The following is a 72,089-nucleotide window of genomic DNA, read 5'->3' as shown; positions in this document are numbered from 1 at the left end:
GCCGAGGTGAGTGATGCATTGCTGCGGTTTGTTTGAATCAATCGCTTCTGACGCTTAGAAAGGGTTTAATGTCGGTACATGCTCCATCCCGTTCGATAGAATGAAAAGTCAGTTAAAATCAAAAGCAGAAATTGCAGGAGAATCTCAGCAGGTCTAGCAGAAGACGCAGAAAGAGAGTCAGAGATGTTTCAGATCGCTTCCCCTCCCCCCCCCCCCCCACCCACCACCACCACCACCAAAGGTACTGCACCTGCTGGGTTTTTCCAGTAGTTTCTTTTTTTTTGTTTCAGATTCCCAGCATCCGCGGTTCTCTACATTAACCAATAAAGAAAGACGCAAACCTTTATTGATCCTGTCTAGACTAGATCTCTGTTTGAAGAACGTTTTCCTGACCCTATTAAAAACCCTCAGTTGTGCGGCAAAGAGATTGGGTGCAGTGATGACGGACATCGCTCCGTCCTGGGTACTGTCGAAACACTGTTGACGACACAACTTGCACGACCCCCTAAATCAAGCTGTTATTGAATGATTCAAGTTTCAGTCTGACACTCCTGGAATCACAACTGTCCTCAACCAGGTTTAGTTTGCCAAAATACATTCTGGGACATTCATTATGGAAACATGGGAGCAGACTGAAACCGCCTGCTGCAAACACTTCCATGTCAACGGGAAGCAGCTCTCCTCCAACCGGAACCATCTCGCTTTGAGCTTGTCAGTGTATTGTCTATTCCCGAATTGCCTCATTATCAGGGAGCCGAGAGGATGTTTGAATTCCTGATGTGCAAGAACGAGAGTCCTTTCAATGTCTCAGATCAGTACGTATCCCGAGAACATCAGAGTCAATTTCCTGACCTCTGAAAGAAGGGGACGTTGACAAGACTGTCACTGCTCAGTCCGACTGTTCATCCTTCCTTCTCCTCTGATTCCGCTTCCTAATGATTTTCTGAAGATTCGCAAAGCAGGAGAGTGGATTTATATTTTACCACCATAACATTTTGCCACCTGCAAACTTAGAATATTTCCAAAAAATGCCTTCACAATCCTCTGCCTTGCACCGAGACCAGCGATGCGAATGTCCAGTTTTGTGGAGAGTGTCAATGCCCTCTCTGGAGCAAAGGAGGTTAACCAGAGATACCCTGGGGCTGTGTATAATGATGGGGAAGGGAGTGGTGTGGATGGCCAGGCTGATCAGGAGGAAATGACGCCACTCACCTGAATCAGTTACCTGAGGACTGGGATTGAGTGTATTTCATGAAAAGCAGCACCTGTGCAGAAGCGCGACGGGTCGAGGAGCATCTGTGGAAAATGAAACAGACCTAACACTTTGAATGTGGTACATTACTGATTCAGAATCCGAGCTTCCGAAATTCAAACAAATGTCCAGACGGATTTGTTCGGGGGCGACTTCTAAAGTTTGAACTCGAAATCGTCCTGCAGGATGGCATTCAAAACGAGCTCGTTTGAAGAAACGTAATCGACAGGCTTTGGACGCATGCAGGGAAACTTCTGGATTTATCTTTCATTGCCTTAAGCACTCTGCTACGACTACATGCTTTGAGCTGCTGCTGAATATTTCTAATGGAATGGTGGGTTCCAACAGGAAACATCAATATTTGGCTTGATCTGTCTGCACCATTCCACCAATAATTGCTGTTCCCCTGTGTTTGTCCAGAACGGAGAATGCTGATTGACGAATAAAGTGAAATACCCATATTGATGAGAGATAGAGTGGATGAGAATGACCTATTTCCATGTGTAGAGCGATTCATAAACGTGTCTATGAATCGACAAGGAAAGACATACTTGCATTTGTATAGTGCCCTTCACTGCCACCTGGATCATAGCCAATGAAGGACGTTTGAAGCAAATTCGTCATTGTCAAATCTAATGTGTCAATCAGGTTTATTTGTTTAACCACAGGTCAAAAAAAGTAATTGCTTCAAATGCTCACAACTGATACTTGTCGCACCAATGAGTTCATCTATAACTTCAGTGGTGTGTTATGTTCTGATTTACAGCCGGGATAAAGAAGGGCTAGAGGGCCGAATCTCGGTGGAAGGGGTTACCCTATTAAGGCACAGATAACCTGACGGGCTTGTTGCGAGGAGTTTTCTGAGTGCAATAAGCGCGTGGACATTTTTTCTGTGAACAGAGGGCTGTCAAGGCTGAGATGAAAAGACATTTAGTCACTTGGGTAATCAAGGGTCACGGGGATAAGGCAGAAGATTCGAGTTCAGGATTAACCAAATCAGCCAGGATCAAATTGCAAGTTGTAGCTGATCTGATGGAGCAAATAGCTGTCATCTGCTCCAATGTATTTTCTGGCATTTGGAAAATGCCAGAGACTAATGTAAAGGAAGAAAAGCAGAAAGATGAGAAAATAAGCAGCATTTGTTGAAAGGAAAATCACACTTGGCAATTTGCTCGCGTTCTTAGCTGACATGACAAGCAGAGTTGATCAAGGGAGCTGGTAGATTAAATGTGTTTGAATTTCTAGCAAGCATTCAATAAGGAGCCATATAAAAGGTAATTGCACAAGAGCGAAGATCACGGTGTTTGGGGACACATGAGCATGAACGGTTCATTGTTTATTTAACAGGAGACACCGAGTTGGGACTATCGGCCATTTTTCAAGTTTGAAAGATATAATTAGTGAAATGCAGAAAGAGCAATCATTTGACTTCCAGCATTTGTAGCCATCTTCATGACATGGAGGAATGGCAGAGTGAAATGCGTCCAGTTTTGTTGACAACACACAGTAGGTGAGAAAGAATGTTGTGATGAGGACGGGAGAAGCCTCAAAGGCGACAGTGTGTTGCTGGGAACCACAGCAGGTCGGGCAGCATCCGAGGAGCCAGAGAATCGACCCTTCGGGCATAATCCCTTCATCAGGAATCTTTCTAAGAAGACAAAAATTAACTAAACGTTTGTCCTCTGTGAGTAGTATGTCGAGGGGAATGATGAACACCCGGCAGTGATGGAAGCTCGAAACTGGAGTGGGGCTGCAGCTGGAGGTGGGGGCAGAGAGAGTTCATTGATTGGGCACGATTATAGTGTCAGCAGTGACGCCACCAACTGACATGTTCTCAAAGTAGACGCAAGTTGGGCTTTTTGCTGCATCAACAGGGATTGAAATGACGTCACGATCGACGTGACCGGTATTTCGGTTTGATTTTCGATGGGTGGTTCAATGGTGGAGAAATTGACGTCTGAGAGGGACGCTTCTGTGTCGAGGTGAGTAGTGTCCATCGGGGTGTAATTGGATGCCGTGGCGGCAACTTCGGGGGCGGAAGTGACGTGCACGGTAGGTAACACGCCTGTGCGGGTAGCGATGAAACTGGTAGTGGCGGTGCATCCTGAAGCTCTCGTGGCGGTTCTCGTCTTCCCGGGACGCGAAGGTGGTTTGTTGGATGGCGATTGCAGCGGTGCCCTCATCGGCTGTGGTGTGGTCCATGCGTGGTGGGACGGAAGTGACGTCATGGACCGCACGAGCGGTTGTGGAAGGAGCGGTCATGTGTCAGTGCGTGTTAGATTTTGCAGTGCCACAGGGAACTCGGAGGAGGGACGGAAAGGCGGTTTACTGATTGTGGTAGGGTCAAAAGTCTTGGTGAATTAATGGGTTTGAATCTAATATAAAACTCGGAGGGATGTCGGAGAGCGGTGGTTTATATTAACAAAATCATCAGTTACGAAAACATTTTCATGTGAAAAATGATTTAATCCTTTCTGCATTTGTTCAACACGTGTTACGAGGAATGAAACAGGAAGGATGCCCCTTGCCATGACATGCATCCGAACAGGCGTTGCTGCCGCCAGAACGCATAGTACTCACGACTACAGGATCACGTCGCCCCATGGAGAAGTGGGGAACCAAAAAATGTGCGTCTGAATATGAGTTTTGCTTTCTATTTCCTCCATTTCTGCTTTGCGTCGGTAATGCCAAGTTGTTGGAAAGCATCCTGAGGGGCCGAATGTGCATGTATTTGGAAAGTCAAAGACTGATTAGGGATAATGAACATGGCTTTGTGTTTGGGTAAACAAGTCTCATAAACTTGATTGAGATTTTGAAAAAGTAACAACGAGGATTGGTGACAGCACAGAGGTGGAAGTGATCTATCTGGACTTTTATAAGGCTTTCGACAAGGTTCCCAGCGGGAGACTGGTCGCAAGATCAGATCTCATTGAATTCAACGACAACTAACAATTTGAAAAGACAATTGGCTCGAAGGTAGAAAAAAATATAGTGTTAGATGGTTGTTTTTTTCAGGCTGGAGGCAAGTGACCAGTGGAGTGCCACAAGGAACCACGCTGGATCCACTGCTTTTCGCCATTTTTAAAATGATTTGTATGTGAGCAGAAGAGAGATAGTTAGTAAGTTGGCAGATGACACCAAAATTGGAGGTGTAGTGGACAGTGAAAAAAGTTACCTGAGATGACAAAGGGATCTTGATTCAGGTAGGGCTATGTGCTGTGGAGTGGCAGATGTAGTTTATCTCAGATAAATGCGAGTGCCGCATTTTGGTAAAGCAAACCTTAGCAGGACTTATACACTTCAGGTCAGTTTCTCGGGATTGTTGCTGAACAAAGAGTCCTTGGAGTGCAGGCTCATCTCTCCTTGAAAGTAGAGTCGAAGGTAGATAGGATAGTGAAGAATGCGTTTGGTACACTTTCCTTTATGCTTCAGAGTATTGAGTGCAGGGGTTGGGAGGTCATGTTGCGGCTGTGCAGGACATTTTCTCGGTCTCTTCGGAATATTGCGTGCAATTCAGGTATCCTTCCTATCGGAAGGATGTTGTGAAACTTGAAAGTATTCAGAAAGGATTTACAGGAATGTTGCCAGGTTGAGAGGATTTGAGCTACAGAGACAGGTTCAATAAGCTGGGGCTGTTTCCATGGAGCGTCGGAAGCTGAGCCGTGACGTTGTTAAGGTTTTTGAAGTCATGACTGGTATGGATATGATAAATAGACAAACTCCTTTCCCTGGGGTAGGGGAGTCCAGAACTAGAAGACATAGGTTCAGGGTTAGAGGCTTTGAACTACTGGGAGATGTTGAATAGGCTGGAGCTGTTTCCCTGGAGTGTTGGAGGCTGACTGGTGAGCTTATTGAGGTTAATAATATCATGAGGGACATGGATATGATAAATTATCAACGTATTTTCCCTGGGGTGGCGGTGTCCAGAACTGGAGGGCATAGGTTTAGGGTGAGAGGGGAAAGATATAAGAGAGACCTAAGTGACAACGTTTTCACGCAGAACGTGTCTGGACTGAGGCGCCAGAGGAAGTGGTGGAACCGAGGACAATTGCAATATTTAAAAGACATCTAGTTGGGCCGATGAATAGGGTACATGTAAAGGAAGGTTTTGCAGGGATATGGGCCGGGTGCTGGACGGTGGGACTAGCTGGGGTTGGGACATCTGGTCGGCATGGTTGAGTTGGATCGAACGGTCTTTTCCGTGCTATGCATCTCTGTGACTCTCTGTTTTCGGATTCACTCGAAACCCTCGTGTTAACACGGTTTGTGATGTTCCTTCCAGCAGCAAAACGTCCTCACTGAGAACGGAGGAATGTGCCATGGTGGATGTCCAATGTGGGCAAAATTAAGGAAGACCTTCACTTCTGCGATGTTTTCCAACATTAACTTTCCAGTGACCAGCTGAATAGACTAAACTTTTCCGCCACTGAGATGAAAGGCAAGCCCCACTATAAATAATCAAATTCGAACTTCTTAAATTCGAATTCTCTCTCTTAATCTCTCTGCCTTTCCTCTCACTCTCTTTCTCCCCCTCTTTGATCAGTTAAGAAGCTTCTCTCTCTTTATTTTTTCTCTCTCACTTTCTCTTTTTCTCACCCACTCTCGTTCTTCTCCATTACTTTACTAACGTTATGAAGATGCACAACATAGGAACAGATTCGGTCCATCTCGCCCATTTTGACGACACAGCCGAAATTAACCAAGTCCTTTTAACAAGTATTTGGCCCTTACCCCTCTCAACATTTCCTATCCACACTGACCTTTGAAGTATTGGGAGCGTTCAAGCCGCTGTCACTCGCTCTAGCAGCTTGTTCCATACAGCTACAACCTACTACGTGTGAAAACATCTTTTTCTATGGCCCTTCTTGAACCGCCAGCACTGTAAGTTTCTGATTTGCACCATTCCAGGAAAAACACCTGAGGCCTTTCACATACCGGTCAGGCTTGTGGGCGTCTTTCATAGACTGTGGTATGCAGTTACTTGTGTTCTCTACTCTTTGTTTCATAGTATAGGATGTGCCATTCTCTGACGTTCTTTCCCTCACAGGAGGAAATTCTTGCCGGAAGGTTGTCTTGTGCACCAACGTGTATCCATCTGCTAACTCTGCTGCTTTTCTCACTTCCTGAAAGCACTTTTTATCCACATGAATTCTTATCATTTCTGGAAGTGATTTTTTAAACTCCTCAAGCAGAATAATCTCTTAGAACCTCATTGGGCACAGCTATTTTTAAATCTCGCACCACTTTATCAAAGTAATTATATTTAATTCTTTCAAACTGAACTCAAGTCTGACCTGGTTCCTTCTTTCTGTTTCTGAGCCGTTGTCTATACGCTTCTGGTATAAATTCAGAAGTACTTAAAATAGCCGGTTTGACCTACTCATAATCTCTTGCCCCCTCATCTGACAGCGCGGCAAAAACATCACGAGTGTTTCCGACCAGTTTAGTCTGGACTAGCATTGCTCACAACTCCTCGGACCACTCCATCTGCATTTGAAACAAATTAAAGAAGACTTCAACATCTTTGGATGCTGCCTGAACTGCTGTGCTCTTCCAGCACCACTAATCCAGAATATTTCTTGTCAAACTGTGGCAAGGTTTTGACATGTTTGTTCAAGTTACGGCATTCTATTTTAATCTCCATACTGTTAAAGTGATTTTGCTACTAATTGGCAACTTCTCGCACTCAAATTATCTCACTTTATTTCTCTGCCTTTGCTCTCACTCTCTTTCTCCCCCTCTTTGCTCAGCAAAGACCCTTCTCTCTCTTTATTTTTCCTCTCTCTTCTCTCTCGCTTTCTCTCACTTTCTCCTTTTCTCACCCTCTCTCGTTCTTCTCCCTTACTTTACTTATTTTCTAAGTCCATTTTCGTCAAATCTAATTGTCGTTTTTCTATCTGTACTGCACTTGCCTGCTTCTGTGACGCACCAAAAGGTTTGAGAAATTCCCTTACAATTCCCGTTTTACTTTTGTCCTTGCTTGCACCCAATTCTAACCCCTTTGCTAATTTTAAGTGTGTATGGTCGTTTCCTTTCTTTCTAAACTTTCTTGGCAAATTTGGGAATCATCTTCACACCCCAGAACCTTTTCAGCAACGTTTGGAGCGATTTCACTCAGTTTTAATTTGAACAACTGCAAGTAAACGAAATAACACAAATCGTCTCTCCTGCATGTTATTTAACGATTAAGGACGCTAACCAGCAAGTGTTTAAATCCGCGATTTTCCGATCCGCGAATCTATTCAAATCTGTCCAAATCTCAGACTGGATATGCTTAAACCTGTTCAAATCACAGATGTGAACGTCCAAACAGTTACGCCACGGGCGTAAAGCCTTCTGCTAATTTGAACGAGACCCAGAGAAAAGCTCGCCTCGCCTCATAAACTGTTGAAATGTGAGTGACAAAGAAACTCAAAAAAATGTTGTCTGTAAAGAAAAAGTTTTAACAATTTATTCCTTAACTCCAAGAAGCACAAGCACATTAAACAACAACTTTTGACATGGTAATTAACCTTTGGCTGATCAATTTATCTTCCTCCCACTCTACAACAATACACTGACCTGATAAACCCCACCTGTTAATTTACAGAAATAAAGATCAAATTTCCAACCAAGCCAGTTGTCGCTGTTCCCTTGCTATCTTCGTCTGTACATTCCTGGGTCTTTCCTTCGGTCTTCTGCTGCACAACTTTGATGTGAAAAGGTTCCACTTAGAGACTGATTCTGCAGGCCGTCTGTGGTTGTTGGTGCTCTTTGCCATTTTGGCTAACTGTTCATAGTACCCGATTTTATCTACCCCAATACATCGGACCGTCTCATTAGTTTGATGTCATCCAAAACAGTAATATTCAAATTCAGTTGGGTTTTGGTGTTTTGGTGCATAATTTAAACGGATTGCCCTAATTTGTCTTTGTTCTGTAACATTGCAACGCAGCTTCACCGATTTGTTTTCACACCCAAATTATACATTTTAAGTTTTCAGCACACGCTGTGTCTCCCTAGGTCCGTGCCAGGTTCCCCTCCATCTTAAAAAAAAAGTACACCAACATTACGTTGAGGTACTGCCTCAGAACGAATACCGTGATAAAGTGGCAGACTATTGCGAAGGACTCACTGGCTAAAAAGGCACTCCCGTAATTTTGCACGTTTGATAATGAGCCTTTCCCACTGACTCGCTGATAGAGTTGCGAACACATCAGTAATGATATTCTAATTGTTGACTACCCTTTCAATTCTGACTCGCTTAGAATCTGGCACCACCTCAGAAATGATGGTCAGTTGAGTGGTACTGGTGGGGACGCCAGGAGAGGAAGAAACAAACGGCTTAGATGCCTTCATCATGGTGTATACAGGGAATAGATGTCTATGGTGAAGACAAGATGTCTATGGCTGCCGGGTAAACGAAGGTTTTGGAGGAGGTGGACTGCATGATTGGATTCCCGAAAGTATGTGCAGTGTTTCTGGACCAGTGGAGTATAGGGCAATATCAAGGCTTGTGGAGCTGAGTCTGGTGGGCTGGTGCAGGCTGCGAAAATGATTCAGTATGGGCGTTACGTTCGGGAATAGTCGGTAGAAGCTCGAACCTGACAGTTTGGGGTTCCTGAACTATGAGTTTGGAAGCTGTGGGAGGAAGATCCACTGAGGTGTTGAGGTTATGAACAGTCTGTGAGATGATGAAATGGTGATGGGAGTTAGGTCATTGTCAAGGCTGCAAGAGGAGGAGGTGTCATCGAGGTGTCACCTGGCTTCAGTGGTGTGCCAAAAAACCATGGCACATCTCTTGTCTACTTGTTTGACGGTGAGGTTGGAGTTGGAGTGAAGGAAGTGGAGGGCTTCTCATTGCAAGGGAAATACGTTGGAGTATGTGACGAGGTGTACAGATTAATGCAAGCAATGGCCATTCGGCAGTTTGAAATAAAGGGAACGAGGATGGATAACAGCCCAGCAGTTTGTTTATGTGGATTGGATATGTTGGCGGTGGGAAAACGGGTCCTCGGAAGTTGGCCAGTTGTCTTGATGGTAAAAGTAAGACCGGAACCTGGCCCGCAATGCCTCAACTACACCATGGACGTCCAGTCCATATGCGCCTCTATCCACAATGTTGAAGGCCTACAAACCCTTCGTTTCTTCCTGTCCCAGCGTCCCACCATTATCCCCCCACTGACTCGATCATTTGTTTGGCTGAACTGATCCTCACCCTCAATGATTTGACCTTTGAAAACACCCATTTGCTCCAGACTAAATGGGTAGCCATGGGCATCCGCATGGGCCCCAGCTGTGCCTGTATCTTTGTCCGTTATGTGTGACAGCCCATCTTCCAGTTATACTGGCATCATTCCCCACCTGTACCTCGGCTACATTGATGACAGTTTCGGCGCCACCTCGCGCTCCCACAAGGAGATGAACAGCTCAACAATTTCATCAACACATTCCTCCCCGACCTCAAGTTCGTCTGCACCATTACAGACACCTGCCTCCACTTTCTGGACCTCTCCAACACCATCAGCGGTGATCAACTCCACACGGACTTCTTCTACAAAGCAGAGACGTTCACTGCTTCCTTGACTACAGCTTCTCATATCTGCCTAATGTAAAAACGCTATCCCTTATTCCTACTTCCTCCACCTCCAACGCATCTGCTCCCAGGAGGACCAATTCCATCATAGAACCAACAGATGGCCTCTTTCTTCAAAGACGGCAAATTCCGCCCCCCCCCCCCCCCCCCACCACGTGTTCGGTGATGTCCTCTGTCGCATGCCATCCACTTCCCGTTCCTCTGCCAAAGAACCCCGCTCCTCCATCCACAACAAGGACAGAACCCTCCCTTCAACCCCCCCCCCCCCCCCCCCCAGGTCTTATATAGTATGCTTGATTCATTGGAGGGGTATTGAGTATAAAAGCTGGCAAGTCATGTTAAAATTGGACAAGACATTGGTTCGGCTGCATTTTCAATGCTGTGTACAGCTCTGATCCCCACATTACCAAACGGATGTGGACGCTTTGGAGACGGTGCAGAGAAGGTTTCCGAAGATGTTACCTTGAAAGAAAGGTGCTAGCTATGAAGAGAGGTTGAGTAGGTTAGGTTTACTTCCACGAGAAAAATGGAGATTGTGGGGAACCTGATTGAGGTTTACAAAATCATGAAGGGTATAGACAGGGTGGATAGAGACAAGCATTTTCTAGGGTGATGGATCCAATAACGAGATGTCATGCTTTCAAGGTGAGAGATGGAAAGTTTAAGGGTGATAAACGCGGCAAGTACTTCACACAGAGGTTGGTGGGCGTTTGAAACGCATTGCCAGCAGAGGGGGTAGAATCAGGCATGGTAGATTCGTTTAAGGTGAGGAGCAGAGGGTTGCAAAAGCTAAGGAATTGACCAACAGGTTTAGACAGTACATTTGGATCCGCTCAGGCTTGGAGGGCCGAAGTGCCTGTTCCTGGGCTGTAAATTTTCTTCGTTCTTGCTTCTTTGTCTCACCTTCCACCCAAACAACATACTCATACATTGCATCATCCTCCACCAATTCTGCCACCAACAAACAGTCCCCACCATTATCCGCTTTCTGGAAAGACCATTCTCTCTATGACTCCCATGTAAGATCCACACCACCCTCCAACCCACCCTCCATTTTTGGATCTTTCTCCTGCCACTGCAGGATTTGCAGAACCTGCACCTACACGACACCCTAACCTCCTACCAAGACACCAAAGAGCCTTCCAAATTGATCAGAATTTTACCTGCACTTCCACACATGTCGTTTACTGTATCTGTTGCACCGCACTACACTGGGATGACAGGATGCCTACTTGCAGAGAGCTTCAGGGAACATCTCCGGTACATCCACAACAACCAACCCCACCACTCCGTGGAAAAACACTTCAACTCCCCCACCTACTCCACAAAAAACATGCAGTTTCTGGGTCTACTCCATCGCCACACTCTAACAATCCAAAGCTTTGTGAAAGAATCACTGAATTTTCTGTGAAAATATTAGCAGGAGACGCAGAAATTTCTTCAAGCAAATAAACTTTATTCTTGCAAAATCAAAGATGTGAGAGCGGAAAAATCTATTCCCTGTCTGCAGTTCATTTATTCTATGGTTACTGCACTTATCTGATAGCATTAGCATTCCCAACCATGTTGGCTTGCTTTGTCTTCCTAACCACATCATTTTCTGGCCACATAGGTTCACTACGTAACACTGAACCTTGCAGAGTACAACATCATTGCCTTCAGTATTAGCTCATCTATGAAAGGTTTAAGTAGCCTATCACAATGCTCTACCATAATCTGCTACTGGAACTATGTAATATGATCCTGTGCATAAAAAAAACAACACGAATCTATATACGTAACTACTAAATTGACTTCCGTACATTCCACCCTTTGAGATTAAAAGGTCTAAGACGGAGAAAGTATCCAAGGAGGCTGGACCCACAAAGGTCAAATCAGTCGGGATAGCCCCAAAAGCGGGCAACAACAATTTCCATGGTCCAGACTTCAAAGGTTTCTCCCTTCGCTCCTGGAGGCACCGGCCAAAAACATGTCCAACCATAACTGGATAAAAGACCCAAAGTCCTGAACAATGTAAACGTACATGTAACACCTCCAAGTTAGACATCTTCATCCCAACAGGGCTTCAGCTCTGCAGCAGACATCAGATCATAGTTGTCGAGTGGCGAACCCACAGTGGAAGAGGGGCCGAGCCAGAATCCACTGGAACAAGAGGGAACTGTTGCGCAGCAAGACACGCTAAAAAGACTTAACAATGGTACAGCAGAGCAAAAGAGAAACACAACAAGTAGCATGATAGCTGCAACAACACCAATCTTGGCGAACCAGGACCACATCCCCCCAAAATGCTATCCAACCAGACAAAAAAAGATGGCTGGACGCCGCATTGTCATTAAGCTCCTTCCATAAATTACTCAGCTGATCAATCGCTGGAGTAAAATATCCTTGCGGGATTGTCTCATTGTTCTGAAAATGTTCTCAAAACATCATACAGACACCACCTTTCTCAACCAACAGCCCATCCAAGGCCTGCTGATAACGCCATGCCATCTTACTGGTTGCATCCAAATGCTCACCTAACACCAAGAGGGCAGCATTAATGAAATTATCAAATATCCGTGGATCATAATCGATGCAATTAAATAATTCAACAATTTTTGCCAATACCAACAGCAGGGATAAGTGTTTCCCAGCCAGCAGCAATCTCATTCCAGGCATTGAACTCATCGCGAATGCCCCTTGGCGAAACTATACAACAACGTGCATTGCCAGAACAGGGACATATCCCGTTTAGAGCATTGGCACGACCAAACCTGATCCACTAGCTCAGCCAAATTGATGGACCCCAAGTCAGCACAGGAGCAGAAAGGATCTGGACTGGGAAGGGGGCTTCAGTGAACCCAACCCCCCCAACCCCCCCAACAACCAACCTCAGCCACACAATCAGGAGAAAGGACACTTTCCACAAACTAACATCAATATCCCCCAAGGGTTCACTCACTGACTGCCCAAGATCACGAAAAGGAGTATCGGACCCAGAACGCACCATTAACCATCGCAGCCTCTTCTCTGCCCTCACATATCCCAACCACGGAGTCCTTCTGCACCTGTGGGGGCACCCTGGTACAGTGAGAAAGATTATATCACGTGCATCGAACCTTCAATCGAATGGCAGTTGATGACGCCCTGGTTACCATAAAGGGGCCCTCTATTCCCGGCTCTGGAAATCCCATACATAAACCTGATCTCCGGGTTTAATAGGCCCCTCCTTGTTACCAGAGACTGGCTCCCTCAGTATTTCCGATGTGTGGATAGTCTCGTGTATCATAGTTAGCTTTTGCATGTGCTGCTTAAGTTTGCGTTCTAATTGTTCCAAGATACGGACCCCACCACTCGGACACTGGCATGGGTCCACCATGAAGCATTAATGCGGTGTCAAGATAGTTATGTAGTTAGTCTGCTCTTTAGTGCCAATGGCAGTGCATCGACAGTTATGCCAGGTACCTGCACAAATGTTATTCAAATTAGCTTGTAAAGCACCATTAACCTATTCCACCACACCTTGCGAATGGGGCAGATGCACACATGCAAACCTATGCCTGATCCTCAAAGTCTGCAGCACCAACTGAACCATCGTTTGTTGAAAGCAGAATCAAACCTGAACTGATCTCTGACAGTATGCCAAACTCCGGAATAACTTCAGTTTTTAAGCACTTTACCACTGTGGCTTAGCTTTAGGCGGTAATGCTAAAGCATATTTCCTCCCTTTTTCCCACGTCTCCCAAATATGACCCTCCATGTCTCTGATCTAATGTCTCTGACATTCTTGGCTTCCTGCAATAGCGATCGACAGAGGGGCTGAAACAGAGGGCGAGAAACAGCGGGCGAGAAACAGAGGGGCTGAAACAGAGGGCGAGAAATAGAGGGACTGAAACAGAGGGGCTGAAACAGAGTGCAAGAAACAGAGGGGCTGAAACAGAGGGGTTGAAACAGAGGCCGAGAAACAGAGGGGCTGAAACAGAGGTCGAGAAATAGAGGGGCTGAAACAGAGGGGTTGAAACAGAGAGCGAGAAACAGAGGGGCTGAAACAGAGGGCGAGAAGGTGACGGTGAGAAACAGAGGGACTGCTCATTGTGATTCCTCATCAGGTTCCAATTTAAACTTTGCCTGTATTTCCACCCATCTACTTGCCTGTGCTTCTGGCTCCCCTGCTCCCCGCCTCATATCACACAACCACTCTGTGCTCAACATTTTTGGAATGATTTTGATGTGCCTCATAGTATCTTTGTTCTCTTAACATGAATAACGCCTGAATATCTCCTTGCAATCTCTCCTTCTCCAGTTGTAAAACTTCTAATTCTGTTTGCCTCCTCCCCTGTCCTGCCTCTCGTTTTATTTTTGACACACTGTATTATGGGTCTGCTTCCTCCCAATTCAATTCTACCTCTACTCACCTACTTATTACAAGCCAATGTGTGACATTTTCTTCACGTGAATGAATGAGAGAGAGGTTATTTCTCATATTGAAGTTGGGCTTTCATAAGTGATTTCCCTTGTTAAGCGTTAATATCCAAATGCTCTGGGTTCTACTCTAAACACGTGGAGACTTTCTCTGCCAAAGTCTTTGTTTCCAGTACTTCTTTTCCATTTTTCAGAATTTTTATGATATAGTTTCTTGCTACTGGAACTTTCTTACTCAGTATTTCAACTGGAGTCCCCTGATTCATCCTGACATATATCTCAGTCCAATTCATCTATTATTTCTGCTCTCACAGTTCACTCCCTTATGCTTTTCAAGTCTGGTAGCATGGCACCAATTATTGTGAGTATTTCCTAACTCTACAACTTGTCATCGTCCCTTATCAATCTATCAGTCCCTAACTGCCTTTGTTTCAACAAATGAATAGGGTCAATCTATCTGCCTACACTATTCTAAGACTGCATCTGCAGAATGCACAAAACACTGATGGTTCCTTGAAAGCCCTGAGCAGACCATTTGCTCATATGCAAAATTATGACAGTCTAAGTATCATGTAGTAATTTTGTATTCAATGAAAATATCAACAGCCCAGTAGCACTTCAGAAAACTAGCTATTCTCTACTGTTTTATTTTTCATCATGAACTGCCAATCTGCCGGCATTCAGTTTCATTCAAAATTACTAACACTAACAAGAAAACAATCCTTACATGTTCTGCCCGTCAGTCCACTATTTTTACTTTGCTTTTTGTTTTGTTCTTCTTTTTTTCTATACCAATAAGGCATTACCCATGTAACTTACTCACACTACACAACCCTGTTGGAGCAGACCTTCATGCAACCAGCGATTCCCTCGCACGACTGGTGAAGCAGTAAGCACAGGGACTTACTAACATCACGTGGAATTTAGTATCAATCCCTTTGTTCTACACCTACTCACCCTACTGTGCAATTTTCCTGAAAAATATCTGCATCTCCTCAAACTTTAATTTACCCTATACATTGTGGTTCTTTGGATCGAAGACACCCACCAGCAGCTTTCTTTGCACTTCAGCGTTCCCAAGGACATCCCTCACTCCTAATTAACAGCAAAATGTTTATCTTTGTTATGGGTGGCCAATCCTTTTAGTATATCTGTTTCAGGAGAGTTCCCGGTTAAACTGGATAGTGCCATGCACCCGCCGTCTCTTCCCGATCTCTTCTGGGGTGCCAAATTTTTGTCGATAAATCACTCAATATTCTATACAAAAATTACCATGATATTCAGAAAGTTCTTCACGAAATTAAACATTAATCTTGCAAAATCAAAGCTGTGACAGCCAGGAAATGTCTTTCCTGCCTGGCCTGACTTTTGTTTCTCTGCAGTTTAGCAGTCTTCGGTTGCCTCGCTTATTTGATATGATTAGCATACCCGATCATACTGGCTTCTATTGTTTTCCTGATCAATGCATTTTCTGCCACAATTATTCACGACGTTACGTTTAACATATCACATTGCAACACCATCATCTTCAGCATTAGTGTGTCCATCAGTGATTTAACAAGCCTATCACAGTGCACTGCCGTTATCTGTTACTGGATCCTATGCATGCATTACAACACTAAGTCAACTACCAAATTAATTTCCATAACTCCAGGAGCAAAAATACTTCATCTTCCACCTTGGGGCCCTCCAAACATAAGGCAGCAATGTGGGATTTCACGAGACTTCACATTTCCTGTCTACCACCTTATCCCACTTCCAACCATCCAACTCGGCAAGGCCATCATCACCTATCCTATCTGTCCATCTTCCTTCCCACCTATCTGCTCCACCGTCCCCTCTGACATTTCAGCGTTTGCCCCCATCTCTATCTACGTATCACTCTCTCAGCTACCTTTCCCACAGCCCAAATACTTCCCATTATCTCTCTAGGTCCTCGGCTCACAAGCCTCATTTCCGATTAAGGGCGCTTGCCCAAAACTTCGATTATCTTTCTCCTCGGAAGCTGCCTGATCTGCTGTGGTTTTCCAGCACCATTGTATCATCTCTGATCTCCAGCATCTGCAGTCCGTACTTTCTCCTCCTTTATGGGTGGAAGATATGAGCAATATCCCAAAAAGTGTAGAGGGTGGCCATCACCAAGGTGATGATGCTCGAAAAACTGTCTATAAGGTGACCATCACCAGATGAAGGAGCGGCTCTCCGAAAGCCAGTGTGCATCCAATTAAACCTGTTTTACTTTAACCTAGTGATGTGTTATTTTTGACCTAGAAAAACTGAATTGCCTTATGGTTTATAAGTCACATGGACCAGATTGCCTACACCCTAACTTTCTCAGGCTGATAGCTGAAGAAATAATGAAGTTATTTGTCGTAATCTTTCAGGAATCACTATAATCTGGGAGGGTCCTAGATGACTGGAAAATCGCTAAGTGGCGCCATTACTTTAAAAGGTGTTAAGGCATCTTATGGAAATTGCAGAACGATTAGACTAACCTCTCTCTTGGGTAAGATTCTGGAATCCATTGTGAAGGGTGGTGGTGATGGGAGATTTTAACTTTCCCAACATTGACTGCGATACACTTAGTGTCAAAGGTCTGAAAGTGTCAGAATTTGTAATGAGGGTCCAGGAAAGTTTTCCAGAGCAGTATGTCAATCGTCCTACAACATAAGTGGCCATATCGGATCTGGTGTTGGGGAATAAGCGAGGCCAGGTGGTAGAAGTTGCAGTGGGGGGATTTCTTTTGGAATAGTGACCACAATTCTGTAAGTTTTAGAATACTCAAAAGCAAAGAATAGTGCATTCCTAACGGACGATTACTAAACTGTTTTAATTTTAATTATACCAATATTAGACAAGAGCTGGAAAATGTGGATTGGACACAGCGATTTGAAGGAAAGTCCACATTTGATACGTGGGAGGCTTTCAAAGATACGTCGAAGATAGTGCAGGATAGGCATGCCACTTTGAAAACAAGGGATCAGAAAAGCAAGATTCGTGAAACGTAAATGACACGAGAAATCGTGCAACCAGCGAAGAGGAAAAGGGAAGCGTAGATAAGGTCCAGACAGCTAAGAACTCAACGGGCCTTGGAGGAATATCCACAGAATAGGACCAATCTTAAACGACTAATGAAGCGTGCTAAAGGGGGTCATGAAATAACTCTAGTGAACAGGATTAAGGAGATCCTAAGGCATTTTAAAATTATATACGAAGCACGAGTGTAATTATAGAAAGGAGTTGTCGACTAAAGGATAAGGAAGGATGGTTATGTGTCGAATCTGAGGAAATGGATGAGATTCTCAATGATTACTTTGTATCAGTGTTCGCTGAGGAACGGGAGTTGATGAATGCTGAGATTAGAGAGAGAAGTTTGTTTACTCTGGACCATGTTGACATGAGGAGTGAAGATCTATCGCGTAGGCTGAAGGATATTTAGGCGGACAAATCCGCAGGTCCAGATGGGATCAGTCCCAGGTTGCTGAGGGAGGCAAGCGAGGGAATAGCTAGGGCCCTGGCAGTTATCGTTGTAGCATCCTTAAACACAGCTGAGGTGCCAGAGGACTGGAAGGTTTCCCATGCTGCCCCCTGTAGAATGCCTGCAGGAGGGATATTTCACGTAACTACAGACCAGTGAGGGCGACATCAGTGGTGGGAAAGTTGTTAGAGAAGGTGCTGAGGGATAAAATGAATTTATATTTAGAAATGAATGGGCTTATCAGTGATAGACAACATGTTTGTTGTTGTGGGCTAGATGGTGTCTTACCATCTTGAAAGAGTTCTTTGAAGAAGTGACCAAGTTGATAGAAGGAAGGGGTGTGGGTGTCATGTACATGGACTTTAGTAAAGCATTTAATATGGTTCTCCACGGAAACATAACGGAGAAAATGAAGTCAACTGGAGTGCAGGGTGTACCAGCTAGGTGGGCAAAGAACTGATGGAGTAACAGGAGTTGAGGGGAATATCTCGAAATGGAGAAAGGTGACCAGTGGTGTTCCACAGGAATCAGTGCTGGGGCCACTGTTGCTTGTAATTCACAGAAATGATCTGGAAGAGGGCACCGTTGGTCTGATGAGTAGCATTCCAGATGACACGAAGATTGGTGGAGTAGCAGAAAGCACGGGGGACTGTCAAATAACACAGGAGAACATAGATAGACTGTGGATTTGGGCAGAGAAGAGGCAGATGGAGTTCAATCCAGGCAAATGTCAGGCGATGCATTTCGGGAAGTCTAAGTCTAGAGTGAAATATACTGTAAACGGAAGCCTTGGAAAAAGTTGATGAGCAGGAAGACCTGCGAGTTCAGGTCCATTGTACCTGAAGGAGGCTGCACAGGTGGATAGAGTGGACAAGAAGGCATATGGTATGCGTGCCTTCATCGAACGGGATATTGAGTTTAAGAGCTGGCATGTCATGTTAAAATTGTTCATGATTTTGCTTTGGCCGCATTTGGAATATTGCGAACAGAGTTCTCATTGTCACATTACCAAAAGGATGTGGACGCTTTGGACAGGGTGCAGAGAAGGTTTAAGAGAATGTTGCCAAGTTGAAAGGTGCTAGCTTTGAAGAGAGTTTGATTAGGTTAGGACTGCTTTCATTAGAAAAAAGACGAGTTTGAGAGGGGACCTGTTTGAGATCTGCAAAAAACATGAACTATATAGTCGACAGAGTAAATAAAGATAAGCTTCTTCCCTGGGTGAGAGATTCAATAACAAGAGGTCACGCGTTTAAGGTGAAAGGTGAAAAGGTTAAAGGGGATATATGCAGCAATTACATTACACAGAGAGTGGTAGATGCCTGGAACGTGCTGCCAGCACAGATATTAGAGGCCAGCATGGAAGACTCATTTGAGATACGTCTGGATAGATGATTGAGTAGGGGAGGAGCAGAGGGATACACACGCTTATGAACTGGGCGATTGATTGAGACAGTGGATCGGCTCAATCTTGGAGGACCGAAGGGCCTGTTGTGGGCTGTAAATTTTCTTTGCTCTTTGTGATGAGATTTCTGGATACTTGTTAATGTGTGGTGAAAAACAGGGTAAAGCGGTTGTTTGGTTTCATCACGGAGAGATCATGCGTGACAAGGCTGCTAGAATTCTTTGAGGACGAAACAAACAGGTTAGACCAAGGACAGCCATTGGACGTTATCGACTTGGACTTCAAGAAGGCCTTTTACAAGGTATCACACATGACTCTACTGTTTCAGATGAGGAACAAATGAATTGGAGGAAAGGTGTCAGCATGGATCGAAGCCTGTTTCCCTGGCGGAAAACAGAGATTGTGGATAAAAAAAAGGTCCTTCTCAGGATGGTAGCCGTTAATTAGTGGTATTCTGTAAGGCTCAGTGTCGATACCATATAATTACCCTTTATATATTAACGATTCAGATGGAGAAACGGAATGTATTCTCATTCAGTGTGTAAACGATACAAAGACAGGTAGAGAGACATGCAGTTTTCAGCAGATGGGTCGGCTGCAGATGGATTTAGGTAGGGTTAGAGGGTAGGCAAAGAAGTTGCAGATGGAATACAATGTGCGAAATTGGGAGGTCATGCACATTTAACAGGAAAAGTAGTACCGTGCACCATGTTCTAAATGGGGAGAAAAATCAGAATTCTGAAGAACAAAGAGACTTTCGAGTCCGAGTGCAAGATTCTCTCAAGGTAAACTCGCAGGTTGTGTCAGTAATTATGAAGGCAAGTTCAGCGAGGGCATTTATTGTGAGAGGATTTGAATATAAAATCGGGAATGCATTCTGAAGCTCTGTAATGCTGTGGTCAGACAACATTTGAAGTATTGTGAGCAGATGTGGGCCTCATATATCAGGAAGGATGTGCTATTCTTGGTGCGTGTTCAGAGGAAGTTCACATGAATTATCCCAGCAATGAAAAAAATTAACACATCAAGAATGTTTGAGGTTTCTGAATTGATAGTCAAGAGAGTTTAGACGGATTAGATAAAATTACTTACAGTGTGGAAACAGGCCCTTCGGCCCAACAAGTCCACACCGACCTGCTGAAGCGCAACCCACCCAGACCCATTCCCCTACATTTACCCCTTCACCTAATACTACGGGCAATTTAACATGGTCCAATTCGCCTGACCTGCACATCTTCTTTTGGAATGTGGGAGGAAACCCACGCAAACACGGGGAGAATGTGCAAATTCCACACAGTTAGTCGCCTGAGGCGGGAATTGAACGCGGGTCTCTGGCGCTGTGAGGCAGCAGTGCTTACCACTGTGCCACCGTGGGAGAAACTAATTGAATCATACTGACTACTAAATGTCCTGGACAGAGTGGATGTTCAGAAGTTGTTTCCATAGGTAGAGACACAATAACCAGAGGGCATAAACTTAGGGTAATGAAAATGTATTTTATAAATGAAATCAGGAGGAACTTCTTCAGCCAGAGGGTGCCCATTCTGTGGAATTCATTGCCACCTGCAGTGGATGCGAGATCATTGAGCATACTTAGTACTGCGATAGATAACGTCTTGATTATTAAGGGGATCCTGGTTTATGGGTTGAAAACGGGAAAAGTGCATTGAGAAACATGTCAGCCATGATGCAATGGCAGAGCAGACTCGGTGGGCTAAATGGTCTCACTTCGACCTCTCTGTGTTATGGCCTTATGGTATACGATCCATTCAGATTCACGTTGAGTGGTACATTATGCCCTGGAGGGTTCATTCTGACCCGTTCAGACATCAGAAATGCTGCTCCAGCTCACCAATGGTCAGATCACTGATGATCAGAAGAATTTCGTGGCAGAATATCTCTTGAGACAATATCAGTATCATAAGTTTGTCTATCATTGGGAAAAAGCTCTTTGACGCTGATACTCAGAGTCCTTTTTTCTGTTTATTTTCACCATGTGTGTATATGAGTGAGTGTGTCTTTGCATGCACATGTGTCTGTCTGTGTGTGTCTGGCATTTATTGAAAGATAAATGTTGATGCAAATATTTTCAATCTGTTAGAAAATGAAGGTTAACCATCCCGAAATCTAAAAACGAATTAGCCAAAGAGGAATACTTCACACTAAAATTTATAAAAGGAGATTTAAAAGTGGCTTAACCTGATTTCCAGCAACTTCCAGTGTTTAAATAAATTAACACCCTGGCACTCACTTTAAAAATAACAAGCAACAATTTATTTATCTAACTATCAGTGAACAAATCAACTAAACCATGAACAAAACTAATAAATCCCTTTGAACTACGAACTGTTCCCGAATAAAGCGAAAACTTAGTGGTAATCTGTTCCAATAAAAATAGTCCCACTCACAACAAAGTAAAGAAGAATTTTGCCTCTCGAAATTGCACTATGGTTTGGTCTCCTAGAATGTTTTCTGCCATGTTGTGGGATTTTTCTGTCAGTAACGTCTTTTCCTCTGATTCTTCTGTCAGGAGTTTAGATGGTGCTTCGTTTCTGATTCACAACACTCTTGACAGCTGATGACGCTTGGCTCTGGCAAATGGCAGTTAGCTCTGGTGTTCTGTCCTACTGCCCCTTTCGTTTGTATTCATGATGACATGTCAGTTTCTTAAAAGAGGATTGGTCCATGTTATTAAAACCATTGCATTTAAGTTTAATAAATTTTTCATATCCAAGTGCCTGCTTGAGACTGATTGGATGAATACAAAACAAGCTGTCTTGACATTTAAAAGAAAAAACTGCTGTTTTAATTCGTGAGCTTTCTGTGAACTTTAAAGTATACATAGACATCCATCTTAATTCTATGCGCAGAGAAATCTCCATCTTTTAAACGAACCCCACAATGCATTTCCTCCTTTAAAAGTTTACGCACACAGCGATTTCATAACAGGCTGCTTGTCTATGTTGCATCTGAGTCTCTGTGTCTGCGTTCTTCTGTGCTTCTCAGTATTTTAGAAAGATAAATGTTGATGTGCATATTTTCAATGGCCAAACGGTTTGTCATTTTTCTTTCTATCATGAAGTGACTGCATTTGCTTTAATTATGAATTTACAAACATTGTATTCATCTAAAATATCTCCCCGATGCATCCCTAGCACAAAACCTATTGCGGCCTGAGACGTATATTATTGCCTATATCACCAACGTAGTTATCTTTAAAGTTTGGCATGACGAATGCAAGAGTGTGTATAGAAATGAAAATAGTCATCCTCCAACCTCGATCTGAACATTAATAAAAAGAAATTCATAGTGTCTTTTGACTGGACATCCTCTTCCCTAGTTTTGTAAGATAACAAATGGATCTTGATCAAATGGGTATATGGGCCCAAAATGGCAGGTGGAGTTCAATCCGTATAAATGTGAGGTATTGCAATTTGGTAAAACAACCATGACTATGGCTTATACAAGTATTGGTAGAGCCTTCAGCAGTGTTGTAAAACAGAGCGACCTCCGGGTGCAGGTACATAATTATTTGATGCTTCAGTCACCTAGAGACAGGGTGGTAGAAAAGACAGTCGGCACTCCTCCCTTCATTGCCCAGGCCTTTCAGTATAAGAGGTGAAACGTGAGGTTGAGTTTGTACAGGATATTGGTAAGGCCTTTTCTGTAGTATTGTGTGCAGCTCTCGTCCAGTTATGATGGGAAGGATATTATCAAGATGGAGATAGTTTAGAAAAGATTTATCAGGATGTTGCTGGGCATGCACAATTTCAGTTATAAAGAAAGGATGGATGGGGTGTGACGTTTTCACTGGATCATAGGAGGCTGAAGAGTTGACCTGATAGACGTTTGGGGGAAAAAAATGAGAGGTATGGACAGAGTTCATCTTTTCCTTCGGAATAGGGATTTCAGGATTAGGGAGCACAATTTTAAGATGAGAGGAGAGAAATGTTAAAAAAAATGTAAGCGCCTTTTTTTATTACATGATGAGTGATTCGACTGTGGAATGAACTTTTTGAGGGTGCACGTGAGATTGCAATGCTGAAAAGATATTTGGAAAAATACATTAATAAGAAAGGTTTGGAGAGGTATGGATTGGGAGCACACAGCTTGGACTGGTTTAGCTTTGTTTTATGTTCAGCATGGGTTGTTTGAATAAAAGGTTGTTTCCCTGCTGTCTGACTGTATAACTCTGGGCATTTGTATATATTCAGGGCGGTGTTCGTAAGGTGTTTCATAGAAAAGTGAGTGAAGGATTTGGAATTATAAGTGTGGCTGAGTCCAAAACCAGATCAGCTATGATCTTAGTGTTTCCTGGAATAATGTCAAACTGTCTAAGGATCCACTCCTGGTCCACAAACTTACGCCCACATGTTCTATTCTACCACTCACGTCTACTCTGCAAGAGCAGTTGGAAATCACTTGCTCCTTTAACGTGGTGCACAGCAACAGAGGAGTCCATTCAGCCCCACAAGACATTTTACAGCCCACTATTTGGTGTGGGCTGTAAAATGTTATTGGGAAAGAAATGTGGATGTCATTGTGAAACAGCCCCGTTCTTGCTATTGAAAGTAGTTCTACTGCCTCCTTTTATTTATCATGTTGCAGACCCAGACTCATTGTGGATACAGCTCCCAAACCACAACCAGGGATACCTCAAAAAATCCTGGTCTCTTTGACTGCAACATTTTGCAAGAGGAACTCTTTGAAAATAACAAACGCTAACAATCTCATAACAAAATTGAGAACACAAGAAACAGACATAGGTCAGTCAGTCCTCAGTCCTGTCTTTCCATATAGTAAAACATGGCTGCTCTGCTGCAGGGATCAAATCTTCTTTCATGCCCAACTCCTTGAAGTTCTCATCTTTCTGAAGTAATAACCAACCATTGACAGACCCCCTTCCAACATCTCAGTGATCCTGCTCCTCAAACCCAGTAGAACAGAGAAATTCCGAGAGTCACGACATTCTGAGAGGAAAAGGTACATCCCATGAATACACCGTGACCTATTGACATGAACAAAAGATACAAACACAAGGTAACTTGCCCTAATATCAATGCAGTATGTAAGTGAGGATGGAATAAACTGAAAAAAAGAGCTTAGTGGGAGTGAGTTATAAACACACCCGAATGGTTGGAGACAGTCACATCCCAAAGGAAGAAGTTTGTGTTTGGTAGACATGAGTACTCTCAGTCTCAGGATGTCTATGTAGGAGACCCTAAGGGTAGCTTCTGCAGCAGAATCATCTTCAGCTGTTTCGTCAATGTCGTTGATCATAAGATCAGAACCGGGGGTGTTCACTGAATGGCATACAACGTTCAGAGCAATTTGACCGCCCTCAGCTTATCAAGCAGTCTGTGTCCATGTGCAGTAAGACCAGGACAAGGTTCAAGCATGTACTGTTAAAATGCCGGCTAGGAGAAAGTGAGAACTCCATATGCTGGAGATCAGAGTCGAAGAGTGCAGTGCTGGAAAAGCACAGCCAGTCTGGCATCATCATAGCAGCAAGGGAATAGACGTTTCGAGCATAAACCCTTTATCAGGAATGAAGCTTGTGGCCCAAGGGTGCTGAGAGATAAATGGGAAGGTGGTTGGGCTGTGGGCAATAAACCTGGGAATGTGATAGTTCGATAAATCTAGGGTGAAGGTGCTATCTCGATGAGGAGGGTGGAGCTGATAGCATAGAAGGAGGTTAGGTAGGACAATTCAGGAAGGTGGAGCTGGGTTGGAAATTTCGATCTAGGATAAAATGGGTAGAGTAAATGAGGTTTAATCTGAAGTGCTCCCGTGTTGTTTGAGTGTCACAAGGCAGAAAACGAGATGTTCTTCCTCCAGGCTTTGGGTGGTTCGAGTTTGGCAGTGGGGCAAGACCAGGACATGCATGTTGTTGATGAAGTTGGAAGGGGAGTTAAAGTATTCCGTCATATGGCCGTGCATTTGATTCGTGCGTGTGTCCTAATATTGTTCTCTGAAACCTTCTGCACGTTGGCATCCTGCTTCTGGAATGTGGAGGGGACCACATCGGGAGCAATGGAAACGTGTATGGAAGTGCAGGGAAATCTCTGTCACATGTGGAAGGATTTGTTTGAGCTTTGGACGGAGGTGAGAGTTAAGGTGTGGACGCAAGTTTTGTACATCTTGTGGTAGCAGCATAAGTAACCGGTAGTGAAGCGTGGATTTGTGGGGGAATGGATCCAACAAATAAGTTGCGGAGGGAATGGTTGCTCTGGAATGCAGATGGCGTGGAGAAGGAAATATATACCTGTTCGTGGTATCTCTCTTTAGGTAGTAGAAATGGCTGAGAATGATGCGACCTCTCCGGAGGTTGGTGGGGTGGGAAGTGAGGGCCATTGGGGTCTTTCGTTGTTGCGAATGGAGGACTGGGTTTTAAGATTGGAAGTGCGGGAAGTTGAGGAAATGCAGTGGAGGGCATCTTCGATCACGTACGAGGGGTAATTGAGGTATTTGAAGGAGGAGGAACTCTGGAACGTTCTATGGTGGAATTGGTCCACCTGGGAGTAGATGCTGTGGACGAGCCTGAGTTAAGAATAAAAGATAGCGTTTTTAAAGGAGGAAAAGGGGAAGAGGTGTAGCGCAGATAGCTGTGGGCGTCAGTGGATTGATAGTACATGCCTGTGTTGAGTCGATTGACTGGAATGGAAATACAGAGATTCAGGAATGGGAGAGAAGTGTCCAAGATATTCCAGCTGAAATTGAGGTAGAGTTGGAAGGTGTACTGAAGCCGCTACAGTCATCGTTGTAGCAGAGGAAAGAATTGGGGATGGTGCCGGTGCAGCTGCAGAAGATAGACTGTTACATGCACCCAATGCAAAGGCAGGCATCGTTGGGACTTATGCAGATGCTCATGGCTACTCCTTCAGTTTGCAGGAAGTGAGAGGATTCTAGATTAGATTAGATTAGATTAGATTACTTACAGTGTGGAAACAGGCCCTTCGGCCCAACAAGTCCACACCGCCCCGCCGAAGCGTAACCCACCCATACCCCTACCCCTACCCCTACAGCTAGGTCTACATCTACCCCTTACCTAACACTACGGGCAATTTAGCAATGGCTAATTCACCTGACCTGCACATCTTTTGGACTGTGGGAGGAAACCGGAGTACCCGGAGGAAACCCACGCAGACACGGGGAGAACGTGCAAACTCCACACAGTCAGTCGCCTGAGGCGGGAATTGAACCCGGGTCTCTGGCGCTGTGAGGCAGCAGTGCTAACCACTGTGCCACCGTGCCGCCCATGAAGAAAATTTTCTAAAGAAAATTTGTTGAGGGTGAGGACTAGATCAGCCACAAAATGGCGATCACACTGTGGCAGCAAGGTGGCAAGATGTTGTGCCTTCACTGGAATCCATGGAAGCGGGTTACGTAACTCATGATGTAGGTTTCGTGTTCGGTGGTCGTCTGGTGAGTGCCGTCGGTGGAGGGTAAGTGGTTGAGGGAGGGCTGCAGCTGTTGGGCAGAACTGATGAATTGAGTAGACTTCACATTGGTTTCAGAAGTGGTCGTTTGTGTGACAGTTTCAGAGGTGGTTGTCTTGGCAGTGACCATGGAGGCGGTTGCCTTGGCGGTGAATGCAAGCACGGATGTCTTTGAGGCGATCGTGAAGGCAGAATAGTGGGCATTGTCTGCGGTCTATGGGGCGTCTGCTGCCGAGGTGACTCATCTTTGGAGTAGCCACGTGGCTACTGGCATCCGAGCGATTCCAGAGCTTCTGGGATGATTGAGGAATACTGAATATTGAGGTAAGTACATCAAAGTTTGTTGCACTTACGTTTGTTGATGTGCATATGTTGGAGAAAATGCATTTGTTGTGTGTGCAAATTCACGAAGGGTGCGGAACAGAAGAGGTCCTTTGAAAGTCACGGAGAGTGTGGACCATAACTTGGGCTGCCATGACTCAAGGGATTATAGGTGGCAGCGCATGACTTCGAGCGTGGAGCGGAGGATCCTGATGGAGAAACGTTTCTGGAAGCTTTGGATTTGATGTAGGTCATGGTTGTCCTGGTCAGGCCAAATTTGTGATGCTCTGAATCTTTTATCCCACACATCCGCTCAAACCTCCACTTCAACCAATCGACTTCACCCCCACAGTCATCAGCCTATCGCATTCACAGCTCCAAACCTTCCCATTAAATAGATATCAGCACGTCCACACCGACCTGCCGAAGCGCAACCCACCCAGACCCATACCCGACATTTGCCCCTTCACCTAAAACTGCGGACAATTCACATAACCTGCACATTTTTGGACTGTGGGAGGAAACCCACGCAGACACAGGGAGAATGATGCAAATTCCAGTCAGACGCCTGAGGCGAGAGTTGAATCTGGGTCTCTGGCACTGTGAGGCAGCAGTGCCAACCACTGTGCCATCGTGCTGCGACGGCTGCAAGTCCCTTGGGCTGCAAGATTCATTGCTGATGAAGGGCTTATTATCGAAATGTCAACTCTCTGCACCTCCGATGCTGCCTGACCGCCTGTTCTTTTCCAGCACCACACTCTTCAACTCAGATAAAAGCATTGGTAATTTTCATGAAGCAATACTGCGAGGAACTGTTTATTTCCACAGCAAAAAGAAAGAGTTCATTTAACAGTTCAAGCTGGTTTCATAAGAAACTCATCCAAAATATAGGGTAAGAAGAGGAATAGCGCATTCTGTCCCTCCTGCCTATTACACAGAAAGAGAGGGCGTGTAGTCAGCACATCGAACTTTTAGGAGGAGAAAGTGAGGACTGCAAATGCTGGAGATCAAAGCTGAAAATGTGTTGCTGGAAAAGCGCAGCAGGTCAGGCAGCATCCAAGGAACAGGAGAATCGGCGTTTCGGGCATAAGCCCTTCTTCAGGAATGAGGAAAGTGTGTCCAGCAGGCTAAGATAGGGCTAGGAACCCTCCAACCACAAGGCATGAACTCAGATTTCTCCAGTTTCCTCATTTCCCCTCCCCCACCTTGTCTCAGTCAAATCCCTCGAACTCAGCACCGCCTTCCTAACCTGCAATCTTCTTCCTGACCTCTCCGCCCCCACCCCACTCCGGCCTATAGCCCTCACCTTAACCTCCTTCCACCTATCGCATTTCCAATGCCCCTCCCCCAAGTCTCTCTTCCTTACCTTTTATCTTAGCCTGCTGGACACACTTTCCTCATTCCTGAAGAAGGGCTTATGTCCGAAACGTCGATTTTCCTGTTCCTTGGATGCTGCCTGACCTGCTGTGCTGTTCCAGCAACACATTTTCAACGTCGAACTTTTAGACAGGAACCAACGGCCGCCCAATCAGGTTCTTGAACCTCTATGCTGGAGCGAAAACTCATCCCTTGTCTCTCTAACTCAGTGTCAGGTAGAGGCAATTCACTCCCTCAAACCACAAACACAGAATTCAACAAATTAGAGAGAATTCAGAACTTAATCAAACCATGATATCATCATTGAGTATTAGGAAAATCTACCCGGCTCAGCAATGTCCTTTAAGGAATTATAAGGCCATCATAACCTTTCTGAACTAGACGTGAGTCCAGACACTCAACAATGTGGCTGCCTCTTATTTGTCCTTTGAAATTGTCAAGCGACACAAACAAATCAAACAATCGCTCTGAAATGTCGAAGAAATGAAACCGGACGTGCCAGCAATTTATAACACGTGGACTGACGTGTTTGAAGGTGGCAGCTCACCACCACCTTCTGAAGGGCAACTGGTCAAGGAAAATCCATGCTGGCAGAATAAGCTGCACTCACATCTAATTAATGAATAAAAGGGAACGAGCACTCTCACGCACGAGAGACAGAGGGACATAACTCACTTTAGAAAGGTACTTAGAAATATACCTGGACGATCATTGTGGATGGAATCTAGAAAAAGGCGAAAAATAAGTAAGATTGATCTTATATTGATTTCCATCTCCGCTGATCATCAACAATCCGGTTGTTTGCTGTTTTCTGTTTCTGTATCTTTCTCCATCAATCCATATCACTCATTCTCTCCTTTACAACAAACATCTCTCTCCCCAGCATCAATCGCATTATTTTCTAGCTGCTTTCAGTTTTGATGTTTTTCTCTCAACAAAGGTTGCCAAATGTGCTTGGTTTTCACGTCGCTTTCTGTTTCTTTCTTTTTTTTTATTTCTTTTCCGACCTCATGCAACTGTATTTAAAAACTGGACGAACTGTTCATTCAGCAACAACACAGACGTTGCTGGAGAAGCTCAGCAGGTCTGGCATAATCTGTGAAGAAAAATCATAGCTAATGTTTCAGGTTCCATGACTGTTCCTCACAACGCTTGTGAGGAAGGGTCACCCAGGCCAAAATTGTTAACTTTGATTTTTCTTCACGGACGCTGCCAGATTTGCTCAACTTTTCCAACAACTTCTGCTGTTGCTCAGCAATTTTCTTTGTTGGAGTTAGGCTTTTGCTTATGTCATGGGATGTCGCATCACTGTCAAGGGCAGTATTTGATTACCATCACTAATTGATATTTACTGTGACCATTCCACAAAGCATGAAAGAGCCACACACATTGTTCTGGACCTTGAAACCACGTTTAACTCAGAGTTAGTATGAATGTTAGATTTCTTTTCAAAAGGACATCAGTGAAACAGATACAATTTAGACAAAATGTTGCTGGTTTGACCATTTTAATCGAGAAATTTTTATTCCAATTTCTGTGATTTGAATTATGTTCTACCATCAGCTGTGGTAGGATTTTAAACAGCGTGTTCAGTTGTCTAGCCAGCGCCTTTGAGTTATCCATCCAGCGACGTTACTACTCTGACACTGTCTCCCCAACGTGAAGAACATTAAGAGCAAAAACGAAGTTGTGATCAAAATATTTGCAACTGGAAGGGCGGCTGGAAGACGGTAAAGTATCTAAGTCTGAATTTTACTCAGGTGTAGATAATGGCATCCTCAGCAACAGCAAAGACATAGAGTTGGAGACTGGGGATATAATTGAATCGGCAGTGGACAAGATGTTGATGGAGAAAACACTGAGACATAAATCAGGTCAGTGCAAAACGAACTTTGAGTTTGTTAACTGTCTTATTCTAAGATATGTGTAAGTCAGGGGTTTCAAATTCATGAATGAAGAATTGGGAATGTCGCTGAAACTGAAGACAGGAGTTCCCACCTTTGCCAAGTATCCATATCAAAAATAGGAACAGAATTTCAAATTTCTTTTGAATTAATAAATGAACAGCGATGGAGAGACTTACCAGAAACAACAACAGTAGCAAGGATGGGGTAGTAAACCGCCTGAGTAATCATCAATATACCGTATATCAGCAATTATAATGTTGACCAGGCTGAGGAAAACCAGAAAAGACCCCAGGATAAACTCCTATCTATTGTTGTTACATTCCAGTACATTGTTCTCAAATTCTGATCCATTGTTGGATCATTCCTTTCCATTGTCCTCATATTCTGACCCATTGTTGGAAAATTGCACTCTATTGTTCTTAGATGCAGATCTCTTTTCTCTCTCTCTCTGCAGCTGCTGATCCCGTTTAGGCACTGAGGTAATGCAGCTGCTGCTACAGTGGGATAATGCATTGAAGGAAGACCTTTGTTAATGGACGAGGGGAACCCATCCTTGACGAAATGAGAAACCGTAGAGACCAGCATTAATCACAGTCACTGAACAACCAGTTCGTGTTAACTTCCTTCACTGCAGCACTTGCAAAATTCTTTATATTCCTCACAGGCCCTGCCCAATTTTAGATTATTAAATCTTACAGACGTTTGTTTTTGTTTACCACTTTGTCAAAATTCACAAACTCCCTCCTTATCCAAGGGTGCCTAGCGTTGCCATCCTGGAAGATGCTGTTTCTTAACTCTTCCCAGAAGCTCGTTAAACACATTCCACATGTCAAACGTGGCCTTGCCTGAAGACAGCTCTTCTCAAATCAAATCCAGCTTCACCTATCTAATACTCATATAATTTGCCTTGCCCCAGAGCATCTAACATCCTGCAAGGTCAGGACTTAACCTTATTCATAATCATAACATCCCATTTAGCTCAACATACATCCTTCCCAGACTCACTCCAGTGAGATTGCTGTACCCCTGCATTCAAAAAGGCCAATCCACCTAACTTACACATCCATAGAAACTATGAGCAATTCAGCACGACGAATCCACCTAATCTGCACATCTTGGGACAGAGGCAAGAAACCCATCAGGCAAGATGTGAACGTCCAAATTCCACACAGACTGAAGCTGTAATTGAAGCAACGACCCTGGAACTGTGATGCAGCAGTGCTGCAGACTACCGTGCTGCTCATGCAGCTACTTAAAAACTTGAGAAGTGTGATCAATGCTCTCAAAATCTGATTTTATTTCACGAGCTAACAGGCGGTTTAACTCCCCTCCCACTGCCCCAAGGACATGCAGGTCCTTGGCCTCCTCCATTGCAAGACCATGGCAACACGACGCCTGGAGGAAGAGCACCTCATCTTCCACCTAGGAACCCTCCAACCGAAAGGGATGAATGCAGATTTCTCCAGCTTTCTCATTTTCGCTCCCCCCACCTTATCTCCGTCCCAACCCTCGGACTCAGCACCGCCTTCTTGACCTGCAATCTTCTTAACGACCTCTCCGGCCCCACCACCTCTCCGGCCTATCACCCTCACCTTAACCTCCTTCCAGCTATCACATTCCCAACGCCCCTCCCCCAAGTCCCTCCTCCCTACCTTTTATCTTATCCTGCTTGGCACACCCTCCTCATTCCTGAAGAAGGGTTTATGCCCGAAACGTCGATTCTCCTGCTCCTTTGACACTGCCTGAACTGCTGCGCTTTTCCAGCCACACATTTTTCAGCATTTCATGAGTTAACCACAGATGATTGAACCTCGCCTCCGTCTTTTCGTCGTTCCCTGTGCACCTTAAATGTGGTGAATATTTAACCGGTCCCTAGCTGTGTCATCCTGTAACTGTACCTTTGTTGTGACGGCCGGGGCATAACGACATCCTTGAAGCTTTTGTTTCACATGTGATTTCATCTGTTCAAGCATTCTGATGTAACCCTTTTAATTTTTTGCCACTCTGTATCAACTGACCCATCTCGGAATCTAAATTGCCACATCATGTTATTTCTGATTTCAAATTGCACGCTCACACACATTCGTTTCACTGAAAATGCTGGTAAAACTCCATAATACTATGATCATCGCTACCTCAGAATCGCATCTCTGTGAGGTTGGGAATTAATCCTCGGTGTATGCATGACACCAAGTCAGAAGGCCCTTATTGCGCCAGAATGAGCTGTTCAAAAAGGGTTATTGTGTGTTTTTCTTGACTGAGACAATGCATTTAATCTGGGTCAAGCCAAACAAGATCACGCACAGGAAATACTAGGCGCCTGGCATTCAAACCAGTCTCCATTAACAAATATACAGATGTGCAGCCCAGTAACTAATTTCTCTGAAATGAAACTGGAAATGAAGCTACTCATCAACACCGGTTCACCAGAAAATAAAGTCCAGTAATCGATCATTTGGCAACTCCAACACACTCCAGCATTAATAAGGACATGTCTGATCTGATTGTGGTTGCAGCTTCCAAACTGCTGCCTGTAACCTTAATTTTCTTGTCGATCTCCATTGAATATTGAAAAAAGCAATGCCATCCTTACTCTCTCGGGAATTGAGTTCCACAGGTTCAACTTCTGTGAAAAAAATGTTCTCACTTCAGAAAAGTCAGAGTACTGACCAAAGGCTAGTTTTGAAATCTGAGGAAGATTTACATTGCTGTTTCCCTGGGGTTGGCATTTGGACTATTGCCTTTCCTGATATACATTCATAATCTAAGTCACGGTGTTCAAGAGCAATCTCAATGTTTGTAGATAACACTAAATGTGTAAGGATTTTAAGCTCTGAATAAGAGAGGATGGACCTCCAAAAGGATTTGGACAATTTAGAATGGGCAGATATTTGGCAGATGAGGTTCAATTCAGAATAAAGTGGTGCGTGATGCAACATCTGTTGCAATAACACTGCAAGATAATATAGAATACAAAGTATAATTCTGAAGCAGCCTATAGAGCTGAATATATGTGCGCAAAAATCATTAAATTGGCGAGAAAAGTGGCAAGCGATGTTACAAAAGCATATAGTGTCCTCACTTTATTAACAAAGGGAGAGAGTAAAGTGATGATTTGAACTTCTACATTGAACTTGTTCGACCTCAGTTGAAGTATAATTCACTATCTGTGTATGTGAAATTATACAAAAGATGTTGGAAAGGCTGCAGAAGTGGTTTCAAAGAATGGTTCGAAGAATAAGGAGCGTTGGTTATGAGGATAGACTGAAGAAGTGGGGGCAGTTCTCCTGGGAGAGACCAGCGAGAGGAGATTAGATAATAGATTTAAAAATCGTGACCAAGCCGAAATAGATAGGGGACTATATCCACTCACAAAAGGATAAAAAATGGAATGGAATTGAGTTAAACTGACATGCAAACGGACCAAGAGTAATTTGAGAAAAGACGTTTTCACACAGTTTGGGTATAAAATCTACTGCCGAGAAATGTATTGGTTGCAGATTCAATTGAGTCATTCAGGAGACTGTGCAATGGATGATTAGTTGGATATAAATGACGTATAGGGATATGAGGAAAAGAGGGAAGATTGGCATGAAACAATAAAACCATTCCAGGCATGATGTTCCGAATGAACTCCTGCTGCACCAAATCGAGTCTGTGATATGCATCCAAAATTTGACATCGTTCATATGTATATCCAAATCGTGCTTTCTACCACAAGGAAAAGTATTGTTTAAGCAGCTGCTTCACCAGGTTTCACAGGATCCCGTAGCTTAATAAGATCACCTTCCTATCCTGTCCAGGAGAGACAATACATTGCTGGGCAGAGTTTCTGCGAACCCGCAAAATCACATACAGGAATGAGGTTGGCACCTGCACATGTGCCCTGTCCTGCAGCGCCATGAACGAGAATGTGATTGTTAATCCGGGGCCTGTCAATGGGGGGCGCCACGAACACGACTGAGGTACGTCTAAGATCGCAGAAGAGACCTTCTCATTCGAGTTGGAGTCCTGCTCTGACAGCTCTGATTCTCTTCTATTTATCCACTTTCATTCAATCCGGGCACAGACTCTGCAATCACCTTTACACAAAGAATAATCATCTTCACAGCTCCTACTCACTTTCTGCGCCAGCACTCTAACCTCCAGCCACGCAGCCTGGATTGAACATGCTCAGCTCACATTGAAGTAGAGGAGTGGGCGGGGCTGGAGGACACATCAAGAGCAGCTGGTCCTCCAACTAATTATCCTCCTTCTTTGGCTGAAACTGCTTTGTGTGGAAACATGATTCTGTGTCAAACTCCAGGAGTTAACTGCAATTTTTGTCACAAAAGCTGGGTGAAACATTAACTTGGCTCTCTCTCCACACATGCTGCCAGAGCTGCTGAGTGTTACTAGCTTTTTTCTGTTTTTGGTTCAGACCATCAGCATCTGCAACTCTATTTTGGAACGTTTTGTTTATTGCTTGAACAAAGGGAAAATGTCGAGGGTACAGGAATACAGCAAGTGCACGGACTGTTCAAGAGCTGATGTTGGAAAATTTCAATCTGAATGAGACTAATTCACCGAGATTTTAACATCATATTCCAGGTACAGTGACAGCATTTAAAGCATTAGTCCCGAGTGACCTCCAACATCTTTTTTGGGGACAGTGATCGGTGGGACGCATACACAGCTGCCAAAATTGGAGAATAAAAAAAGTGACACATGGTGGAATCCAAGGTAGACAGACATGATGACAGAAGATCACAGCAAGCAAGGCAGCATCAGGAGGTGCAGAAGGCGACGTTTCGGGTGTAGCCCTTCTTCAGGCGGGGACTGTGTGGGAGGTGTAGCAGATAAAGAGGGAGGCAGGGGCGGTGGTGAAGTGGGGATAGGTGAGGACAGATGGAGGGTAGGACCTGCTTGGTCAATGGAGAGAAATGAATCTGGTAGGTGGCAGGAAACAATGGAAGGGATGGGGACAAGCTGGGAAGGTAGTCGGAGGATGGGGATGGAGGCTATTTCAATTTGGAACGTTCAATGTCGAGCACTCTGGGCTGGAGTCTGCTCAAGTGGAAGATGAGGTTTAGCACCTACATTTTGCTGTTTTGTTCGTTGTGTCAATGGAGGATGAGGCCAAGAATGATCATCCTGGAAAGGGAGTGAGAGGGAGAATTAAAATGGACGGTGACTGGGCGGTCTGGTCGACCCCTGTGGGCTCGGCTAAGATGCTCAGCGAAATATACCCTGTCTTTACTTTTGGGTTTACCCAACGTCAAGATGACAACATCGGGAGCGCCTGATGCAGTAAACTAATTTGGAGGAGACACGAATAAACTTCTGTCTCATCTGGAAGTACTATTTAAGGGCTCTGGATGGAGGTGAGTGGGTGGTGTGGCGTCAGGTTTCGCATCTTTTCCACCTGCAGTTGAACCCACCAGTGGACCCGGGCTGCAGGGGTGGTGATCAAAGCCAAGGAACGATGAAGGGAACGGTCCTTGTAGAATGCACATTGGGCATGGGGAGTAGAAGATGTTCTGAGTGTTGGCATGTAGTTTGAGTGAGCAGAAGTGTTTAGGATGATATGTCGGATGTGGCAATTGGTTTGGTGGTGGTTTAGGACAAGGAGTCCCTGCCTTTTTTCATTTACAGGGAGGATCTATTGACTACAAGCCGCAGTTGGCCGTATGTGCAGCCTTCCCTGGGCAGAATGTGTTCGTGGGGTTTTACACAGAGCAAATTGAAAATAAGAAAAATAGTCATATCGAGGTACAGCATAGAAACAGACCCTTTTGTCCAAATTGTCTCTACTGACGAGATATCATAACGCAATCTCGTTCCAAGTGAGCACTTGGCCCACTTCCACCTAAACCATTCATACTCATGTAAGCATCCAAATACATTTTAATTGTTGTCACTGTACAGTTTCTACCACTTCCTCTGGCAGTTCGTTCTTAAAAAACACCACTCTCCGTGTAAAAGGCGTTTCCCCTACACCCCCTTCGAAATCTTGCCGCTCTCCCCCTCAGCCTATGCCCTCTTGCAGTGGACTCCAACAATCCAAGGAAAATAGCTTTTCTATTCAACCTATCCATGTTCCTCGTGATTCTAAAGTAAACGTTTATAGCGTCGTTACTCAGCCCCTGACACTGCCAGGAAAACAGCCAAACCTGTTCAGCCTCTCCCGACAGCTCAATCCCTACAAACCTTGCAACACCATTGTGAATCATTTCTGAATCCTTTCAAACTTTTACCCCGAATTGTGGGATCATAACAGTCAAATTGCTGTAATTCACCTCTCTGCTCCCTGATTATTTTTTGTCAATATCCCACTTGTCTTGTCTCTAATGGTATACTTTAATTCTATTTAATATCTTACTGTTACTTTTACTAACATATTGTAAATGAGTTTGCTATTGTTTTCCACCCCGACCATGTGCTGCTGTCTTACCAGATTTACTTTTCAACAATACCTTTCAGTTAGGAAATATTTTTGCAGGGAGACAGCCAATTTCCTTTCTGTTTCAAATCATTAAATACTGAACCATTTTCATTCCCTGCAATTCATTATGCACTCACTGAAACATAAACTGTGCTTCTCCCCCCACAGATGCCAGTGATCATTGCCAAAGGCTTGTTGCCTCAGAAAATGGGGATCTTTGACTTTCTTGTACTGCTGAAGTTTGTATGGTGAATGTGCTCCCTTAATGCGGTTGGTTAAGAAGTTACAGACCATTCGTCTACGAATAGTGAAGAGTTGAGGATATATGGCCATATCAAGAAAAGCTCGCATCTTTTGTCATGTTTATTATTTCACAAGGATATTGTTCAAGAACATTTGCATGAGGCCGAAGATACAGATGTTTGGTGAAATGATGGAAAGCATTGCTTAATCATGAGGTTTTCAGCAATGCGTTAAAGGAACAAAGTGGACCTGAGAGATTTTGCTTTGGATTTACAGACTGTGTTCCCTTGGCAACTATCGAAATAGCCATCAATAATGAAGAAATAAATAAATACAGTGATACAGTCGGAAACCATATGAATTGTCAAAGTCATAAAAGTTATGTGGTTGAGGGAGGTCAGGATAATCCTCTCCAGGAAATAAATCAAGGTCGAAATTTTCAAAATGCTGCTTCGAAATAGGATCTTTTTTATGAGATGAACAGGCTTGGGTACAATTGAGCACGTGGCCAATAGCGTTTTAGGTATTCTTGAGATTAAAGAAAATTTGAATCTGGAAGGCGGGCCGGGAATGTATTTGGATATTTTAGTATGTTTCAATGAATCCCAACAGTGCGCGATCAGGCATTTAGCCAAAGAAGTTTACACCAACTCCTCGAAGAGTGCCCTACACAGATACACTCCCGACCTTACTCCTGCAGTCCTTCACCTCCAACACTTCCATGGCCAATGCACACAATTGTCCATAGTGTCCAGGAAAATTTAGTAAGGTTGAGCCACCTAACTTGCACATCTATGCTAATAAACATAACTACACTGATGGAGGGGAAATTGGGGACATTGCATGCGCCCTGTGTTTGTTTTTATGCTGAACATATCTGGATGATGTTCTACGTTGACAGTAGATGCAATTGTTTTATCTGTAGCTTGCCAGTTGGCAAGTTCTGGAGCACAGGCCATCAGTAATATTGCCAGAATGCTGGCATGGCCCATAGCCTTTGCAATAATGAATCATTTTCATGCTATTATATGAAGTGAATTGAATTGACTGAAAACCCACATCTGTGATGTTGGGGACCACTGGCGAAGTCCAAAACGCACCATTGCCTTGGCAGTTCTGGGTGAACATTGATGCAAATGCTGTCGGCTTATCTTGTTCATGGATAGGTTGAACCACTCCATCAATAAGGGTGAAGATATCTGCAATATTTCCTCCATTGAGTTTTTAATTGTCCACAACCACTCACGACTGGGTGTGTCAGAACTGCAGAGCTGAGATCTGATCCATTGGTTGTGAAAACACTCAGCTCCACGTCGTGCTGCTTATGCTGTTTAGCACACAAATAGTCCTGCTTGTTAGCTTACCAGGATGGCACCGCATTTTTAGGTAAACCTGGTGCTGTTCCTGGCATACCATTCTGTGCGATCTATTCAACTAGGGTTGATCATCTGGATTGATGGTAATGCTTGACTGGGGAAATGCTAGGTCATGAAGTAAAAGGTTGTGTTGTGATACAATTCTGCTGCTCTCACTCATAGATGTCCATTTTCTTAGTTTCTACATCTGTTTGAAGTCTATCCAATTTAGCATGGTGATTGTCCCTCAAGACAATGGATGTTTTTCTCAATTTAAAGGGGAGGCCTTGTCTCCACCAGGTGGTCGTTCTGACCAGTGCTGTCACGGACAGATACATTTGCAGCTGGCAAATCCATACAAATGAGTTCAACTATGCTTTCCCTCTAATTCAGTAGTTATGTCCTTCAGGACCCGTCTAGCTCATTCAATAGTGCTAAGCTACTCTTGAAGATGAATATTGATATCCTGTACCCAGACGAAGTTTCCATCTGCACACTCGATGCTTCTTCCAAGGGTTGTTCAACATGGAGGAGTACTAATTTATCAGTTGAGGGAAGATGGTATGTGGTAATCAGCCAGACGTGTGGGACTTCGTGGGATCCAGATTCAATGGTGAGTACTCCCAAAGCAAAGTCTCCCTGTCTTTTCACCACATCTACCTGGTCTGTACTCCTGGTGGGAAAGAGAAGAGCGAAGGATGGTGAAGATGAGGTCTGAGGCGTTGTCTCGAAGGAATAATTTCATGTGTATGACTATGTCAGGCTGTTCCTTGACTAGTCTGTGAGCCAGTTCTCCATATTTTAACATAGCTTCGAGGTAATATTGAGGAGCCCGTTGCAGGGTTGACCGGGCTGATTCTGTGATTGTGTTTTCTGGTGCCTTAGTAGATGTTATGTGATCAATCCAGTTTCATTACTTTGATGGGACATTGTAGTGATTAATACAATGATTAGCGTGTTTGGCCACTGGGAGGTTTATTTCCCTAAAGTTTAATAGGGATCTGCTCTACCATTGACAATGGTTTCATAGCAATCAGTAGATTCTTAATTCAGATTTCGTTTATTTTATTTAATGATTTCAAGTTCCACCATCTGCCGAGGTGATATTCGAAAGCCGACTTCAGATGTACATTTTAATATTCTGGATAAGAGTTAAATATGCCAATTTGGTTCACTCATTTTCAATATTACTACCACAGGTTTTTGTTTCTTTCTTTATTTCTGAAACAATTTCCACTGTCCTGTCTCCTTCATCCGTCCCGCGACCAATAAGTGTAAGAAGCACATGGAGTTTCTCTGTCATTAAGATTCAGACAATCAGATCAGTTTCCTCTGCTGCTTCCATCAAATCCACTAGCCCACCGATCTAAACTGCTTCGCATGGTGCTCCTCGTTTTCGTCCGAAACGTGTATCTTTCTCCAGTCTCTTGTAAACGCTATGAGAGCCCACCTTGACAATTCATCCTCGTCTCACAAAACTACAAACATTCCATCTCTGTTTTGTCTTCCTCCTCATCAGACCCCTTCGCCAATTTACAGATCTTGTTCTTTTTCTGTTTGTCTGTATTTTCGGGTTATGTCTTTTGTACCCATTTTGATAAAAACTAGTTTGTGACCTCAAAGTTGTTCGGAAGTCCGACACCATCTGCATTCTCGATTTCCTTTCTGAATTCCTTGTTTTTGGTATCCCTCAAGGATCCTTTCCTGTTTCTCCACAACATACTACAAGGAGGTGACATCGTCCAAATGCACATTGTTAGTGTCACAAAACAGAATCCTTGCTTGCACGACTGGCCAAGAATCTGGTTCCAGGCTCTCCCATAATGGGTAAAATCCACTCAGCATTTTACCCTGTCAAAACCCTTAAGAATCCCATATATTTCCATGAGGTCACCTCTCATTCTTCCAAAACCCAGTAAGCAGTGTCTCAACATGCTCACCCTTTGCTTCAGCGATAATCCCTCCAAGTCAGGGATAATCCGAGTACATATTCCTGAAATACCTTCAATAAAGTGGTATATTTCCTTAAATAAAACGAATACAACTGCTCACATTGCTCCAGATGTGGTCTCATCAACACTCTGTGGAATTGCCCTCAGATATATGGTGTAAACTCTTGTACTGAAAACTCTTTGTCAAAAGGATCAAGATGTCATTCCACTTCCTGATTACCTGTTGTAACTGTGCTAGCTTTCTGTGTTTCCTGCACAATTAGTTTGAGGTCACTTCGTGGTGCAGCTTTCTATAGTTTTCACCATTTAAATAGTACTCTGTACTTGTTATGGCCTCCAAAATGCGCAACTTCACAATTTTTCCCAACTTATACTCCATTTGCCAACATGTTGCCCATTTTTCCTGTTAACATCTCCATAAAATGTTTATTTTCCCTGTGAATTGTACTGTTATTTTTTTTTCCCCGAGAATCCCCCTTCATTCTTCTCAAATTTTACTGGGAGCACTAGGCAGTGGGAATCATGCACAGTTGCTATCTTTTTAGGGTTAATCTTTGGAATGAATGGGAGGAGCTTGCTGCCCATTTTTCAGAATGGAGGCAACTTGCCCATCAACCAGCATTAGCGTTTCACACCCCACGTCTTATTTATGAGGACAGAGGCAGCACAGAGGAAAGTAAAGGAAGCACGCTCTGCTCTATGTACCTGACTGACTCTTGGAATGTTATATCCCATGTGTCAAAGATCAGCTCTGTTCAGTCACATGACGTCCAAAGGTGGAAACTCACAGAAACCCACATAGATTTCCCCATGAAGTGACTGCTGATGTCCAGAAGCAGTAAACTGTACAGTCATGCTGGACTTGGAGGTAGAGATGTCGTGAGTATCTACGCTGAACTGAGAATGATGGATTTTCTGAACTTTTCTTTCAGGATATTACAGGTGGATATTCAGATGGTAATTTCTCGAGTAATGTGAAGTGTTTTATTCCTTTTATTTAACGAAATATACCACTTCGTTGAACTCATTTCGAAAAGATGTACTGGGATTATCCCTGACTGGTAGGGATTATTTTTAAGCAAAGGCTGAACAAGTTGGGACACTGCATACTGGATTTTGGAATTGCCATTGCACCGCCAAATTCTGCTAGATTTACTCAATTCATCAGGATCTGAATATTTTCATTGTGTGTGAGTATTGTGTTCCAGAACTTTCCCACTTGCTGAATGAAAGTTCACCTTTCAATCACACCATTCTTTCAACAGATCTTCCCTAAATATTCATTACGTGTCATGTAAGTCTTTTATGATGAGCTGATTAGTGTAATGGTTATTAAACACCTTTCCTCAATTTCCTTTGTTACAAGGAGAACAATCTCTGTTTCGGTCAATGACTGATTCCCCAATGCCTGTTTGCTATCTGTAACGTTTTTTCTTTTTTGAAAGATTTGGTTCCCTTCAGTGTGGAAACAGGCTTTTCGGCACAACAAGTCCACACCTAATCTTTGAAGATTAACCCACTCAGAACCATTTCCCTCTGACGAAGACACCGAACGCTATGGGAAATTTCCCATTGCCAATTCATCTGAACTGCACTTCTTTGGACTGTGTGAGTAAACCGAAGCACCTGGAGGAAACCCACGCAGAGACGGGGAAAATGTGCAAACCCTACCAGGCAGTCGCCGCAGGCTGGAGTCGAACTCGGGTCACTGACACTGTGAGAGAACAGTCCTAACCACTCAGCCAGCGTGAATCCCCACACGTCACGTACATGTCAGGATTTTGTTCGAACATTTTCCACGTGCCTGCATCAGTGCAGACACCAACAATATTATGGAAAATGAACAGCGTGCCTCAGTGGTGTCCTATACATCACCTTCAACATTCCATCTCTCCATCACTGAGGCAAGGTGGCACCATTGAGTGAAAGGTAAAGTCAGTTTTGTCCGCCCAGAGTACAGAACTGTTCTCTAATTAGGGACAGATGACAGGTGGTGGTTTAAGCTGAATGTACCACAGCTACGGCAAGGGGAGATTTTGAAAAGAAGGGTATATTCATTGTGGATGATCATTCTCGATGTTTATCAGCAACGCACATGTCACACGAATGAATAATGTAAAAATAAAATGCTAAGCACAGAACTAAAATCCTCCATTCATTGAACCATCCTGGGAATTTTCCTGTGCCCCCTCTCAGGGATCATGCCAGACTTCCCAATGCACAAACCCAGCCATTCTGTGTTCTATGGGTGATGTCATCAGTGAGCAACAGTTGTATAAAAGCTCACTGTTAGGGTGGGACACGCAGAAATCTCGACAACTTGTAAGACATATTTAGGTGCACACTTGTGACACCAAGTCACCTTATGCTATGGACCAAATATTGGAAAATGTATGAGGATAGTTAAGTGGCAGCTTACTGGCATAGACTCGATGGACGACGGAGCCTTTACATGTCTGAGACACTTAATATTGGAATATGACAATCCACATTTGTAACCAGATCAGAGAAGGATATATTAGAATAGATGATACATGATTGGTTGATGCTTTGGAGGAAAGTGTTACGGAGACATTCAGGAGACATTTCAGGAGTTCATGACGCAGGAATCTCAAAGTGAAATAATCAAATTAGAAATAAAATATGTCTCGAGAGAAGTATATGGGCCACATGTGGTAAATGCAGCTAGATTAATTTAGAATATCTGGTCCACATGGACACGCTCGAATGAGGAGTTTATTTCCATGTGGAATCGCGATGTGTACGTCATTCCATGTCATTCTTATCGCCAGGATTGGTATTATTTTCCTATTCCTCCCCATGCCTTGCTCGCTGTGCGGTGTTTTGTCCCCTGAGTGCTGTTTTGGTGATACCTGCCTGCCAATTTTTTTTCATGCAAATGATTTCCCTCTTTCCAACATTTCTGTGAGTCACTCTGCGACATTGATTGATCACTCAGCTGCCTGAATAAACACATTAATTTCTGCTGTTGACCGAATATGTTGTCAATGTGTCAGTGGAAAGCATGCCGAGGTGTGGCCGAGGGCTTTAATAGACTGTGTTCGCCCTCAAGTGTTTTAAGAGGTATAGGTTGAAATCTCACCACTGCCATATTACGTTGATTTAAAAAAAAACATTTTGCTTCTCTTTGCTCAAGCTCTTGTTATGTCACACTTTGGAAAATGGAACAATTGCTGTTGCTTGGAAAACACAAACATAACCCTGAAGAGTGAAGAGATTTGTTTTTGCAAAGAGTCACACAGACGTGGGTCGGTGCAAACGAGGCATAAAGGAACAACGCATATTCAGCCGGAACGATCGAGAGCAGTGACGGAGTGGCAGACAGCAGAGGGAATAAAGGCAGTGGAAATGTGATGGGATTGCAGTGCAGTAAAATGTCACGCCATTTAAAGGGATGAAAATGATGCAAGAAGTTCGAACAACAGACAGCAAATAACATGCTGTGAAGATGCAGGAGAAGAGCACAAATGAGCAAGAATGGTTGTGGCTGTGGATAATCGCTTTATTTATCATACTCATAAAAGGCAGATCAGAGTTCTTCTCTGATGCATGGTAACTGGACTCGAAACCTGAACGGTGCTCCATCTCCAGATCCTGCAGAAACTGCTGAATTCCGCGTGCATCTTTTTTTTTGTTTCTGAGCTTCATCGTCCACAGTTGATTATGTATTGAGACAAAAATAAAAGTATACTGGGCAGCTGCAGGCCCGAAACGACTTTTGGGGATTTCTCTTTCATGTGGGATTCATGTGCGAAAATACTAGCTTTGGAAAATTAGGGAATTCATGCACCCAGTGGGACTCACCCAGATACATCCATCTACAAATCAACATGTGATTGCTGTGAGCAGGACGCGTAAGTTTGTCAGGAACAGGGAACCCTGGATGACAAGAGATATTGAGGCATTGACCATAAACTGGAATGAGGTGTGGCTCCCTAGAGGTATATTGGAAATACAGGAGTTTATTGAAATTGGAAATCAGGATGGTGAAAAGGGGAACAAGATAGCCTTGGCTGAGAAGATGAAGGTAAATCCAAAACGGTTCTTTAAGTATATTTAAAGAAAAAAATATATAGAGGTAGTCGGGCCCCCTCAAGCAACATAGTGGACATATATGTGTAGAACTGCAGGAGATGAATGAGGTCCACAATGAATATTTCTCCTCTGTGTTTAAAGTGGGGAAAGACACGAAGACTTAAGAACTTGGGAAAGATAGTGGTCATATCTTGGGGACAGTCTATTTCACAGTCGAGGAGATGTTGGATGCATTAGAATGTAGGAAGTTGGATAAATCTCCTGGCTCTGACCAGATATCTCCAAGAACACGACAAGTAGTTAGAATAGAAGTATAGACGAACGTGGCTGATATTTTTGGTTAATCATTAGCTGTGGGTGAGTTCCCAGTAGACTGGGAGGGGGGTAGCAAATGTGCATTTATTCAAAAAGGCCTACAAAGAAAAACCTGGAAACTATAGAGCAGTAAGATTAACATCTGTGATATGTAAACCACTTGAGGAGCTTCTGAGAGATGAGATATAAATACATTGTGAAAGGCAGGGAGAGATTAGGATGATTCAGCATGGCTTTGGACACGGGAGATCATGTCATACAAATGTGTTAGAGTTATTTGAAGAAGTGACCAGGGCAGGGTAGTGGACGTAGTACATATTGGTTTCGGTAAGGCCTTTGATAGGGTTCAACATGGTAGGAAGCCCTGGAAGGTTAGATCATATGGAATCCAAACGGAGCTGGCAAATTGGATACTCAATTGACTTGATGGTAGAAGCAGAGGTCAATAGTGGAAGGATGCTTGTTGAACTGGAGGCCTGTGTCTAGTGGTGTGCCTCAGGGGTTGGTGCTGGGCCAATTAGTATTTGTTATTTGTAACTATGGTTTGGATGAAAATGTACAAACCATGATTATTTTGTTTGCTGATTTCCTAAATTGGATGGTATTGTGCATAGTAAGGAACCTTATTAAAAATTCCACAGGAAATTGATCAGCTGAGGAAGTGGGGTGAGAAATGTCTAATGGTGTTTAGTGTAGATATGTGTGAAGTCTTGCATTTTGGAAAGTGGAATCAAGGTCGGAGTTTCATGGTGATTGGTTGGGCATGAGCGAGTGCAGTGGAAAAGAGGGGCCTTAGAGTTCAGGTGAGCCGTTCTCTGAAAGTAGATGCACAGATATACAGAGTCGTGAAGAAGGCTTGTGGCACACTGGCTTTCATCAGTCAGGGCATTGAGTATAGAAATTGAGAAGTTATGTTGCAGTTATACAGGACGTTGGTGATGTCGCAACTGTTCAATTTTGGTTACTTTACGACAGCAAGGATAATATTAAATTGGATATAGTGCAGAATAAATTTACAAGGATTTTGCCAGGACACAACAGTTTGAGAACTCCTGTCGGACTCCATGAATCTATGAATCTATGATAGCGTCACAGAACTGAGGAGAGATAAATACTCAGAAAGTAAGATTGTCACAGACTTGGCAGTCAAAGTGAGTTGTAATTATTTAATCAGGATTGTTATGTGTCCATATAAGTGGAAGGCAGAATAATATGTCTACTTGCCAGCTACATTGCAACTTCAACCCCATCTCTTTGTGGAATTCCAAAGTGCAGTTTGATTGTTGAGTATATTCAAGGGTATACGTGTGTGTGTGTGAGTGTGTGTATGTGTGTGTGTGTGTGAGTGAGTGTGTGTGTGTGTGTGTCACTGTGTGCGTCATTCTGTGGTGAGTGTGCGTCTGCGTGCCAGTGTGTGCGTGTATATGTGTGTGTCTGCACACATGTGTATTTCTGTGTGTGTGAGAGAGAGACTGAAAGACAGAACAAGAGAAAGGTGAGGAGGAGAGATAGATGGATAGAGAAAACAACTTATATTCATCTGTGATGGGGATAAGTCAGGCAAGTGGAGTTGAAGTTTACTACATCAGCCATAAACGCATGAAATGGTAGAGGAATCTGATGTCTGCAATGAAATATTTCTGCTCCTACAACTTAGCGTCGAAAGGCCTGTTAAACCTAATCATGGTCCTGAACTATTCTCACCATTGCGGCACATTATAACATGTCATTCACTCTCTGATTCTCTCAGTGCTTTTGTCTCTGCGTTATTTTCGATCCCCCGGGCCCATCCAGATACCAGGTCAAATAGTTGTTTTGTGTAAATACACACTAGATGTTAAAAGAGTAAATGATAGGTAGGCATAAAACCCAAAGAGAAAAGACAGACCAAGGAGTCGATAACGAACTAACTGGATATGTGAATAGCTGTTAATGGAGACTGTTAGTGGCGAAACATAGGGACTGTGCAATGGCAGACTCTATGAGATGAAGACCAGGTGTGTGGGGTAAGGGGCTGAGGCATGGGGAGGATAGGTCGTAAAGTTATTGAACTTGATATCAAGTCTGGAGGGCTGTAGGACAAGTGAGGTGTTGTCCCAGCTTGTACCGAGTTTCGAAGGAACATTACAACAAGCCTGAAACGGAGATTTTAGCCATTGAATAGGGTGGGGTGTCGACGTGAAATGCAAATGAAAGGCTCAGGGGCATTTTGTGAGCAGAACATAGATGTTCTGTGAAGCGGTCCTCCAATCTACGCTTTGACTTCCCAGTGTAGAGGAGACTACATTGAGAGCAGCGAATGCGATAGGCTAGAACGTTTGATGTGCGTGTATAGAGCTGTTTCACCTGGAATTTATTTTGGGCCCTTGGATACTGGAGAGAGAGGATGCAAATTTGCAGATGTTACACCTTCAACAGTTTTAGGGGAATGTGACATGGAACTGCGGAGTTGAGGAAGGAGGAAGTGTTGGACTTAAAGGGAGCATTGACCCAGCACATCCGCGATGAAATGATCCCTGGAGAAGGCAGACAAGGGCGGGCCAGAGAATATGTGTCTGACAGTGGCATCTCACTGGAGGAGCCAGGATTGATGGCTGATGATTCTTTGGATGTGGGTGCTGATCAGATGGTTGGGAAGGACCAGGGCAACATTATCGCGGTTGCAGCAGGGAAGGTGATGAGGAGAAGTGCAGATGATGGTCAGCAGAGAGCGCTGTCGACAGCGATGCTGGGGAACCCTCTGTTGAGGATGAAGTTGGGCATTTCAGAGACGCCATTGCCGAAGATGACATTATTGGAATGTGTTGGATTGGGAGGAACTGGGAGAATGGAATAGAATCTTAACAAGAAATGGTGTATGAGAAGTATGGTCAAGGTAACTGTGAGAGTCGGTGGACTTAGAGTGGATATTGCTGGACAGCTTTTACCCAGAGACATATTCTATAATTCTCCAAACCGATGATAAGGAAGGGAGCAACCAGGAATGGACCAGATGAGGTTGACAGCGGGTTGGAAGCGAAATTCATAAACTTTCCAACCCTGGACAAGAAAAGCAGCTGGCGATTTTTTGATATGAAAAGAATAACTGACAATAAGTTTAAGTATGGCCTCTTAAGGGAGAATACTTTGTTAAGAACGAGAGTGATGTTGCTGTTATTGCGACTACAGTCCTTTAATTAAATAAATGAAATTATAATTGCACGAGGTTGCTATGAGAAATTGTCTTTACATGGACGATGAGGGATATGTAATGGGAAACATTTAAAGAGTACATGGACAAACTACAAAATTTATTCATCCCATACTGGCATTAAAAATCGATTTTGGAGACATAATCAAACTATGTCAAGTCAAAAAGCAAAAGGTGGTTAGTATTCAATTGAAGGAAAGAGTGTACAAATTTGTCAAATAAATAATCTTACCTGAGGATTGGAAACAGTTTAGGTTTCACAGGGATACAAGGGATTGATGATAAGGGGGTCAAATAGATTTTGAGTGTACTGTAGCAAGGACCACACCAATAATTGTTTTAAATAATTCATTCACAGAAGTTGGGAACTGATACTTAAGCCAAAATTTATTACTGATCCCTGATTTCCAGAGAGCTATCAAGAGTCAACTGCAGGCTGTTGGGTTGGAGTCATATGTAGGACAGCCTGGGGAACGATGACTGTTCCCGAAAGGACATGAGTAAACCAGATGACGTTTTCCTGATGATCAGCAATGGTCCCATGGATATATTTAAACTCTTAGATAAAATTGATAGTGAAACTTTAGTTTCACCTACAGTAAGAAAAGGAGGAATTTATATTGGGGGACAGAATGATGACAGATCAATTGCATATGTGTTCATGCCGTCAAAAACGACACAATTCCTCCAAAGTAAGTGGGATCACAAGGTCGAACTGAAAGGAGGAATGGAAAGAAATTCATAATACAAGGAAATTTATGATGGCAAAATTACCCTTCATTGAACATTGCTCCTTAGTTGATGTGACATGAAGTTTTCAAAATATCTACACACGAGTTGTTCCAGTCCTCTCTGGCACGCCCCACTGTTCTCCCCACAAGGCGCGGGGAGGGGGCGTGATATTTAGATATTCAGCGCTCCACAATCCATTTTGTCGCTTTCTGACCTATCACAAACTATTTCTCCTGTACTGGCAGGAAAGGATAGCAAAGATGATTCTCGATAGGAGTGAGAGAGACAGAGTAGTTTTCATGGGGGACTTCAGCTTTCCAAATATTGACTGGGAACATTATACTACGAGTAATATAGATGGGTCAGTTATTGTCCAATGTGTGCAGGAGGGCTTCCTGACACAGTATGTAGACAGACCAACAAGGGGCGAAGCCACATTAGATGTGGTACTGGTTAATGAGCGCGGCCATGTGCAACAGCCGCAAACTCCCAACAGAGGAGTGGGAGCTCATGAGGGTGGGGCAGTAGATAGGGCCATCTGTGTTTCAGCAATTCAGCTGGAATCCCATCTTTGCTTCTCTGTTTACAAGTGATCAATAACGTTTACAGGCATCAGGATGTGTCAACCAGCACAATTATGTTAGGGAGCTAGAGAGCTTCAAAGAGAAACTAACAGAAGTCTATCTCACGATGGGACAGGTCAGGGTCTTGTTCAACACAACAGAACATCAGTTCTGTCAGTAACAGCTGCTCGATCTGCTGTTTCAGTGGAGGAAGAAGAGCCATTAGACACGGTTTAACCAAGTACCAAGTGAGGTGAGAGCACAGCCCACGACATAAGCAGAAAATAAGAAGAACTGTGCACTTATCGAAGAAAATCAATACGTGTCTTAACACGCCAGCAGACTCAACCCAGAATGAAGGCTGACACTGTCCGAAGTCTTTAGCAATGTAACGTGTACAGCAAATGGCCACACTCAGTTGTACTTCAAACTGATGAATTCTCACCACTTAAAATTGTGGACACAGCAGATTTTCCAAAACAGCTTGTAGGTTGCTGATAGAGCAGCGAACTCCAAGGGTACTAAGTGTGATTAAAGTTTCTGTGATGAAGACTGTGTTTATCATCTAATAGTATTTAACCTGCGTTCCATTTTAATAGTGTGTTTAATTACTGTCTTTTTATCATTGTGTGTGATATTTTCACTCTTTATTACTGTTTTCTTTATTTTCTCGTATTATCATGTCCTGTTTGTGTTTAAGTAAACGCTGAAATTATTTTGTCTAAAAATACCTGTCTACTGATTTCTTCATTTCGCTTTCCTAAAAAAAGTTGATGTAAGAACAAGGGAACAGCCGGTGATTAAAAACGACTAAAAAAAAACTGTTCAGTGATGCGGGCACAATGGAAACAGTCTGCCCACCCCGGGGTCAGTAAAGCATACACAGTAGTGTCAGTCTTCTCTCCGCAGTGTCAGTCCTATACACTCATTGCGGTCAGTCTGGTCTCCCCTTGGTCAGAGACAAACACACAGTGGGTTGAGCCTGGTGTCCCCACGGTGAGTGAAACAGACACAACGGGATCAATCTTCTCCCCCCAGTCAGCAATTATGATACAATGGGTTAAATCCACACTCACCGGGGCAGTGATAAATGCACAGTGCTACAATTCTGCACTTACCGTTGACATCAATGCACACAGTGGTATCAGGCTGCCCTCCCAGCTTCTGTATGACAGAAACATGGGTGTCAGTCTCCTTCCCAGGGGTCAGTGATAAACAGACTGACAGTGATAAACAGGTCAGTCTGTTTTCCCCAATGTCAATGATGTGGAATGAAAAAAATACAGAGCAATCTAAAATAGGTAAAAGAAAGGGAAAGTAAAAGCTGGGGGGAAAGCGTTGATGGAGAGAGAAGTGGAGGAAAGAAGAGGTGAAGAGGAGAGTGGAGAGTAAGATGAGAGTGGTGGAGAAAACGTGACAGGGGAGTAGAGGCATGAGAGACGGGCGGGAGAGTAGGGGAGAAAGATTTGGACTGCAATCTGGAGAGAATGGGATCGAGAGAAGTGGGAGAGAGAAGACAAAGAGGGGTAGAACGAGTGGAGAAAGGTGGAGGGATAGAAGCAGGGGAGAGAAGGATTGAGAGAAGCTGGGGAGCGCCATAATGGGTAGAAGAGGGAAGGGAAAGAGAAAGGGGAGAAATGGCGAAGAGAAGGGGCAGAGAAGAAGAGAAGATGCGACACGGTGGGGAGATGTGGAGAGCTGTAGGGGAGAGAAGGGAGAATTGGGAGAGAAGTGGGGGAGAAAAGGGAGAGTATGGCAAGTGGCCGAGAACTGGGGGAGAAAAAGGAGAGATTGAAGTGGATGAGAAACGAACAGCGATGAGGAGACGGGATGAAAAGTGAGCGGAAGTGGGAAGGGGAAAAGAGAAGCGAGGGAGAATGGGAGAAGAAGATAGTGAGGGAGACACGAGGGGTAGTGAAGTGATGAGGGCAGAGTGAGAGGGAGAGAAGGTGACAAGTGAAGCTGTATTGAGAAAATGGTGAGCGGGAGGTAAGGGGAGAGAAAATAGGAAGAGTAAAGGTAGAAGAGGACGGGAGGGGAGACAAATGGGGAGAGACGAGTTGGAGAGAAGACGGGACAGAAGGGGGAGTTGGCGAGAGCAAAAGAGGCGCAAAGTGGGGGAGAACACGGGACTGGGAAGATGGAGGCTAAAAGAGGGGAATGAAGAGGACAGGAAGGGAGAACGCAGAAGGGAGGGGTAAAGACAGGGAGAAGAACGGGTAGGGGACAATGAAAAGAAAAGGGAGAGAGAGAGAAGTGGAGGAGATAAATGGGAACAGTGGAGGGTGAAAGAAGGGAAGGCAAGGGGCAGGGAGAGAGAAAAGAAGAAACGCGAAGGGGAAATGGGGAAATACGATGGGTGTGATGAGAGGGAGAAAAGAGGGTAGGAGTGGAGGAGAGAGCGAAGGAAGACGAGGGAGCGGACTGGGAGAGGGAATGCATGAGAGAAGACGGGCAAGGGAAGGGTGGTAGGAGTGAGAGAAGAGGGGAGGGCGAGACAGACAGAAGGGAAGAGAGGCCAGTGGGAAAGAGGGGGAGAGAGTAGAGGAGAAATTTCGAGGGGATGGCGAGAAATGTGGGAGAAAAGACAGAGACGGTCCGACAATGGGAACGGAGGAGAAGGGTGTCAGCAAAAGATGGGAAGGGAGAGAAGGGGTGGGGCAGAGAGAGAAACGGCGGGAGGAGAGGGAAAATAGAGAAGGGTAGTCATAGGGAGAGCGAAAGAGAGAGTCAGACCGCTAGGAGTTGAGAGGGTGATTGAGAAATAGAGGACGAGAGAGAACAAGGGAGAGCAAAAGATTGGATGGGGGAGAAAAAAGGGGGCAGAAGGGTTAGAGATAAGTTGCAAAAGAGTGCGATAGGTGGAGGAGAGAGTCAGGGGCGATAGGGGTGGATAGATAAAACGAGAGAGAATTGTGGGAGATAGGGACGGGATTGATTGAAAGAGATGGACAGGAATAGAGACAGAGAGGAGAGAAAGAAAGTTCGGTCGTTAGAAAGAGAGAGAAAAGCCAGCAGGAAGCTAAAAGGATGGAAGAGAAAGCGAGAGAGAAGCGGAAAGAGAGACAGACACCAGGATAGAGGGGGAGAGAGTATGAAGAGGAGAGAAAGGGAGGGAGGGTTGGGAAGAGGGGCTATTGAGAGAGGTGGGAGAAAGAGATAGAGAGGCGGAGAGAAAGTGATGTGCGGTGAGATAGAGAAGCGGTGAGAGGAACAGAGGGGTGAGACAGGGAGAGGAAGAGAATGAGCAGGAGAGAGGGCAATAGAAAGCCTGAGTGAGAGGGATACAGTGAAGGTGTGGGTGGATAGAGGGTAGAAAAGGGAGTGGGGAGAAGGATATGCGTGAGAGGGGGCAATGGGAAGAGAGAGGGGCGAGATAGAGAGACAGAGGTGGAAAGAAAGAGAAAAAAGGCAGGGGAAGAGTTGTGGTGAGAAAGAGGGAGAGTAGAGAGATATAAGGAGGGTAGTGGGAAAGAAAGAAAGATGAGAAGAAAGAGATTTGAGAGAAGCAGAGATGGGAAGGAAGAAGGGAACCGGAACAGGCATTGTGGTCGAAACAGGGAGGGGAGAGCGAAAATTAAGGAGAGGACTCTGGAAAGAGAGAGAGCACAATAGAGGGAGAGAGTACACAGAGGGAAAGAATGAGCAAGGGAGATAAAGTAGATGTGAGTGAGAAAAAAGACAGATAGAAAGAGGGAGAGACAAGGACCCGAGAGACAAAGTGATAGACAGGATAAGAAAAAATTAGGAAGAGCAAGAGACGAGTTGTGGGAAGAGAAAATCGGAGAGGGGCAGAGGTGGAGAAGGGATCGAGTGAGAGGGAATTGGAGACAAGGTGTAGAGACAGGCGGAGTCGGGGACTGAAAGGAGAAAGAGAAAGGGAGAGAGGGGGAGATACAGCGAGAGAGAGGCTGAGGCGAATGGGGAGAGAGAGGGTAAAGAGAGAGATGGGTGGAGTGAAATATGGACGGGGAGAAAGACGAAAAGATGGGGAAAAATGTGAGGTTTCGATGCGGATAGAGAGATGTGGAACAACAGGAGAAAAAGAGTAGGACGGAACGAGGCAGAGAAAAGAGAGAGAAGAGAAAGCAACGCAGTGTGAAGCAGGAGGGGAAGAGAGAGCCTTCGAGAAATACCAGATGAGAAAGAGCGATGTGAAAGAGAGGGAGAGAAAAGGATAGAGAAGGTGGGGGAGGGAGATGCAAAGCGAGCAGAGAAAGAGAGAGATTGGGAAATTGGGAGAGAAAAACATTGATGAAAAACAAGAGGTCCAGGGATCGAGAATGTGGGATGGAGAGGGTGTGAGAGGAACAGAGAGGGCTAGGGGAGACAAAATAGAGCGGAGAGAGAGACGTGGGAGGGAAAGAGGAAGAGAGCGAGGTATAGACAGATATATAGAGAGAGATGGGGAGAAAGGGGGATAAAGAGACAAGGTGTTAAAGAGTGGGAAGGGATGTGTCCAAGACGAGGGAGAGAAGGAGGGTGAGGGACAGAGACGGAGGGAGACAGTTGTGGAAATAGTGAGAAGGAGAGGTAAAGTCGGAGAGAGCGTGAGGTGGCAAGAGGGAGTGAGGGCAGGGATAAGAGATGGGTGGGAGAGAAGGAGTGGTGTGCTGAAATGCGGGAGGGATTTGAAAGAGTTGGGGAGAAAGATGGGGATGGACATATATATACAGAGATATATATTGATAATGTGGCGAACACAACCGTACACAGTATTCTAAATGCAGCAGAACCAATGTCTTGTGCAATTTTAACATGACCTTATACTCTGTACTCAATATCCCATCCGATTAAGGCAAGCATGCCATATGCCTTCTTGAGCATTCTAAACAGCTGTGCAGCAACCTTCAGGGTACAATGGACCTGCAGTCCCAGATCTCTCTGCTCATCAACGGTACCCAAGGCTTTATCAATTCGCTCTAAAATATGACTTGCCTAAATGCATCACCTCACATTTGATTGGATTGAAGTCCATCTGCCACATTTCGGCCCAACTCTCCAGTCTATCGATATTCTGCTCTATTCTTTCACAGTCCCTTATGTTTTCTGCTACTCCAACAATATTCGTGTCATCTGCAAACTTGCTGAACATACCAACAGTGCTCTCTTCCAGATCATTTATGGAGCTGTGAAAGAACAGTGGCCCCAGCACTGATCCCTGTGGAACACTACTGGTCACCTTTCTCCATTTCGATAAACTCCCTTCATACTACTGTTTGTCTCCTGTTGCTCAACCAGTTCTTTATCGACCTAGCTCGAACACCCTGCACACCATGTGACTTCACTTTCTCGATCAGTTTACCATGGGAAACCTTATCAAACCCCGTATTGCGTCCTTTAACAAGACATCAACAGCACTTCCTTCATCTAACAACTTGGTCACTTCCTCAAAGAACTCCATTAAGTTGGTAAGGCGCGATCTCCCCCGCACAAATCCATGCTGCTGATCGCTGATAAATTCATTCTGTTCTAAGTACAAATAGATCCTATGCGTCAGTACCTTCCCCAGCAACTTGCCCACCACTGATGTCAGGCTCGCTATTCTTTCGTTACCTGGAATATCCCCACGACCCTTCTTGTACAGTGGGACGACATTAGCGATCTTCCGGTCCTCCAGCACCTCACCTGTGTTCAAGGATGACACAACGATATCTGTCAGGGCCCTAGGTATTTCCTCTCTCCCTTCCCTCTGCAACGTGGGATAGATTCCATCTGGTCCTTGGGATTTGTGCACATTAATACCCTCTAGCCTACCCAACACATCTTCCTTACTTATTTCAACATGATCAAGACTAATCAAACTTCTATCTCTAATCTCAACACTCACGATGGTCGTCTCCTCAGTGAACACTGATGCAAAGTAATCATTCAGAACCTCACCCATTCTCTTAGGTTTGACACACAGCCTTCCTTCATTATACAAAAGTGGACCAATCCTTTCTCTAGTGATCCATTTGCTTCTTATATAAAGGCATTCGCCTTAATTCTGCACACTAAAGCTATTTCATGACCCATTTTAGCCAACTTAATTCCTCGTTTAAGACTGGTCCTACTCTTCCGACATTCCTCCTGGGCCCATTCTCTTCTTAAAAGCCTGAACATTTTGTACGCTTCCCTTTTCCTCTTGGCTAGTACGATTTTTCCTGTCAGCCACAGTTCACGAATCTTGTCTTTCCTATCCTTTGCCTTCAACGGGACATGCCTATACTGCACTATCTTTAACCTAACTTTGAAAGCGTCCCACATATCAAATGTCGACTTCCCTTCAAATAGCTGAGTCCAATCCACATTTCTCAGCTCCTACCTAATTTTGATATAATTGGCCTTGGTCCAGTTTAGTATTCTTCCCTTAGGACCACTCTCATCTTTATCTACACGTATTCTAAAACTTACAGAATTGCGGCCTCTGTTCCCGAAGAAATCCCTCACCGCAACTTCTTCCACCTGGCCTGGCTGATTCCCCAGTACCAGGTCCAATATGGCCTCTTCCCTCGTCGGACTATTGATATACTGCTCTAGAAAACACCCCTGGACGCTTCTTACAAACTCTACCAATCCAGAATTCTGACACGAAGTGTATCCCAGTCATTGCTGGGAAAATTAAAATCTCCCATCACCACTGCCATATTGCCTCTACATGTTTCAATAATCAGTTTACCTCTTTGTTCTTCTATCTCACGCTCACTGTTGGGAGGCCTATTATACAGCACCAAAAATGTAACTGCGCCCTTCTTATTTCTCGGCTCCATCCATAATGCCTCACTACCCAAGCCCTCCACAATGTCCTCATATAGCACAGACATAATATCATGCCTGACCAGCAATACAACTCCGCACACCCCCTTTTACTTACCTCCCTGTCCTGTCTGAAGCATCTGTATCCTGGAACATTTAGTTGCCATTCATGCCCTTCCTTCAACCAAGTATCTGTGATTGCAATAACGTCATACTCCCAGGCACCAAACCAAGCCCTAAGTTCATCTGCCTTACACACTATACTCCTTGCTTTAAAGTAGGTGCACTTCAGGCCAGCAGTTATTTTGTATTCATCTGCTCTCTGCCTACTATTCCTCTTATTAATGCTATCTTCATGATTCTTGCAGTCTCCAGTTTCCACCTCGCTGTCCACTTGCCTTCCTTTCTGGTTCACAACACCCTGCCACATTAGTTTAAAACCTGCCCAACAGCAGTAGCAAAAACGTCCCCAGATTGGTTCCAGTCTCGTTCAGATGTAGACCGTCCATTTTGTAATAGTCACAGCTTCCCCAGAATTGGCCGCAATGGCCAACAAATCTGAACCACTCCCAGCAAACTGCAATATAATTCACTCTGCAGGTTCGTGCTTTTCAATGAACATTTTTTTATTGATTACAAATTGAAGTGATAGAAACAGTCTGTGGGAAGGTGCACTTTTGCACTGGCCACTGACTTCAGACAAATATTGATATATGTCACCGTAACTGCCTGTTGGACAAACCAGTACTACTCTCAGTATGTTATCGGAGCAACAGTCTGCTTCATTCCTGAAACATTGAACTGAAATGAGAAAATCCTGGATGGATTGATTAATGAGTGAATTTGATTGATTGATGAATTTGAGTAAAGGGATATTTCAGCAAATTGTTCAGCTGCTGTCTGAATTTAGTTTGCGTCACAGCATAAATCACAGTGTTGGTGCAGCAACTGAGGAGCTGCAGCATGAAACCCAATTCTAGCACAAAGGTATGTAGATGCACAGACCTATATCCCAAATACCACATCCGGTACCATATTGAATACACCATTAACGTTGACCATAATGCAATGAAATTAGCTGAGATCACGAACAGTAAAATGATGGATTTATTTCGATTTCTCATTTCTATGTCACACTGGCCGTCCCCATTGGTGTGAGCCCGGAGTCTCCTGCGGGCTCGACTTGTCACTAAAATGTGTCTGATGGTGAAAACATTGAGGAGCAGAATCAGTAGAAAAGGTAAAGCCGGGGTTAGAATGTGATGGAGGGACTCGATTGAACCCCAGGCAAGAGAGTCACGAACAGATGCTTCTACAAAACAAAACCAGGGTGTGTTCCTCAGCCAATACCAACCTGTGAGCATAAAGTACCAGAAAACGTTCTTAAAACAGCTCAGTACGGCCACAGTTCCCAGAACCATGGCCGCTGTTTTTTCACAGCAATATTTACTTTTCAGCTTCTGGTAACAAATGGCAACAAATCGATCAAAGGTGAACGCTACTGTGAACCAGACAGAACAGTCAATAGCTGCATAAAGCAGTACGGCGTGGATATTACACAGTGGAATGGAGTACCACAGGAAATAAAACTCTTCCCAGAAAACAACGGGAATATGTCTCAATATTAGGTCGAGAATAATGACAAGTAGATCCGCCACTGACATGGCCCCCAGGTAATGACTGACACATCGAGTTAACCCACAATCTTTGTGAAGCAGAACGAAGATTGTCACGATGTTGACTGTGAGGAAAGAAAACGAAAAAGAAAATGCATCAGCATGGAGTTAAAGTTACCAGTTTGAGGACGGAGCAACATTTTCAAATGTGTCACTATATTCAGTGATTATTGAAATATTTGAATCTGAAATAACAACGAGTGAGGTCTGAATTAGTTGTAAAAATGAGAGGTAAAACACAAGAAATCCTCTCTCCCGAAGCACACAGACACACATCCATAAGGACAGATGTTTTCTGGAACATTCCCACACATTCAAATACTCGAGAGCAGAGACAGGTCATTTTTTCCAGTTCCTCATTCGGAGTGCGAAAATGCTGCCGCCATTAAGAATTCTGTCACAGTTCTTGAAGACAAACGGAGATTGGAAATTTCTACCTTTTGGTCAAAAATGTGATCGATCCTCTGCAGTGAAGAAAGATAACGCAAGGATAATGCATTCACCCATTGAACTGCATCAGGGGACATCGAAACATCGTCTACCTCTTCCTAGAATGGATTTTCTTCGTCAGGATATTATCTTTTGTTCAATTAATTGATGCCCATCCGTTTGCACATAATGTTGGTGCCAGAATGTTCCGTGTATTATCGGATATGAACTTTTCTGGATGATATCGTTTCCAGAGTTTTCCAAGAAAAGTTCCAAATACTTCCCAGGAATTATTTGGTTCAGGAAATTGTCAGCCTCCGTTATCTAACACATAAATGAAGGAACAAAGTCACTTTTGTTTTCAAATCGCAGACAATTAAATTCCATCATGAAGCCATTCAGCCCTGAAAGCCTGTACGAACGTTAAAAAAGATCGGACTTGACATCCTGAGCCGCATGTTCCAGAAACGTTCAGTCATTCAACTCCCTGGGTTCCTGTCACTGACTATACGCCACTTGGTCACTTCTCACAGCAATTATCTTCAAGCATGGATTTGGGAGGCATTTTAATGACGATCGATTCTCCAAACAATACGTTCCATAAGATTTAACAAATCCAAGAGGAACCTCGATTACCCAGCATTCGATAACCCGAATTTTCGGATTATCTGAACAAGATTACAAGGTCCTGATGCTTGGGTAACTGTGTTATCTGGCATGCGATTGTCCTGCATTTGATTAACTGAACAAAATACTCTCCATCAGTGTCTTTTGGATAATCAATTTTCCTCTGTAATGCTAGTTTAAGAGTACATTGCACATAACAATCAAAAACATACTTTTGTTTTATTGGTTCCAAAATGCAATTACGATTAATGCAAGTAGTCATTGGATGTGACTCACCTGATTTTATTGAAACAATAACAGCACGTATTCCCTTCTCACATTAACAAATAAAATAAGAGATCCTTTGCAGGGAATATCAGGTATTCGTGAAAATTATCAAGAGCAGAACCTCCAATGACAGAATCTCTGGTTTACACTCTCAGCCTTTTTCCCCAGGGTTGGTGTATCGCGAACGAGAGGGCAGTCTTTTATGGAAAGATGGGAAATAACAAAAACGAACGTGAGAGGCAACCTTTTACATAGAGGGTGGTAGACAGATTTAATGAGATGCCAACAGAAGTGTTTGAGGCGATTCAGTATTAACAACATTGAAAAGTCAATGGACAAGTACATGTTTGGGAAAGATTTAGAAGTATCTGGGACAAGAGCAGGAAAATGGCGTCAGCGTGGATGAACTTTTTGATCGGCGTGGACCAGTTTCGTCCAAAAAGCCTGTCTCTTTCCTGTAGGATTATATGACTACATGACTCCATGAGTGAAAATAATTCAATTGCACTTTTCCGCTCAGCTTTCTGCATCCTGACGATTTGCTGCAAGATAACATCTATCATTCTATCGGCATTGCTTCTTTTCTCAATTATTCTAAATCTGTGATCTTTTGTTCTCGATCTTTCCATAAATCTGGAATCGTTCCTCTTTCTTGCCGTTGAAAAAACCCTTTATCATTTTGAGCACCTCCATAGAATCTCATCTCAACGTTTGCTTCTCCAAGTTAACTTCTATGATCTCTCAACATCATTGCAGTTAGTTAGATGCACAGCTGATTGGATATAGGAAATGAAGACAGAGGGTAATCCTCCGATTGACATCCCACGTGTTACTGCAAATTATGTGCAAATTATTGCAGCTGCTAGAATTTGTACTGAAAACCACAAATGTTAGAGATCACAGCGGCTAAGACAGCATCCATGGAGAGTCCAGATGACTTTTAGTCAGGGGTCATGTTAGTATCGAGTGGGCAGCCTTTGTGTAATTATGGGAGTGTGAGTGGAAATGTTGGGGTGCACGTCGACGATGGACAAAAGATGTTTTCACTTAGCTCAGATAAAGTGATAGAAATGTTTAAATGGCGAAACAACGGTGCATGTAACTGTCAGACTGGGAAGAGCAGACATAACCACTTGGTGTGGGGGTACGAGTGGGGGCTGGGTGAGCTAGGGAGGGAGGACATGGTCACAGAAAATGTCCCAATTAAGGCGAAAGGAAAGGAAAGAAATGGTAGTTTCTTCACAATGTGCACGTATTGAGCTCAATCTTAAGTCGCCTCCAGCGTTACATGCCGTCGGACTCTTTTAAAACTGTAGAAGTGACATCGACTGTCTCAATTTCCTTGTTTCTCTCGCACACTCTAACGTGTCCCCTTCTGAAATTGGCGTAGTTAGCTGTCTCAGGTAACACCTCATTTTGTTATCAAAACCATCGGCAAAGGCAATGCTCTTGTTGTCTCGTGTACTGATCTATACCTTTCAGAGGTTCAACGCCAACTCTCAGACACTTCCTCTCCTCGTCCAGTAGACCATGACTGCACATTCGAACATCAAGCAATTTTTGTCAGGACTGTCAGCATTCCCTCTGCTCATCTTCCTCACACTGCCGACATCCTTGTAGTGTTCCAGTCACAGCCACTGCAATCCAGACTACTCCAGAAGGACCATCATATCAGCCTGTTACTCCCCACCAAGCTAATTTCCTCCTAACTTGTTACCATGTTGTCTCCACTTGTGCAGACTCTGCCCACCTATACCACGATTCATCTCATGGCCTCCACCATATTGGCAGTTTCCTGTTCCCTAGCCCTAACTCCCTTCTATCGACCATGCATCTCCTGTCTCGATATACAACCATTCCCCACCAGGGATGTCTGCGAGAAGTCGACTTCCTCCTTGACCAGAGGCCTGAACAAATCTCATTCATCAGGACGCTCCTCCGCATTCCTGAACTTGTCCCCTCACTGAAATATTTCTTTAATTCATATCACTTCTGCCAAGTCAAAGGAGAGGCAATGGGCACCCACATGAGTCCCAGTTTTGCTTCCGTCTTTATGCAGCAAGTGTAATAATTCTTGTCCAATATACAAAAACCGCCTCCTACAACTCCTTTAATTGATGCATCGACACGCTTCTCCCTTGCAACCTCATGACCTGTTTGTTTTGCCTCCAATTTCCACCCTTCTATAACATTCACATTGTCCATTTATGACATTTGCCATGCTTTTCTTGACCTCTCTGTCGCCATTTCGGTGAATAAAGTTTCCACTGCCATCCACCACAAAGCTTATGACTCCTATAATTGCCCTCACTGCAGCTCACATCCCATTCTTCTAGTTTCTTCCCGCATGTCGCCATTGTGCAGATGATGCTACCTATCAAAACAATGTCAACATGATTTGCTTCTTCCATATCCGTGGTTTCTGTCTCACTGTAATTGACAGGGTCCTCATTCTCCACCATTTCAGACAGCTCCAGCGGAATTCCGCGGCAAACACATCTTTCCCTGACTATTCTTGTCTGTTTTTCGCAGGAATCACTCCCTCTGAGACATCAACTCCATTTCAAAAGCACCAAAAATCACCCCTTCCAATCGCACATTCTCATTTAACTGCAGAAGGTGCAAAACCTGCCTCTTCACCATCCAAGAGCTTAAACAGTCTTTGCAGCGAAACAGCATTACACCTGAAAAATTGTGTCTTCAATTTGTGGTATTCATTGTGGCCTACTCTGCATTGGCGAAACCAAATACAGAGTGGGTGACCGCTCTGCAGATCATCTTAGGTCTGTGTGCAAGCAGGATCCTGAAACTTCCTGTCGCCCATGATTTCAACACAGCGTCCTGCTTGCATACCCACTTGTCTATCCTCAGAACAGTTCAATGTTCCAGCAATTCACAACGCAAACAGGAGGAGCAACAGTTCATTTTCAAACTATGCACTTTACAGCCTTCTGTATTTCATATCGAATTGAAACATTCAGATTTTGAACGAGCTTTCTTCTTCGCACTTTTTTTTCAGAATAGGATTCCTTGCGTGAGATGAGTGAGGTAACTAATTTTTTTCGTCTTTATTTTTCAATAAACCATTTGGGAATTTAGAATAGTTGGAATAGAGGTTAAGGCGGTTGAATGTTTCTGCTGCAGAATGTGGGAAGTAGAGTCTCCACTGGTGTCCCGGCTGACTTCATCTGCGTGAAGTGCACTCAATTCCAGATTTTCAAAACTCGTGGTGTGGACCGAGTGTTGGGACTGGATGAACTTCGGATCATTCAGGAGGCGGAGGAGGGCGTATTGAGAGCCGTACTGGGAGATAGTCACATTTTAGGTACAAGTGAAAAGGCAGATGGGTTCCTGTCAGGGGACAGAAAGGCAATCAACAGGCAGTCAAAGGATCCCGTGTGGCCCTTCCCCTCAATAACAAGTATACCAATTTCGATACTTCTGTGCAGGACGACGTACCAGCTGCCAGCCATGGGGTACACGCATGTCTCTGCCCCTGTTGCTCCAAAGGGAATGGGGGAGAGTAGCAGAGCAGAGCATTAGTCATTGTAGGTTTCATAGTTCGGAGGACAGATAGTAGGTTCTGTGAGAGCGAGTCAAACTCACGATTTGTGTGTTGCCTCACAGGTGCCAGGGTTCGTGATTTCTCAGATCGTGTTTTTAGCATTCTTGGGTGGGGGGGGGGGAGCAGCCCCTAGTCGTGGTCCACATGGACACTATCGATATAGGTAGGAAAAGGATTGGAAATTTAAGGCAGAAAATCAGGGAGTGAGGGTGGAAGCTTAGAAAAAACACTTGCTTTCTCTGCTTTGTTAGACGAGGAACAGAGATGGTGTGGAGTTGATGGCGCAGCGATAAGGTTGGTGCAGGAGAGAGGATTGAGAATTCCTGGAGGATTGCGGCTAATTCTGGGGTCAGTGGGATCTCTACAAATAGGATGGTCTACACCTGAACCAGAGGAGTACCAATAGCACGGGGATAAAATTTGTTAACGCTCTTCGGGAGGGTTAAAGCTAATTCAGCAAGCAGATGGAAACCTGTATTGTAGTTCGAGGGTCCACGATGCTCAGACATAACGTTTCAAGTTCGCACACGTGCACCAGCAAGCAGGAAGGTGTTTTAAAATGTGTCTACATCAACACCTGGAGCTTCCAGAATAGGTTGAGTGAACTTGCAGCATGGATTGGTACCTGGGACTTCGAAATTGTGGCCACGATACCAGGACTCGGCAAACTGGGAACCAGAAACTAAGACCAGTTTAAGATACAGGACACAAAGAATCTCGTTCAAGATAGATGCAAACAATTCATTAACTGAGAACATGCTGTGGAAACAGGGAAGAAGTGAGGGGACTGGGACGAACTGGAGGAGTTAAACCGTGGAAGTTTCAAATCACAAGGAAAAGATCATTGAATAAAGGTACTGTCCAATCATCTGAAATGGTTTGTTACATGAAGTTCTAAACCTACCTGACAGAATCAGTCTCGATGTCAGGAACTGGGACAAGATGACAGCGCACCATGGAGAGCTGTGCAGACTGTGCTAGTGTACTGCTGAAGAAACTGGACTATCTGATCAGCAAGGGGACCATTGAAAACCATTTCCAGTATATTTTTATTACACTTGATGCAGATAACAGCCACGCACGGGGAAATTTACAGCTCATATTGTGAGTAACAGTCAATGGGATACCCAGAAAACTATTTTTCAATACCTCCGCTGCACCAGTAGAACGGTGTTGTGTGTGAGAGAGAGAGTGTGTGTTTGTATGTGCGCGTTGGTAGGGTGAATTCGAAAATTATTTTTTGACAACAAACAAGCATGGAGAGAATCCGTTGAAATATGAGAAACTGGCAGGGGTTTGGATAAGGGACAAATAGAGACTGCAGGACTATTTGATTCCCGGCAGTGTGGAAACAGGCCCTTTGACCCAACCAGTCCACACTGACACACCAAAGCGCAATCCCCTAACTAATGCACCTAACACAATGAACAATTGAGCATGGCCAATTCACCTAACCTGCACATTTTTTGGATTGCGGGAGGAAACCGGAGCAAATCCGTGTATACACGGGGAGAATGCGCAATCTCCACACAGGCAGCCACCCAGGCTGGAATCGAACTTGGGACCCGCTTGCTGTGAGGCAGCAGTGCTGACCACTGAGCCACCATTCCGCCCCCTTTGTTGATGCACAGATGTATTGTTGTCCTTGAGCATATTAAGAAAAAAGGTATTGTTGGACTCAACAACATCGATTAACACAGGAATGTTGGATGGTTGGGATTTTCTTGTGAATTCGGATATGACAAGTGGAATATTGACTCAGATTTACTGCTGCACGTTTGAATTTGGTAGTGTCAGCAGCAGAGATTGTATCATTAAGATCATATTCCATAGATCATGGTTAAAATAGCAGATGGGATTAGCCAGTGAAATATACTGGAGGTGTTATTAGTTACAAATAGAAATGTTCAAGTTGTGGAGTCAGGAATCAGCTCATTGTCAAAGGGATCACCACAGTTGTGACTGGTCTGTTTCAGGCTCAGATATTGGCCAGGGATGAGATGGAGTCACAGGAAGGAAACGGAGTTCAGAAGCAGAACAAAAGACGGTGAAATCCATGTTCCTAATATTTAAGTGGCAAGGGCAGTGATCCAATGAATCGTGGTACACATCTACAGCTCAACAGCGACTCACATAAAGGGACACTGTCAGAAGCAAAGAAGGAGAGATTGAATGAACAAGTTCATTCCGCTGTTACTAGTGGTTTGTGGAGTGAATCTCTAGATTCAGAGGCTCAGCCAGAACAATAATAGTGGCAAAGAGAGAAGAGTAAATGACAAGTAGAGTAATATTATTGTACATGTTTTATCGAAAATTAACTGTACAGTGAGACTTACCAGGAGCACGAACGAAAGCCAGCAGAGCATACGAAGAATGTTAAGTGCATATTGGGTCTGGTCTGGTAATCGAAATAAATCGTATTATGTTGGAAAACCAACACATACTGAGATAAACTCCTATACATTTTTGTCTACCGATCTAAGATTCTGATCCATCTTGTAACAGTCTTTCGATTGTTGTTAGATTCTGATCTCGACTGCCCATTACTCTGGCGCTGCCGAATCATGCAAAGGGAATGATTCAAAATATAGGCAAGGGTTATTAGAGTTGTACGAGGTGTTATTGTGAGGACACAAGGAGGACATTGTGTTGTTTGTGTTTTTCTTTGAGAAAGAGAGGCATTAATCAGATACAGTTTACTGAATCCTCGTAATCCACAGGTGGTTGCATCACATAATGTCTCTGACCTGTTACAGAAAGATAGGTGAAGGCCATTCAGCCTCTCGAGCCTGTTACACAGAGACAGGGCAGGATCATTCAGGCTCTCGAGCCTGTTGCAGAGAGACAGGACGAGGCCATTCAACCTCTCGTGTCTGATACAGAGGCCTAGGAGGCCACTCAGCGTCTCGTGTATCTTACAGGGGACAGGAGGAGGCAATTCAGACTCTTGGGCCTGTGAAACTGAGACAGGTAGAGGCCATTCAGCATCTCAAGACTTTTCCAGCGTCTCTCCTGTCTGTGACCGAGAGACAGGAAGAGCCCATCAGCCCCTCGAGCCTGTTACAAAGGGAGACGAGGGGATCATTCAGCAACTTCGGCCTGTGAAAGAGCCTCAGGTAGAAGTTATTCAGCTTCCCAAGTCTGCTGCAGAGCGACAAGAGGAGGCCATCATCTGAAGCCTGTTGCACAGCAACAATAAACGGACATTCAGCTCTTGAACCTTTTGCAGATGAAAAAAGGAGGGCATTCAGCATCTCCAGTCTGTGACAGAGGGAAACAAGGAGGCCATTCAGCTTCATGAGCATGTTTGACAGGAACAGGAGGGGGCCATTCAGCCTCACTAGCCTGTAAAACAGAAAATGGATGGATACCATTCAGCGACTCAATCCACTTACAGAGGGACAAAATGAGGCCATTCATTCTCTCAATCCTACTACAAAGGAAGAGGAGGAGTCCTTTCAGACTTTCGTATTTGCGAAAGCTCAGTTAGTAAGATTGCAGATGACACTAAAATTGGAGGTGGAGTGGACAGCGAAGAAGGTTAACAGAGAGTGCAATGGGGTTTTCATCAGATAGGCCAATGGGCCAAGGTGTGGCATATTGAGTTCAATTTCGATGAATGTCAGGTGCTGCATTTTGAAAAAGCAAATCAGAGCAGAACTTATACACTTAATGGAAAGGTCCTGGCGAGTCTTGCTAAGCAGACAGACCGTACATTGGAGGTTCATATTTCCTTGAAAGTGAAATCGCACATTGGTAGGGTAACGAAAATGTTTTTTGTAGGCTTTCCTTTACTGATCAGTCATTTGATCTTAAGAATTGGGAGACCATGCTGTGGCTGTAAAAGACATTGGTGAGGCCACTTGTGGAATATTGCAAGCAATACTGATCTCTTTCCTATCAGAAAGTTGTTGTGAATCTTGGAAAAGTTCAGGAAAGATTGAATAGGATGATGCCAGGTTGGAAAGTTTTGAGCTGTTGGGAGAGGCTCAATCGGCTGTGACTGTTTTCTCTGAAGTGTTGGAGGCTGAGGGGTGATCTATAGAGGATTTAAAATCATGAGGGGAATCGATAGGATAAAGAGTATTTTCTTTCCCTGGGTGAGACCAGAATGGGAGAGTATAGGTTTATGGTGAGAGTGGAAAAGATTGAACAATATCTTAGGGCAACCAATTCATACAGATTGTATGTAATGAACTGCTCGAAGAAGTGGTTAAGAGTGGTACAATTACAAAATTTAAAAGGGATCTCGTTGGGTACATGAATAGGATGGGTTGAGGGCGATGTGGTGCAATTGCTGGCAAATGGGACTAGATTAGGTTGTGATAACTGATCGGCATGGATGAGTTTGACCAAAGGGTCTGTTCTTTTGCTGAATATCTCGATGACCTTGTGAGTCGATGACAGGGGAGCTTGAGGACGCCATTCAGCCTCGACAGTCTGTTAAATACTTTGAAGGATTAGAGACATAATGGGACGGTGAACAGGTTGGGGTTACGTTCCCCTGGTGCATCAGAGGCTAAGGGGTAACTTTATAAAGTTTTGAAAAGTCAAGAAGGGAATTGGTAGGAGAAATGGTGAAGACATTTTGCCCCACGGCGGAAATTACAAGAAAACAGACTTAGGCTGAGTGGTGAACGATTTAAAATGGATTTAAGGGGCAACATTTTCACGCAGATAGTGGTGCGTTTATGGAATGAGTTGCCAGAGGAACTGGTGGAGGCTGGTCCAATTACAACATTAGAAACCATCGAGAGAGATACATGACCAGAAATGGTTTAGAGGGATATGAATCAAGTGTTGTCAAAAGGGTATGGATTAATATCGAATATCTGGTTGGCATTGATGTGTTGAACCAAAGGGTCTGTTGCCTTGCTGTATATCTCTGTGACCATGCAATTGGTGGAGACTATTCACTCTTTTAAGCTAATAACAGAGAAACAGGAGGAGGCCACTCAGCCTATTGAGTCCGCAAGAGGGGAAGAGGATGCCAAACAGCTTTACATTCTGTCAAACAAATGCACAGCCAGTCCACTTGCTTCTTTAATCACTGAGAAAAACAAACACAAATATTTCATTCAGATTTTGAAGATATTTAACAGAAACAGGAGAAAGGCTTCCAGTCAATGCACACTGTAAGGAATATGAAAAGGCCACTTAGTCCCTCAATTACATTCCAATGGAGCAGCACGAAATCACACAACTATTCGAGCCTGTTACTCAGGAACAGGAGGCGCACGAGTATTTTCAAAAGCATCGGGCACAGGAACAGGAACTGCACGAGACTGGTACACAGGAAAATCTTGAGGCAAGTGAGCCTCCAGGATCCTGCTAACCACGAGTTGGGCATTTCTCATAGTACCAAGCACATGGTCAGCAAGGAGGAACTAACACAAGTATACAGTGGATAGGGACAGAACAAGTTTCAGGGGCGTATCTCAAATGTTTCAGGATGAGAAACAACAAGTGCTCAGGAAAAATACTGTACAGTTATTCACGTGAAATCGAACACTTACTTCATGGAGAATGGGTTGTATGAACATTGGGATAGAGAGAGGAATGGCAGCAGCTGGAAGAGTCGGATTTTAGATGGTACATTCACAAGAATGTGAACGTAAAATGAAGGCATGAGCAGGCTATTAGGAATGGTTCCTTATATCACATTGTCAATATCTCTCACAGAACGAACCCAGACAACATAAACCCAGCTGAGATATCTGGTCAAAGCGGTGGCTCAGTGGTTAGCACTTGTTCATTACAGCACCAGTGACCCCCGTTCGATTCAAGCCTCAGGTTACTGTGTGAGTGGAATTTACACATTTTCCCCGAGCTATAAACAACTCAGATTCTGAAGCCAATTTGCGATATTTCCGTGATCTCCTAATTGCCCTGATACTTCGAATCAGCTGTGCTGATACACCCCCTTTATAATTGTACAGCCTACTTTACATTATCTTTCAATATTCTTTCTAACAAAGTGTACTACCGCACATTGCTCTGCATTGATCCTCAGCTGCCATATATTTGCAAGGACTGAAATTCGACTAGAGTCACATGACTGCTGAAAAACAGACATACTCATTTACATGAGCAAGAGAAATTCTGACAATCTCGAATAAAATGAGACAAAATTGAGAAAATTGCCAAGGAGAAAAGGAAGTCTTGGGAGATTCCCAATGTCTGTGTAACTTGATGTAAAAGTGCCTGGGTGTCTGTGTCTGTGTACATTTGAACGTCTGTATCTGTGCATGTGTATTTGTCTCTGTGTATCAATCTGTGCGGGGACAGGTCAGATCGTCTCTGTGGTGCTTGAAGTGATACACTGTATCTCTCTGTTTGCCTCCCCACCTTACAGGGTCGACAGCAATGGAGGGTGAAAACCACCACGAATTCAGTCTGCATTGGAGAGCGGGAGGTAAGGTGCTGATAGCACAATCCAAATTGACAGAACCATCAACACACACACACACACACACACATACACACACACACACACACACACACACACACACACACACACACACACACACACGGTTTTTCCAGGGAAGGCCGTGAATGGCCTGATTTCTATCACAGTGGAAATATCATGCAAAGAAATGTCTGTGCTTTCCCTACAATGTGGTTCTTACTTGTCCTTTGGTCATTTTGGACTCAGACTGCACATATTAAAGATTATTTTCAGTGCAGTTGCCTCCAGGCACCTCCGAGTGTACCATTCTGTTCAGGAGATGAGTAGAATGTATTGCACTTTCTGTAAACTGCAATGCCTGACATGCAATTTTAAAAAAAATATATGAGAAAGGATTGAACAGTCCCGACAAAGGTCTGATGGTTGTGGTCATATCTTAGGAACAAAATCGCTTGGTATTGGATGAAACTGCTGTGTGATTTCACAAATATCGTGTGACAAATGAAAAAGCAGTGAAATGTCAGAGATTGACAGTATTTCAGGTCTTGTCAGAAAAAAAGACTTATTCCACTCGTGCCCCAGTGGATGGCATTGCATCATTCTAAACACAACAGGGACAGACAGAAACGTCTTGATTGCAATTTTAATGGATTTGCTCCAAAAGCAACAAAGACTTCATTGCAATGAGATGAAAGCAGATACACACAAACATAACAAGAATCCTCTGTCTTCGGAATTCTAAAGCCCTCTTACTTTCTGTTCGAATACGAATTTGATTGTTTGAAACTGAGTCGATTCATTTGGAGCATCTCTAATAGCAAGTAATGTAAATGGGACATCGTTACTCCAGCCATTTGTTTAATCCTAGAAATAAGTAATTAACGTAAGCTTCGGGGTCTGATGTCATTTAACAAACGCTTCATGGGAATTCAGGATGTGAAATGTTGAATGGCGATGTTCTGCATACCTCCTTAAATAATTTAGCAGTAAAATTGGACCTTTGTCATGTCTCAGTAATCCATGTCTGGTAAAAAAAATGTAAGCAAGTCCTCCAAAAATGTTTTGCCTTGCCATTGCATAATGGAATTGCCTCCAGAAACCTGCTGGTTAGAAAATGATAGTTTCCACTTTGGTTTTAGGGACGGAACCAACGCAATCAAATATAGTCCATGTAAAAGGTTATTCAAATGTAGGAACTGTCATCAAAAAGGCTGATTTTCCTTGTCTGTCTGGTTTTCCTGACATCTGACATGTATGGCAGGTATGGCAAGATTCAACCAGATCTTTATGAAATCCAAAGAATGATAATGTTTCTGTATCTGAGCATGAGTCTTCTCTCCTTGATGATATCCTCCCAGTAATTCTACCAGCAAACCAATCTGGTGAACCATCTCCCATTTCTAATCTACACCAGTCTGCCAACGTCTCCATTTCGGCCTTAAGATCCTTCCCTTGAAGTCATAGCGTTCTGGAATATATCTGATTCCTTTTCTGAGTAGGCTTTATGATTTAATGCATTGATCGTCTCTTCTTTTTGTTGATTTAGACCTGATCACCTCTGTCTGATATTTTATCTGCTTAGGATTCCCCTTCACAATCTTATCAAACAGAGTGTCAGCTAACTTGACCTTACGTCCTTCAACATTCTCTTTTGAGTTTTCCTTCTTGTCTTAACTTAAAGGCGTGGCAACCTACACTACACAGTCTGGAAAAAGTCTAGAATAGTTTTCTTATTACTCGTCAGTTCATCGGTTTCCTTTTAGCTTTTGCACTACAAGAGGCATCACTCCCACCTATTATTCAGTCATACCATTTCCAAAAATTATCTGAAGTCCTGGAAAAGCCAGTTTTTCCAATACACCCCCAAACACATACCCAGTCTTGATTGCACTTTCTTGCCTTATCTTATACAGAAACACAGCACCTCTCACCATTTATTACACAGATTACACTTTTCTCCGGTAATATTTCAGAAGGAATGGAAGTATCTTCATTTCATAATTCTAAAGGCACACAAGCTCCCGTATCTCTCGATATTTAAACTTCTGTAACTCGACCGCCTGCCCTACCTGAGCATACCTTACCCAAACAGGTGAAGTCTTTCAATATATCGGGCACAATCTTACAATCCAGTCTGTAACTGGGCAGTATAGTCTCCTTCAGATCCTTGGTTTTTCTTCGAATTGCCTTCATTGCCTGAACTAATCCCACTGGTATAGCCTCTTTTGACACATCGTGTTATCCTAATGCCTTTCCAAAATAACCAGTGATGTGAATTTCTGTTTCACATGAATACACTTTAAACACCTCGGATGTTTCATCTCATTTCCACCATCTTGAGTTTCTTTCTTCAACTGTGATACACTGTTCCCAGTGTGATCCATTCCCTGTTTTTTTTTGCCTTGCAGGATCTCCCTCTACCAGCAGCTTGATTTCGAGTTTTGCCCTAATGCAGACTCATCCACCATCTCTGCAGTTTATTTCGCGACTTTAACTTGCTGCTTCTCAACATCAGTTCTTGTCACTTCTGAAAGTCAGTTTCTAATCTCCGACTGAAGCATGATAACCCGAAGAGGATCAAAGATCTCTAATGCTCTCATCCGTCGATCAAAGTTGTTTTGTTTAATTCTTTCAAACTCGATATAAATCTGACCTGATTTGTTTCTTAAATTTCTGAAACGTTGTCTATATGCTTATGGCACCATTTAGTTGACACGGAAGTTCTTCTTCCTCTCCAGAAACTCCTATGTATATCACTTTAAACATCTCACTCACAATGTCAACGAATTTGGTCTGATTTAAAATTACCCACACAGTCTGTGGTTAGCTTCTCTGTTTAGCGTATTTCTCAAAGGAAATGAAAAAATATTTTCAACATCTTTTCACTGACTTTTGGTAATGTTTGGATATCTGTATGTTTCGTAACCAAGCTGTACACTGCAATGCATTTGCTCAAGACTGCTTTGATCTTGGTTCTTTTATTTCTGCCATTTGAAGTGTTTTTTTTGCTTTAAGTTCAGCATCATCTCTTCCAACTCGCACACACTTTCCCTTTCTCCTGCTTTTAATTGCAATTCAAACTCCTCTCTTTCACCCTTTGCTCTACCAGTATAATTCTTTCATTTTCTCTTGCCTTGGCTTTTAACCATAATTTAACCATGTCACTTCCTTCTTTTGAGTTCATTTACGAACTCCAATTGCCTAATATGCATTTTTTTTCTAATTCCTCTCCGCTTGACTGTTTCTCTGATATATCTAATTGCTTGGCCACCTCCGTTAGAATTTCTGCTTTGTTATTGTTTGAAATTAAACACAATTATAGTCTGTTTGCTAATTCTGCAGTTGTCACATTTTTTCTCAACTTTCTTGGCAAACCTGAAAATATTTTCGATCCCC

This window comes from Chiloscyllium punctatum, chromosome X, assembly GCF_047496795.1.
Source record: "Chiloscyllium punctatum isolate Juve2018m chromosome X, sChiPun1.3, whole genome shotgun sequence".
Taxonomy (NCBI): domain Eukaryota; kingdom Metazoa; phylum Chordata; class Chondrichthyes; order Orectolobiformes; family Hemiscylliidae; genus Chiloscyllium; species Chiloscyllium punctatum.
Note: the sequence above shows the minus strand (reverse complement) of the source record.